Raw genomic sequence first — 66,081 nt, forward strand, 5'->3', positions numbered from 1 at the left:
GAACGAAATTTGTATGAACCATTAGGTAAGACACCAAATAAACTTTCGAATGTAAAAAATGTAAAATATTCAGTTTAAGTCACTGTTTCAACGGTTGAAAGTGAATCAAGCCATCAAAAAACACAATTTTTGAGAGTAGATGTGGTCACGGACCAGTGACATCATACCCAGATATTGCTCAGATTCCAGAAACACATTTTTGAGCAGAAGAAAGACTGATTTTCAAATTCACGTATATTTCTGACCAAATAACTGCTGTTATCTGGGGTATACCATTGAAAAAAATATCCTTTACTTTTTTGTGCTCAGTGTATCAGTGCACGGCAATGAAAGTCACAAAGTTAAAAAGTGTGTGGAGTTGTACCTGCAATGTGTGGCCTCTCCGATGAGAGACCACATATCCCTTTTAAGGCACAGTAAGCCTCCCGCAAACCATCAAAGACACAGTACAGTACAAACACCCTTTTGTTTGAACACTCACCGCTTGAGAATATCTGAGGTGCCTTACGTAAAGAGCCAGCAATTTTCAATGAATTTATTTTTGCATGGTTTATCTAACGCCATAGCCATCGTGGACCCCGGGGTGTGATCAACTTTCCTTTTTTTTCACAATCTAGTCGTCAGTTTCTGATTTCAATGCGACTCGCCTTATCTGCATTAGAACATTATCGTGTAACTCTGAATCTAAAATGCAACAACGACTGCGAGTCACACAAACTTAACGGTGGAGTTTGGCTTCAAAGAAGCAAGTTCAATGCAAACAAGAAGGGCAAAGCCCATACGACTCACATGCTTGACCTTGATCTTTACATAGCAATGACATCATACACTAAGAACTGCTTTACACATTTTTCCTACCAAAATACATGTGACCTTGACCCAAGGTCAAGGTCATCCAAGGTCATGCAACACAAAGCTGTTAATTCAAGACATAGGAAGTACAATGGTGCTTATTGGCTCTTTCTACCATGAGATATGGTCACTTTTAGTGGTTCACTACCTTATTTTGGTCACATTTCATAAGGGTCAAAGTGACCTTGACCTTGATCATATGTGACCAAATGTGTCTCATGATGAAAGCATAACATGTGCCCCACATAATTTTTAAGTTTGAAACAGTTATCTTCCATAGTTCAGGGTCAAGGTCACTTCAAAATATGTATACAATCCAACTTTGAAGAGCTCCTGTGACCTTGACCTTGAAGCAAGGTAAACCAAACTGGTATCAAAAGATGGGGCTTACTTTGCCCTATATATCATATATAGGTGAGGTATTGAATCTCAAAAACTTCAGAGAAAATGGGAAAAATTTGAAAAATAGCTGTTTTTTAGGCAACATTTATGGCCCCTGCGACCTTGACCTTGAAGCAAGGTCAAGATGCTATGTATGTTTTTTTGGGCCTTGTCATCATACACCATCTTGCCAAATTTGGTACTGATAGACTGAATAGTGTCCAAGAAATATCCAACGTTAAAGTTTTCCGGACGGCCGGACGGCCGGACGGACGGACGGACGGACGACTCGGGTGAGTACATAGACTCACTTTTGCTTCGCATGTGAGTCAAAAATCAGGAAACGGACTATACTAGACACATATACTTTTATTTAGATTGACACATTCCAGTGCTCTAGTTTTTAACCATTTTGAATCTCATAAAGATAGATACAAAAATGATACGCCTCATAATAGTTAGACTGAAACATTTCCACGCCAATTAGACTGAAACATTTCCACGCCAAAGCCTAGCAAAATGGTTGTCTTGAAAAGGTCCAAGAAACAAAGGGGAGTCTTGGCACCTGAGAGAATAAGCAGCTTTGAAACGACTTTCAACCTCAACTCCTCGAATAGGATCGATTTCGATTATTGACATCTGTTTCCTATCTTTGTATTTTAAGGATATAACAAATGCGCAGCTGGACGATACTACAGACTCGACACTGAGGTCATCTTGATGTCACATAAAGGGGCAGACAAAACAGAAAAAGAGTGTTTATTTCTCTTTCTCGCCCGCAGTCGTCATTGTTCTTTTGTTTTGAGGATATGTTAATGTGCTTGTTAATGCCCTCTCCGCTACTTCAGAGGGCAAAATGACCTTATTTCAGATGGCAAATGGGAATACATTTAGGCGTCTTTGACGCCAGTTGAATAGAATGCACATTCCTGGAATATATCCCAATGAAACATTGTGTGTGTTGGTGCTGCAGTATTTACTGAACTTGTATAAACTTTCAGAGTGTGCCAAAGTGTAATCATGTGAACATTCGCTTGTATTTAATAATACCTTGTAGAAATGATTGTTTTCACAGTTTGTTTATACACTGTTTTGACAAGAAGTGCCAAAAACAGCCACACGGAAAGCATAATAAGAATGCTTGTGAGTTACAAATATGATGCATTTACGTATAAAGTCTGAAAATCTGCCTTCTAGCGTAGAGACAGCAGTCTTGTGCCCATCCCTAAAAGCTGTTGAATGTCTGCATACAACTCGTGCCATAACAGTCTTCATTTATAATTAACTTTAATCACTGAATACAAATCGAGGTTTGGCAGCAGTATAAGTGTATTCTTCAGAGGCAGAGACATTAATGAATATATAGACGGCGCTCTTTTGCATGCGGGGTAACTTTTTCTGTTGCGTAACTTGAAGTGATGTTCAGTTAATATTTTATCGACTAGGAATGTAAATGTTCCCAAGGAAAATGTTCGTTTTTTCATTGACTAGCCTCTGCTTGAAATTTACAAACAGATCTACGCAACCTGTTTCAGGAAGATCTTCTTTTCTTTATTTGTTGTTTAACGTCGTTTTCAACCACGAAGGTTATATCGCGACGGGGAAAGGGGCGGGGGGGGGGGGGGGGGGGGGGGTGGGGATGGGATAGAGCCACTTGTTAATTGTTTCTTGTTAACAAAAGCACTAATCAAAAAATTGCTCCAGGGGCTTGCAACATAGTACAATATATTACCTTACTGGGAGAATGCAAGTTTCCAGTACAAAGGACTTAACATTTCTTACATGCTGCTTGACTAAAATCTTTACAAGCATTGACTATATTCTATACAAGAAACTTATAACAAGGGTAAAAAGAGAAACAGAATCCGTTAGTCGCCTCTTACGACATGCTGGGGAGCATCGGGTAAATTCTTCCCCCTAACCCGCGGGGGGTTTCAGGAAGATAGCTTGAACTGCCTGTGAGGAATATTTGTACTGATAAACCGGTCGATTCTTTGTTTGTTTGTTTGTGTGTTTGTAAAAAACACAAGCTGACATGTCAGAACATGTTATTGTTTATTTAAAGTTTGGTTTATATTTTACTGTGTGTGATCTAAAATGTGTCAATAAAGCTGTTGTAAATTTAAAATGATTGCGTTTGTCTGTTTTCTTTGTATTTCAGAAATCTTTTCTCGCCATCCTTTGTAATTTAAAGTTAGTTTTTTGTGTTCCTTATAAGCTATGATTTGTTTTGTTCACCTGTTTGGACATTCATGTCAGTTACTAAGCATCATCCTACGAAACATTCATATCGTAAGGTAAGTATTGACGTTTGTTCTCCCGCATTGTCGTATTGTAGCACTCCTGATTGCGGCATGAACCGACTTCAACTAGTTCCTTTTGAACCAGCAGTAAATGTTGAATACAATCAAGGTGGACATGTTTTATATTGTGCTTTGTAGAGAATGCTTAGGTGCCATACGGAAAGGTCGCGATATAACCTTGAACGGTTGAAAACGACGTTAAACACCAAATAAAGTAAAGAAAGTAAATACGGAAAGGTAACATGTCATTCTCTTCTCAAGACAAGTCAGCATTCAAAAACAACTTGCCTTGCACCTGCCGGGATTCAATATTGCCTTTGTGATCAATGACACACATACACACACATCGCTACGGCTACTTGTTAGAGGAATGAGATAAAATGTAATCGAAACTATTTTTTAAGTGTGTTGGTTTTGTTAGTTGGATCTGTGGATAGGGGTTTGCGGGGGTAGCTTGGATGGGGGGGGGGGGGGGGGGGGGGTGGGTGGAAGTTGAGCTGGTGATCCACTAGGCTCATTGAGGAACAGTCACCTTTCAGAATTTTCACTCTCTGGGAGTGTTAGTGTGTGTGTGTGTGTGTGTAAACACACCACTCATTTTGCAAAGAACATAATTTTGGTCAAATTTTATTTCAGCGACATTTGCCCTGAAAGCAAGGAATTATAAAAAGTTTAGAACAAGACCGAGAGTGGTAAATTTCAAAGTGATATTTTATTATATAATCTCCTGGACTGTTTTACATGTTAATTATATTTTTAAACTGTTTCATATATCATAAAGTATGTACATTATATTGTTCAGGAACAATAACGTGTTTAAGTGGAACATACTGCAAATAAACGTGTCCTGTTCTCGTTCAAATAGCTGTAAAACAAGGAAAGTAACTCTTCCTACAAACTTCTACACGTGCTTTCGTTTATTAGTTGTTGCTTCCAAGCACGCCTCGGGCTGTTTTATTCATGAAATAGTAGACACATTTCTTTTTTTTAAAGATGTTTTTGTAATGTTGCTATTTTGCTATGTGTTAAATCAAACATATTTCCAATCTATTCTGGAGACTGCGATGTGATTATTCATGTTTTTGTTTATTTGTTTTTGTTTGTTGCTGTTGTTGTTTGGTGTTGGCAGCGACACAAATACACACACACACACACACACGCACACACACACACACACGCACCGTCCCCCCCCCCTTTTCCCCGTCGCGATATAACCTTGAACGATTGAAAACGACGTTAAACACCAAATAAATAAAGAAAGACAGAATTTGCTGAGTTATCTTCTCGGCCCATCGGTCCCAAAACATGAAACATATCAGTCACTGCGGACACTGGGCATAAAGGATGTGAAGGAATTGCAGGAAGCTTTAGTTTCCACGGAGCGTTCTTTACGCTGAATTGTCTTACTCCATTGAAAAGTTATTGACACACTGTCCGTCTCCAAAATCACTACGCGATCTCGTGTAAGCTGCTTATCGGGATCAAGATTCCCGTTGTCCTGGAACAAGTTCGATTTTTTGGAGAACTCCACAAAGAAAAAACACCAAACACGCCGCCCAAAAACACAATGTCTTGTTTACAATGTTTACATAAACATTATTCGCATCCTTCATCTGGAAAGAAGGAACACAAGGGCTTGGTCAGACATTATGATCACACAGGTTCACGTTGGGGGGTCTCCCCCGGTGCCAGAAAGTCAACAGCCGCACTAACTCTTCGCGCCGCCTAGGCTCGTGAAGACGTGAAATAGTGTCAGCCATAATGTTTACACAACCGGCCACATGCACCGCCGCAATGCTACAGTTTACTTTAGCACATCCCCATGCCATTTTCCGAAGTAAGCTGTTGACATACTTATTAGTAGATCTGCCTTTATTGATAATTGATTTTGTCACAGTGCTATCAGTATGCACAATCACTTCTTGTCCGCACCACATCGGTGCCCATCGTGTCACAGCTAGAAACACAGCACAAACTTCTTTAAAATTTATGTGTAAATTGTTCGCTGCCGGCATGTCTTTTTAAAAATAGGTGTACTGCCAGTCACCCTGCCAAAAGGCACCTGCTGCAATATTACATGCGTCCACATGGACATGCTGTTTTGCATTGTGGAAATAATACACTGTTCCATTAAATACATGCATAAAAGAAAGCCACCATTGCACATCTTTCTGGAATTCGCTAGAAAGCTTTGCTTTGTGCCGCTGCTGCTGAAGGGGTTTTATTGTGTCCAGTATCCGCCGCAGAAAGAATTTTCCTCCTCTGACAGCTTGACAGGCCCAATTAAGAGAACCCGCGATGCTTTGAAGCTGAGTTTTTGTCGCGCGCTTCTTTCCTCGAAATTGCAGTAGTCGCCGCCGCAGTTGCTGCAGTTTGTCACTTCCAAGTGACAGAGTGTTGTTCCGCGTGTCGATGTCGACTCCAAGAAATGTGATACGTTGGGTGGGCCCCACCACCTTCTTCCAGCTAATGTTGAAGCCTAGTTCCCTCAATAATCTAATCAAAGAAAATAACATGTCGTTGCACTCCTCTTTTGTTGCTGCTACTAAAAGAAAATCATCTATGTATGCTAACACACCAGGCATGCCTCTCCTGGCCATGCACCTGCGAATTGACTGGGAAAGTCTATGAAAATGTGACGGTCCTACATTGCTACCAAATGGAAGTCGACTGTCAAACAAATAAGTCGGTCTGTGTTTACCTTTGAAATGCCACTTGAGTCCCGTTACACAATAATCATCCGGACTGATGCACACTGAGCGATATGCGGACTGCAAGTCGACTTTAGCACACCAATAATCTGTCTTCGCTAAGGCGCACGCATCAGAGACTGTTTGAAACTTCACTGACTCAGGGATGGAGTAATCGTTTATTGCCCTACCTGTTGGTTTGCTGGCATCATGAATTAGCCTAACGCTACCATCTTCTTTGGGGATCGCGGCTAGTGCGCTTACGACCGTTGGCTTCTTACTTGCCACTATATAATTTCCTTTTGCTATTTGATCTAACAGTTCTTGTTCTACCACGTCGCGATGATCGTACGCTGATTTATGATTGCTTTGTTCTGCTGCTAACACACATGTTTTATGTTTTTCTGTTACCCGAAAACCGTGCTGTATACCGTCTAACAAAAATTCTCTGTCACAATCGCCCTCTAGCACTGAGTGCCACATTTGAGATTTTGCACTAATAGATGCATGATTTCCCAAAAACGCACAGTCATGAGGATCTAATTGAGGGAACGGGCTGGAATAGGTGGGGCCTACCGTTGTGTTGTCAGTTCGCTGCGCTGTATCCTAGGCACTGGTGTTTGCTGTCGCCTGGTGGTCTTTGCCGGGCTGCTCCTTTCCACACGTGTCACACACGTGTTCGAACCTGCAGCGGGACCCGTAGAGGCATGTGCCTTTGTTTGTGTACTGCAGGCACACCTCCTTCCCACTGGGTCCCACAGGTCGTCGAATACCGCCGCTTCCCGTCGTGGCCTTGCCGCTTTTGTTGCCAGGAACTTGTTGGGCACGCTCACAGAGAATCACTGTGGACAGGTGGGGGTTGGGGGTTCCCCAAGCAAACCCGCTGGTAGACTGGCGCTTCCTGTACTCGTCATCGTAAAGGAGCACCGACTGCCAGGAGAATCTTGCGCCGAGCTCGCCCACCATCTCTGTATAACAGAGGTAAGCTTCGTGGTCGAAGTCCACGGTGTTAATGAGTTTTGCCATTATTTTAGCATTTGCCACGATCCAGTGGCAGGGGGATACTTTCTCCAACTTTGGTTTGTTGGCCAGCTTGAGCGTGACACCTCCCCCGAGTGTCACCTCTTCCTCCACCGCCATAGAAGCCGGTACGAAGTCAACAATTCGTAAATAAGTCTCACCTGGTGAAGCAGACTGTATGGCCATGTTGCCAAGAAGACCCTGGAGCGGTGCCACTTGGTCGGCAGCACGCAACGGCCCTCCCCCGTACTTCTGTTGCAGGTCTGCCACTGCCGCTTTTAATTCCACTATGTGGCCTCGTTTTAACTTAAAGGCACAGTAAGCCTCCCGTAAACCATCACAGAGCTCCCCGAGCGTCTAAATACAGTACAAGCATACTTCCATTTGAACGCTCACCGAACGGGAACATCCTGGCTGCTTTCTGTCGAGCGTGAGACATTTTCAAAGAATTTATTTTCGTAGACTTGTTCCGTTAACAACAACGGCGCCTCGTTTTTGCGCTAGACCTAACTTTTAAAATCTAAATAATAAATTGACAGCTTGTTACACAAACATTCTTTAATCATAAAAGAATTCGTTTTTCATCAAGACAAGATCAGAACAATTCGAAGTTGTGAAAGTTAAAAAAAAAAAGCCCGGAAGCAGGGTCACGCAAGGGTCGTAGCAGACGACGGCCGGTTTATCAGTGCAAATCGCCGTTCCTCTCAACAGTCAAAAGCCATCGCTAGAGTTCTTGTGAACCACAGCCGTTGTTTCGTGCATAAAAAAAACGTGCTATTGTAGATAAGCTCACGTCGAGTCGCATTCAAATGACTAACTATGACGACTGCATTGTGAAAAGGGAAAACTGGATCACACGGGTTCACGATGGCTCAGGGGTAAGATAAACCACGCAAAAATAAATTCTTTGAAAATTGTTCGCTCTTTACGGAGGGCACCTAGGATGTTCTCAATTGGTGAGTGTTTAAATGAAATGGTGTTTGTACTGTGTGTAAAAGCCTGACCGTATCTGTGGTGGTTTACGGGAGGCTTACTCTGCCTTTAAGGCTTTCCAGGTCCTTTTCTCCTGCATATTTCAAGGCACTGAGGCTTGTGAACTCCTCTTTTTCCAGAACCTCAATTACAGGTTGGGGCAGATTTTTTGCCCAAGAAGTAAAATTGAACTCCATAGTTTTGCAGAACTGAAAATCGCTGAACTTGCTTGCTGGCCGCTGCGCTGCTACTAATGACTTCGGTCCTCGCTCTCTCTCGCTCTCTCTCGGACTCCCTTATCTGTTACCATTGTTTCATTCCAGACTGCTCTCCTTCACTCATCACCTCCCCCCTGCCCTCCAATCCTCTTCCATTCCCCGCATTCGTTCCCACGGGACTCTGCTATCACTTCCTCCTGCATTACCTCTACTGACACCTCCCCCCCTCCTTTTGCTGCATATCTGTCTCGTTTAAATAGAGTTTATGGTCGCTGACCGCTCCCTCTAAACTCACACATACAACTCCTGTAATGCAACCGAGGGGTGGATTAAATCTAGTTGATTATTTTTAGACAAGTGAGAAATTAGAACGAACTACTTTGATTACACCAAAATCACACGTGGATTATTCGAAGTAAGAATAAAGAGGGCTAAAAAATAATCAATACTAGAATTTATTTTTAAAACAAGACATCATTTGAAACCCAGACGATTGGACCCTGTTGCGGAAGAATACAACGTTGACTCAAAACTGTAACAACAAGGGCTGACGTGTATAAAGTACACGCATACCTCGCCAGGTTTGTTTTTGTGACTAGTCGACAGACGATGCCATTTGCTTTGTGTGTGTTTTTGTTGTTGCTTACTGTACATGACATACATTACGTGTAAAATCCAGTTCTTTAACAGGCAACAAACCTTGCAAATTTCCAGAAGCTGCAATCTGAAGCGACCTATCTCTGATTCTAGCAGACGATCTCTCCAATGTTTAACACAAAATCAGCAAACTCTCCTGTCACATAGAACGTCCATTATATAGTGCAATGTTGAAATGAAGTTACCGGTCTGAAACATTTAGTCGTTTCTTCTGAGACAATCCTTGTTCTCTTATCATCTATAGATTTACCGCAGTCTTCACCACGCGAATTCACAACAGAAGTCAGACTTTCGAACATACAATTTACGAAGACAAGCATGATACGTCATGACGTCATATGATTCCTAGCATATTGACGTAATGCTAAACATCCGGTTATCCCGAGTTTTCTCCGTAATACATGTCCGTGGGTTTTTCAATGTTCGGTTATTTCCGTGGCTTCATGCGGAAAGGGAACCGTCGTCTGCAATCAGTCAACGACATGGACCATTCTGGTCCTTGTTGCTGACAAAAACATGATTTTAACACAGAATGTAATGTCAGAATAGCTATATAAACGCTATTGTGTTTTAATCGTAGCAATAGAGTCCGATATTTAGACGAGACAAGTATAATGCCGACGAGTCGGAGACTAAGAATAAAGTAAAACAATAGGGACTATTTGAATGACGCGCATTTGACACTCTGAGTGATTAGGCTGAAATGAAATTGCCTACAAAATGTCGTCTGCATGACTGCATGTTCGACCCGTGTTGTTCTTTGTATAAATAGCTTAAACAATGATGACAACTCGTTGATTACTGGAAAATAAACCACTCGTGGGTATTTGCAGCCGCTTGGTAATTCACTCCGCACACTCGTGAATTACCAAGCGGCTGCAAATACCCACGAGTGGTTTATTTTCCAGTAATCAACTCGTGGTCATTGTTTAAGCTCTATTTAATTTTCTTTAGAGAAAAGGGGATGTTACGAGAGTATGTTTTACTGTGCCTGCGAGCACATGGCCGAGACTATGTACACGCGCATGAATATGACGTCATGAATGTACGTCATGATCGCGCATGCGTATGGGCCCTCCCCCCCCCCCCCCCCCCCCCGATCCTATGGCGGAATAAACTAACTGTCATTTGAACCTGCTGTGCCTTCTGTGTGCTTTACGCAAGGACTCACGAACATCAATGCCCACAACACACAGAACACGAAAGAAATCGTTACAGGGTCAAAGGTCACAGAAGATTTGCGTCTTGCAGCGAAGGAAAGAATCGCGATCTTGTTTCCGACTCATTGCCTCTTTGTTTTTCATTAGACCTGTCATTTAGCTTGCTCGGCTTTGTTAGATGTTTGCATTTCTTATTGCTATGTTCTTTGCTTTTATTAATATTTCTTATTTGCGCTTCGTTTATGGACCGGCTCCTATTATGGACCACCTCCTGTTCTGACAAACTAACGGCGCTAGAGCGCTAAAAGTACAATTTCATTCGCTGTATTCACCCTCTCTGGATAACTTGCACATGTATGTCAAAACAGTTGAAAAAACACAAACCTCAAAACCGTTAGGCTTTTTATCTTTTTTTCACTTTTGGCAGCGTTCACTCTAAATTTGACGCCTAAAACGGACTCGTTTCTGTCAACAGCCAAAGCTTTTATCACACAAAAATTGCTATATATATGATAGCTAAGACCGTATTTGTTACATTTTAGCAGTTTTCACCCCGAGTTTCTATTGCAAAAAAAAAGAGCAAAATCTCAAAGTATGTGTGAGTCCTCTAACATGGACCACCTTCAAGAAATCGAAGAAAATAAAAGCTAAAGGCTATTTTAATTAATTCATTAAGAAGCTTGCTGAAAATAACCTATAACTAGCCCTCGAGATTTCAAACAAATATTACAAAATGTAGAATAGTCTTTTTTTTCGTGGAAGTTGATAATTTCACTTATTTTCACTCTGTTTTTCATAAGTTTCTTTAGTTCCGTGGTGTGCTTCAAATAATGCTCTCATCAACCCGAAACAGACAAACCTAAAGCATATTTTAATTAGTCTGACCAGAGACATAGATAGAATGTATGTCTCTGGTCTGACTTGCACACTAGTTGTATGATGTTATTTTGAAGTGTAGGGGGCTTTTTACAGTGATTCGTGAAGGCCGCTTCACAGATCCATTTGTGATTTTTTTTCTGTGTCTAATTCACTCTAATTAGGCCTTACGGTTAACCTAAGAGAGAATGTCTACCAAAAACAAAATGAAACTTCTTCACAAGAAACAAGATAGTTATCAGCATGAAACAAAAAGTGGTCCATATTAGGAGCCCTAGCTTCCCCTACGACACAGGTCACAACAAAACTGACCTGCATTCTTATTTAAACCTGTTCGGAGTCTTGTTCATTTTCAAGTAGACTTCATTGATGATGAAGTTATTAAAATAAAATAAAACACACCAGTAACCTCAGGTTAGGTACGTTTATATCTATAATCAACATTTCGGCACGTTACTGCCTTCTTCGGGATGGTAAGCTTATGGAAAGAATGGAATGACGGCACGTGACATACAGTGTAATGAATTTTTATGATGATTAATGACGTCATATTGTTTCTCATATGACAATATGACGTCATATTACTTAACAATGAAGTTATTAATCAGAGGAAAGTTTCAATTGAATTTTTTTTTTAAATATTAAAAAAAAAAAAAAATAGTTATACATTGTATGTAATACTTTTGTCGAACTTGTTCTGTTCTTAGCCACACATTGAAATGTGAACATTGATCGCGAGATATGTCATACTTGTATGTACCTTTAAACATATTTTCAGAGTAATTATTCATACGTCCAAATAACAGGAGGATAAAACTGAAGTGGAAAGGCTATCTCTTGGAGATCGGGTCTTCGGCGTGAACGTGTTCGAAGTCTCTTGTCAGGTGTCCCTTTCCACAGGCACTCGTCACGAGGTGGGCGGGGCCTATGTCTTGGGTGTCACTTGTGATGGACGGTCGTCTTTTCTTATGGTAGTAGTCTTGAGAGCGCACAGGCCCCGCCCACTTTGATCCCGACCCGCTCGTAACGAGTGCCTGTGTCCCTTTCCGCCGACTGACGCCCCTCAGTCTCGGTGGTAGTCAGCTATTAGGGTAAGGGTGTCCGAGACTAAATCTAGCCAAGTCATGGTCGGAATTTGACGTCACTACACAAATGACGAAAGCTGTCAAACTTGGAACTTCTGTAACATTCTGAATTTCAGACGATTTTCTGTGTCAAAATCAGTCGCAAAAGACAAAATGCCGTACGTACTTCTCTGTTTATTTTAAACCTTGGTTTGGTGTGAATGTTAATGTGTATGTCTTCACATAATTCGCTGTAATCAGAACTTTTTAGGAGCATGCTCGCTAGAAAAGCTATGGAATTTGTTCATTATTGATAAAAAAAAAAGAAGATTCTTGCACACACACACACGCACGCACGCGCGCACATACGCACGCACGCACGCACACACACACACACACACACACACACACCCACACTCACGCCACACACGGACGAACGAACACACACACACACACACACACACACGTACACACACGTCCCCCCACACCCGTAGGCTACATAAACACACACTACTATGTTCTCTATAATGGAACCTACGTCTCCCCAAAGTAGACTTAGAACCTCTCTGGCCAACCAACCACCCCCCCCCTCTCTACCCCTCCTCCTCAGGTGTTCTCGAAAGGGGCTTTTACTGTAGTTTTTTTTTTCTTTTTTTTACAGAAACGACGAAACGAGTGTGGACGGAGGAAAACTTCTTGAGAATGTGGTAACGCACAATTCACTCAAAACGAGTCTCATACCGATAGACGATGTTCGCAATAACTCTGTCCGGTGTATTTATTGGCGGCGGAACAGTTGCGCTCTGCCAAAATAGTGAGGCAAACTCACGCCGCTGCATGCCGATAAGTCAATGATGTCATCACAGGGCACAATGAGGTCCGATGGGCATGTCATGCAATGTCCGCTCAATATTATGCTCATAGAACTCACTGTTCCCTGCCATCATGAGTGCGTTCCTCTACTATTCTGCTTCTTCGTTCATGGGCTGAAAATCACACAACTTTTACGTGTATGAGTGACCGTTTTTACCCCGCCATTTAGGCAGCCATACGCCGCTTTCGGGGGATGCATGCTTGGTATTTTCGTGGTTGTATAACCCACCTAACTGAGACATGGATTACAGGGTCTTTTCCGTGCGTACTTGGTCTTGTGCGTGTGTGAACACAAGGAGGGGGGGGGGGGGGTAAGGCACAAGCAGGTCTGCACATTAGTTGACCAGGGACATCGGACAAATCTCCACCCTTAACCCAGCAGTCGCAGCCGGGATTCGAACTCTCGACCTTCCACTTAGTGTCTTTAGCACGTTCACTAAGCCATTACATTAGTGGCTACGTGTCTTCGCCTGCTTCTACGGCCAATAAAAACGCAGCAATACACCACACAGAGTTATTCCGGAATTAGTCAAAATAAGGGCTATTGCTGCCTTCTTTCACTCAGTGAACGTGTTTGTGTGTGTGTGTGTGTGTTTGTCTGTGTGTGTCTGTGTCTGTGAGTGTGTGTGTGTGTGTGTGTGTGTGTGTACGGTGTGTGTGTGTGACTGTGTGTGTGTGTGCGTGTGTGTCTGTGTGTGACGGTGTGTGTGTGTGTCTGTCTGTCTGTGTGTCTCTGTCTCTCTGCCTGTGAGTGCGTGTGTGTGTGTGTGTGTGTGTGACTGTGTGTATGTGTGTGTGTGTCTATGTGTGTTATCAAATTGTATATATAGAATCTTCTTGTTTTGACAGTCAATAGTAAACAAGCACTGGTTGTCTTGTTTTCAGAATACTCACTGTCCTTTAAATTGCTCTTTCATTAATATAGCTTACTACAGCAGCCCATCATAAACTGATCTTAGTTTCGTAGTTATTTGAATGCCAACTCCAACCAAATACTGATTGTCTCCCTTATGAGTCATGGACACTGTCATTTGATCAGCCGCAGAAGAAGGCATCCAGCTCAGGGATCTTGCTACGGTCACCGACACAGGCAGGCGCCTCCGGGGCTGTTTCAGACAGTGCTGTGGCCACCGGTCACAAACAATCCTTCTGCCCGGAGACAATGTTCCAATCCTCGCAGCCCAAGACTTTCCCCAGAAGCGACAGCATCTTCGACGACACCCCTTTCGCCCAGATCCAACATCACGTCCATCATCACACGCATCATCACCTTCACACTATGGAGGCCGCCATGACGCCCAGCGCGGAAGAGCGAAACCAGGGCAAAGGCTAGTATATTATATTGGGGGTGGGAGGGGTGTTTGTGAAGATTGGTGGTTATAGGGGTGCTTGTGTGTGTGTGTGCGTGTGTGTGTGTGTGTGGGTGTGGTTGTGTGTGCTTGCGGGGGTGTTCAGTCACCACCCGCATCATCAACGCCATATGCCCAGTTCAGGACGTAATGTAATCGAACGGGTCACACGGGAGGCAAGCAATCGATATCTGCCAATATTGAATGCAAAAACGGAGCCGAACGGTCTGACATAAGCCAAATTTGAGGCGAATCGACCGACAAACAAACGTGTGACAAACAGATAGAGGGACAGACAGACGGACACCGAAAGGCCTTTTGCTAATATAGATTAATTAAAAGAGTAACCAAAGGGTCATTTTCCATGCATTGTTTTAACTGTATGGGCAGTTCAGAATCTTATGTCTTCAGATTCCGGTGGCTCGTCGGAACAGGGAATGGATGCGGCGTCGGAAATTAACCTGACTCCCGAAATGTGGGAACCCGACTATCCTGTGCTCACTCCCGACTTCTATGACGTGAGGGTTGTGTCTAGTGCTGTGTGTGTGTGTGTGTGTGTGTGTGTGTGTGTGTGTGTGTTATCTTAAAAAATCTTTCTGGTATGACGCCTAACATAATGTCTCAAATGACTTTACGATACCGTGTGTATTTTACATCATGTGTTGAAAGAAAGTTTGAAGGCAATGCGATGAGGATTTACTGGAAATGTACAGATGATTTTTTTCTCCTTACTCCTTAAAACGCATACACCGATTCAGCACGACACAAGACAAGATAGGTGAACAAAACTGACTGATGTGTTGGATACAAATTTGATTGTTCATTCCTATGACATGCCAAACTGATTCCGTTTTTAGCTGTTCTGATTTGTTGTTGATTTTAACGCTGCAACCTTGCTTTCGTGAATTTGATTTGGGAGTTGTCTGCGCTGTAGGTTCCACTGTAATGACACTGCCTCATGTAAAATGAATCTGTTGAATATGGTAAGAGAATGGATGGCCTTTCCAGTCGTATAACAGTTTTTTGTTTTTTTACAAGGAAAGGTCCCATCACAAAAATATCTATAGTTCTTTTATATGACGGGTAGTATATAATTATATACTCTGTAAATATTCTGTTACAAAATATTCTGCATTCAAACCCGCTCAGTTTGCGGTGGGTCGAGTGAAAGAGTTTACCCGCCCTGACTTGCAGACAAGGCTCTGCAGTCGAGTTTCAGCGTATAGTAATTGACTAAGGTCGTGCAATACTGCCCTACATGCCAACCGGCATAACGGGCAGTAAAGTAAGTCAAGTAAAGTAAGTAAGGTCGTGGAACTTGTTTGTCAGGACCAAGGGCGAGTGGTGAGAAAACTGCGCAGGAACTCAGAGATGGTAGCAGAGAATGAAGTGGACGATAAGCGTTTCGCGCCGACCAGGCTGTTCTTCAGGATCAACCGTGTCTTGTGGCGCGGCTTCTTTTCTATGGTAAGCTGTTTGCTTCAAGTGTGCGAATTTCTTCTGAAAACAAAAGGCCCCGCTGGTTTGACTGTAAGAGACTCGTACATGCCAACAGTGGACAGTGAACAAATTTCATCTTGAACCAACTATGCGATGTGAAGCGGTTATTTATCTATCTAGCCTTTTGGTTCAAGTGTGCGAATTACTTTGAATGATGATGATGATGATGATGATGATGATGATGATGATGATGATGATGATGATGATGATGATGATGATGATAAGGAGGAGGAGGAGAGGACATGATTACGGTGTAACCGGTGGTCATCAACATGTTTTTCCATCTATTATCCAGGTATGAGAGGGCCTGATGCGGGGTAACCAGTAGAAAGTAGCCATGACGATGATCAGCAAAACCGCGTTTAATGTCGTGTCGCCTCTTTCAATTGTTACGTTATCTTGTTGAAATGTCTGTTCGTGCATTCATCAAGTTTTGGAGGTCTTTAGGGATGTAATCAAAAGAAAGTGGCTTTTAAGATGAACAGCTTGACGTTAAACATGATGCTATGCAACAAGAAGAAGGTGACCATTAAGATGATACAGTGTGAAATGTAATGAGTGATTCAGTGTAAAATGTAATAAGTGGATCTATATGTCAGGTACTGGAGAGCGTGATGCGTTGCAACCAGAAGAAGATGGCCATCAAGACGATACAGTGTGAAATGTAATGTGTAGATCTATATTTCAGGTACTGGAGGGCGTGATGCGCTGCAACCAGAAGAAGATGGCCATCAAGACGATACAGTGTGAAATGTAATGTGTAGATCTATATGTCAGGAGCTGGAGGGCGTGATGCGCTGCAACCAGAAGGTGGCCATCAAGACGATACAGTGTGAAATGTAATGTGTAGATTTATGTGTCAGGTGCTGGAGGGCGTGATGCGCTGCAACCAGAAGAAGCTGGCCATCAAGACGATACAGTGTGAAATGTAATGTGTAGATCTATGTGTCAGGTGCTAGAGGGCGTGATGCGCTGCAACCAGAAGGTGGCCATCAAGATGATACAGTGTGAAATGTAATGTGTAGATTTATGTGTCAGGTGCTGGAGGGCGTGATGCGCTGCAACCAGAAGAAGATGGCCATCAAGACGATACAGTGTGAAATGTAATGTGTAGATCTATGTGTCAGGTGCTAGAGGGCGTGATGCGCTGCAACCAGAAGGTGGCCATCAAGATGATACAGTGTGAAATGTAATGTGTAGATCTATGTGTCAGGTGCTGGAGGGCGTGATGCGCTGCAACCAGAAAAAGATGGCCATCAAGACGATACAGTGTGAAATGTAATGTGTAGATCTATGTCAGGAGCTGGAGGGCGTGATGCGCTGCAACCAGAAGGTGGCCATCAAGACGATACAGTGTGAAATGTAATGTGTAGATCTATGTGTCAGGTGCTAGAGGGCGTGATGCGCTGCAACCAGAAGAAGATGGCCATCAAGACGATACAGTGTGAAATGTAATGTGTAGATCTATGTCAGGAGCTGGAGGGCGTGATGCGCTGCAACCAGAAGGTGGCCATCAAGACGATACAGTGTGAAATGTAATGTGTAGATCTATATGTCAGGTGCTGGAGGGCGTGATGCGCTGCAACCAGAAGGTGGCCATCAAGATGATACAGTGTGAAATGTAATATCTTGATTTACTCGTCAGGTGCTGGAGGACGTGATGCGTTGTTACCAGAAGATGGCCATCACGATGATACAGTGTGAAATGTAGTGAGTGGATCTATATGTAAGGTGCTGGAGGGCGTGATGCGTTGCAACCAGAAGAAGGTGGCCATTAAGATGATCAGCAAGACGTGTACCGACGACAAGAGGAACCAGGTGATCATGGAGCACAGGATCCTCTCCAACCACAGCAGGGCCTCGTCCTTCGTCGTACATCTCCACTCCTCATTCCAGACACCCGTGAGACAACGTAGATGTTAGTTACGGAGTTTACGTCATTGTTCTTGTTCACTTACGATCTCATGATGGACGTAAACATATTGCGATTACATTGCAATTATGACATTGACGTTTTGTTTTGTCATACATTAAACGTGTCAATAACCTACCATTAATTTTTTTTAAATCGTTTCATTGCAATCACTACTTTCATAATGTGTGCGCGCGGGTGCGTGCGTGTGTGTGTGTGTGTGTGTGCGAGCGCGCTTGCACGCGTGCGTGCATGCATGTGTACTTGGGCGCGCACGTGTGTCTGTCTTATATGACCTACTTTCTAGTTGCACGTGTACCTGATCATGGAGTTCGTTGAGGGCGGTACACTGGAGCAAAGACTGCGCGCGGTGGGCGTGCATCCAGAGCGGGTGGTGGTGTGAGTACATCATTCTGCAACATTCAGTCACTCACTTCAATTAGTCCACCTCAAATTCCTTCTTTTGTGAATGACTGGGTACATCTTTTACATTGGATATGAGCATCATACATGCAGATAATATACCTGTGATATGAGCTATTCGTCGCTGTAACTCACAAACCTCGTATCTCAACTTTTTGCTGTTTTGAGAAAAGCGAAAAAAAAAATGTTTTGAAAAACCACTGCTTCCAATACAACTTCAATTCATGGGTTTATATTTTCATTCAATTAAAAGAATATTGAGATATAAGAGCTTTTTATCCAAAGGAGTCATCCAGAAGTGGTATATATACATACGAGTTTTTTTTATGCAAGCTAAAAATACAACTGCAGGAACCCCGTATCTTTCATATTATGACATTGTTTCCGTCAAAGTGTGGCACGAAAACCTCATAAGTTTAACTTGAGCGTTTTTTTTTTGCCCGCTCACTTCAAAGAAATGAAGACGCGAGTTTTCTTCCAAAGAACTTTTCTTCACTCAGTTTAGAAAGCAGTTGGAGCTACGAGCTTTTATCACCACACGGGCAACATAATAAGGTAGCTTACTATTTTTTTAGTTCCAAAACCTCAAAAATTGAGATACGAGGTTTGTGAATTACAGCGACGTATTGCATCGTTACACTTCCGGACACACTTACAGCTAAAAAAAGTAGCGCTAAAACTAATTAACTGACTTTTGAAAGAAAAAGAGGTCACAATTCAGCTCCGATCGATGATAAGTAATGTTTAACGCCCTCACGTGTGCTGTGAGTCACTGTGTGCTCCATAAAAGCCAAAGACATGTTTTCAAAACCATGGAATTTATTATATGATAAAGGAGCACATCAAGATAAACTTTTAAATGTGCTCTTTTTGGCAAAAGAATAAAGCGGCGGACAACATTGTAAATTAAGTTTGAATTATTGTCACAGTGTCTCAGTCAGTTGCATTTTGGCAGCTCTTAGATTTAAGTCCACTACAAAACATTTGAGGATGATAACAATACCGGTTTTGACATGTCTGTTGGTCGGTCTGCATCTCAGTCTGTTTCTGTCTGTCTTCCAGATTATATTTGTGACAGGGAGACTACCGTCGCCCTTCACAGCAGACTCTGCAGAGTTGTTCGCCTTAGAGAGAGAGAGAGAAAGAGAGAGAGGGGGGGGGGGGGGGGCAGCACTTGTGGATTGTAGAGTTGGGGTCTGGCATGATTGTGGTGCTTCAGCACTCGGTTACATATATATATATATATAACTGACTCTCAGCTGTTACCGTTTTCAGGTTTTACATGGCAGAAATATGCTTGGGTTTGTTCTTCTTGCATCAGCGAGGTATTCTGCACAGGTAAGCAATTGAACAACCAGAGTCTACTTTAATTTATGTCACATAATGAATGACAGACTGACATAAACTGTGTAAAAGAGAGAGAGAGAGAGAGAGAGAGAGAGAGAGAGAGAGAGAGAGAGAGAGAGAGAGAGAGACCAAACAAATGGTTAGTCCTCTCTCTATTAATGGAAGAGCCGGAGCCTACTTTAATTTATGTCATTTAATGACTGACAGACTGACATAAACTGCCCCCCCCACTCTCTCTCTTTCTCTCTCTCTTTCTCTCTCTTTCTCTCTGTCTCTCTCTGTCTCTCTCTGTCTCTCTATCACTCTCTCTCTCTCTCTCTCTCTCTCTCTCTCTCTCTCTCTCTCTCTCTCTCTCTCTCTCTGTCTCTCTGTCATTTAATGACTGACAGACTGACATAAACTGAGTAATAAAAGGTCAATGGGACCCGATAACATACCCGCTTCCTTACTCAAGTTAGCGTTACCCTTTCTTGTTGAGCCAATTACGTATGCGTACAACTTATGTATTGACCGAAATGTGTTTCCAGAAATATTTAAAACCGCAAAAGTAATTCCACTTCCCAAAACAAAAGACTTAACCGACATAAACAATTTTAGGCCAATTTCGCTATTGTCTGTTCTATCAAAACCATTAGAAAAACATGTACAAAAGTGCTTGCTTCTGCACATGGAAAGCCGTGGTCTTTTTGCTCCATCTCAATCAGGATTTCGCCCTAAACATTCGTGTCACACAGCTCTCGTTAAACTATGCGATACATGGCTCTCTGCCATTAACCATTCGGAAACAGTCGGCGCCGTCTTCCTCGATTTTAAGAAAGCGTTTGATATTGTTGATCACACAATTCTGTTAAAGAAATTATCTTGTTATTTAGGCAACGAATTCTACTTACCTTTTTTTCGTTCTTATTTAGCGAACAGAACGCAGTTTGTCTCCAGTGGTAACCGTTCTTCGATAGGACGGCTCATGCACGGCGTCCCACAAGGATCAGTTTTGGGCCCACTTTTATTTTGCATTTACGTTAATGATCTACCACTCTATATATCAGACAAGACGGTTATTACTGACCTTTTCGCAGACGACTCGTCTCTTTACACGTCCGGTAAAAGTTTACAATCTATAGAAACCTCTCTTCAAACGAGTTTGAACATATTTGATTGGTGTAAACAAAACTCAATGATTATACACCCAGGCAAAACTAAATGCATGGTGATCACAACACGACAGAAACACCAACTCGCTCCTCTGAATTTTCATCTCAGTTTAAATGAGTCACCCATTGAGCAAGTAACCAGCCATCGTGTTCTCGGGGTCACAATAGACGCTGAATTAAAGTGGCAGTCCCACCTCAACCGTGTTACCAAAACCTTATCTAAACACTTGTTCCTTCTCTCCAAATTAAAGCATTACGCTGATATCTCAGCACTCAAGTTGTTTTATTTTGGTCATATTTTACCTCATCTGAATTATGCATCTACACTTTGGGATAGTTGTAGCGATGTTCACTTAAAAAAAGTAAATTCTCTTCACCGTCGCGCAGCCAAACTTATCATGCCGGGTCCGCAAACATCAACAGATTAAAAGCTTAGCATTCTTAATCTTTTATCACTTAAAGATCAGTTATTTTTTAATAAGGCGCTTTTAATGTTTAAGGTACAAATAAACGAGACCCCACAGTACATGCGATCATTATTTCAGAAAGCAACAGACAGATATGGCTCAAACAAATTAATTTCCCCGCTACCCCGTATTGATTTATATAAAACCAGTTTAGCGTTTTCGGGCTCAACAATTTAGAATTCGCTACCATGTGAGATAAAGGGGTCAAGCACGATTAAACACTTCAAATCGCAGCTTTGCAAATATCTGCTGTCACGAACAGTTACATTCTGAAACTGTTTCTAGCAAGAATGCATTGCTATCACTAACCTCTATATATTTTGTTGATGATGATAATGATGTTGACGATGATCAGGATGATGATGATGATGATGATGATGAAGTTGTTGTTGTGTGTGTGTGTGCGCGTGTGCGCGTGTGTGTGTGTGTGTGTGTGTATGTGTGTGTGCGTGCGTGTGTATGTGTGTGTGCGCATATGTGTATGTGTGTGTGTGTGTGTGTGTATGTATGTGTGTGTGTGTGTGTGTGTGTGCGTGTATGTATGTGTGTGTGTGAGTGTGTGTGTTGTATTGAGTGCGAACGTGATTGCAGGCATGCGGCGCGCGTGTGTGTGCGAGTCGAATTTTCGTTTTCTTTGTATTATATTGACATACATGTACATTTTAATGTTCTATTATGCATTATGTAGTCGTATAGGTAATGTTGAAATTAGTAATACTGTATGATTGCGATTGACAATTGTCCTTTTATTGTCTTTTTTTTTATGTCTTAGTTTAGCAGGGACAGATTGTAAGACTAGGCGTGAGCCTAAAATCTCCATCCTTGAGTAATAAAGTTCGTTCGTTCGTTCGTTCGTTCGTTCTCTCTCTCTCTATCTCTCTCTATCTCTCTCTACCTCTCTCTCTCTCTCTCCTCTCTCTCTCTCTCTCTCTCTCTCTCTCTCTCTCTCTCTCTCTCTCTCTCTCTCTCTCTCTCTCTCTCTCAGTCTCACACGCGAAAGATCTTTTCTGTCTCAGTGACGAGAGGACCACGCAGCTTGTTTTCATCATAAACTAATGACATCATGAGCGCCACGTATTTAGCACATCGTCTCTAGGTCAAACACTGAGCCAGGTGTGAAGTGGTGTGTAGAAATATATTTTCAAACATTTTTTTAAGGATACCTCTCTTTGCGATCGGGTACACCACAGTAGATATATGTCTTACGCTTTCCTTTCTTTGCCACTACTACAGAAAACGTGTGCAAGATATATAGGTTACACACTCCGAGTTCTGATTATCTTGCATAGTTTTCCCGAGGGTCGATTTTCATGTATTACCGAGCCTTTGGCGAGGTAATACATGAAAATCGACCCGAGGGAAAATATGCAAGATATTCAGGACGAGGTGTGTAAGCTATTTATCCCATTACTCCGACGTTTTCATTAAAAACACTTACTTTTTCCACTAAAACCTGCCCGTGCCTGTTTTCAGCTTGCCAAAAGCCTCCGCAGTCGAAATTCATGTCAATGAATTCATGCGCAAAGCTAGTTCCCATTTGTCAGCATAATGGACGGCGTCATTCGACTTGTATGTGGACATTCAGTCATTCATATTGCTTGTAAAAAGGTCTGCTATCTGCTTTTACATTTTGAAAGTCATTTTAAAATATCCCTGTGTATATTTTGACATCGGCTTTCGTTATACTCAATTCGGCATACCGGGTTTATATTTTTACCAGAATTGCGCACGATAATGGCAGCGCAACAAATTCAGTTCGGGCCGTGCTGGTTTGATCGTTGACCCAAGTCAGTTCGCATGCAGTGTTACTGTTTGTCAGTCGGGGATAGAAATGTTGGCTGTCATTGCGCTGTTCTGTTTTGGTTTTCACACGTGGATCACTTTCATATTCAGTCGTCGGGTTTAGGTGAGCCAAAGCTTCAATACTTCGCCTGTTGTAGACGTTAAGCAATAAAGCTTGGAAGTTGTATGTCGGCACTGAGAGTCGGTCGCGGTACATCGCTTTCTACTTTGTCCCGGTCTTGAGTTTGAACACCTAAGGTTGGATACATCTAACACCTCACATCCTCTTCCCCATATATCTTAACTGTATCTCCAATTTTTTTTCGTCTTCTTCTTTTCATTTTGGTGCCACTCCCTCATTCAGTGTCGCTGAACCCCGCAGTTGACTCGACTCGGATTCACACAAGCCCGTCTAGCAGACGACAGTTCGAACAGTCTTGAACAGCACGGTTGCAAGCAGATTCAGCTATCAATCGAAGCAATACACTTAAAGCCAAAGCAAATAACCAAATGAGAAAACCTAACGTTTGATTTGACTTCATGGTGAGTCTTCTGATACTTTTTTTGGCGTTGTAATGGATCTCAACGGGTTCCCAGCTACGACAACTTTTCCAGAGTTATGCACCGCAGGCATGCCTTCGACAATCGATGTCAGTTTCAGATTGAGTTTTTGAACTACCAGGTGACTGGGTTGTGTTTTGATTGTGCGCGCTCTCTCTCTCTCTCTCTCTCTCTCTCTCTCTCTCTCTCTCTCTCTCTCTCTCTCTCTCTCTCTCTCTCTCTCTCTCTCTCTCACGGTTCTGTGCAGATGGCTGTCTATGTAAAAATTAGGGAGTATCGTCCCTTGATCCCACTCGCGATACTCGTTGAACATGCCTTTGACCATGCAGTCGCTTCAGCCAGCGAAATATCTCGACTCCGCTCTTTAAATCCATGCAGAATGTGCGTATCGTATGAAGTATTCTTTATTTTCTCAATATTGACACATGTAGGCCTGTACCTATACGTAATATTGACTTTGACACCACAAAATATTTCAGTCGTATGTTGAAAAAAGTAGTCCATCTGTAAACTCTGAATATGCAGATGACCTCTATAAATTATTCAATTGTACTCTGAAATCAAAGACAATGACCAATGACAGTTGAGATCGAAACTCGGTTGTGATGGGATATCCATATGGTTGTGATGGAATATTCAGAATAATCACCTCCTCAGCTAACAGAGACAAAGAGGCAGGTCATGGGATAATGTATGTTACACGCTTTGGAGGGCTACATGTCAATACGTCCCAATACCATTACGTCCCAGTACCATTACGTCCCAGTACCATTACGTCCCAGTACCATTGCGTCCCAGAACCATTGCGTTCCAATACCATAGGGTCCCAGTACCATTGCGTCCCAGTACCATTAGGTCCCAATACAATTACGTGCCATTGCGTCCCCGTACCATTAAGTCCCAATACTAGTGAATTTAATTTCTGAGATGTTACTGTAGCAGTGTAGCGACACGTTTTGTAATAAAAGTGCGTTTTGTAATAAATGTATTACAAATCGTGTTCGGATGACACAATTTTTATTACAAAACGCGTTCAACACGATTTGTAATAAAAATTGTGTTAGCCGAACACGATTTGTAATAAATTTATTACAAAACGCACTTTTATTACAAAACGTGTCGGTACATAGCAGTATTTCACAAATAAAAATAAAATAAAAAGATGTGTACCGGTGATGTCGGACAAACATGTGGACGGACATTGACCAAAAAAATGTATCGATAGGTTCCGGGTGCGTATCGCTAGCGCTACGTGTCATTTGTGCTACGTGTCATTTGTCCTACGTGTCATTTGTGCTACGTGCCGCTATCGCTACGTTGATTAGTGCTACAAATAATTTGTCGATAAGTCGCTATCATTCGTTCATTATCACAACGTGTCGACAGCACTACATCTTTAAGCGCTACCTGTCATTATCGCTACGTGTCAATACCACTACTTACTGACGACTCTCTCTTTCTCATTTTTGGCTCACGTAAGTGTAGCCTATGCGATGCTAACTTTTGTCTGTCTGTGCGTGCGTGCGTGCGTATGTATGTGTGTATGTCTGTGGTAGAAACTTTAACATTTGACTGAACACCGAAATACTAATTTTACCTGGTTATTATTCAAACAACAGCTTCAAAGTATTGAAGCAATGATCAACATTTCGTCGGCACGTATGTAGTTAAAGTGTGTATCCAAAGAAAACGGGTGGTGGGGGGCCCGGGAGTAAAAACACCTGACTGGTTTGTGTCGTGTGTGGTATGTAGACCAGGTCAGGGGTCAAGGTTAGGTCAGATCGCGTGAAGGATTGTGGTATAGATACAGTTATCACCGAGCTGCAGTTCGCCGATTCGGAGAAGACGACTCATGATTTCACATTGTTCGGTTTCGTAGCTCCAGAAAAATAGATAAAGAAGATACCAAAGGAGATTTCCTACAGGTTAATCTGCACAGCGTGTTTCCAGTGTCTGCGCGAGGAAGCGCTGTCGAAAGCGCAGTGTCGATCTGGCCATCTGGCAGTCGTGTCCCTGTAAGTAGGCTACAGACAGACAGATCTAGATCTAGTGTCTCGCACTCTTGCACCGTGTCACCTATGCTTATTGTGTGTGTATATGTGTGACGGAGTGATTGAGTTTGTGTTACTGTTTGATTTCTTACGTGAGCCTTGAAGGCTTCGCCTCTTGTTTCTCTCGCTCTCACTCCTGGTTTGTGTGTGTATATGTATGTCTGTGTATGTGTGTGCGTGTGTGTGTGTGTGTTTCAGTGTGTGTGTGTGTGTGTGTGTGTGTGTGTGTGTGTGTGTGACTCTCTCTTTCTCTCTTGCTCTCTCTTGCTCACTCGCTCGCTCACTCACTCTGTCTCTCTCTCTGGCTCTCTCTCTGGCTCTCTCTCTCTCTCTCTCTCTCTCTCTCTCTCTCTCTCTCACTCTCTGTGGCCTTAATATAATAAACCATTCTGAGTTCTCTCTCTCTCTCTCTCTCTCTCTCTCTCTCTCTCTCTCTCTCTCTCTCTCTCTCTCTTATGTTATGTTCGTTTGTATGTATGTTTTTGTTTGTTTTGTCTGTAAATCGTTTGTTTGTTCGGTTGTTTGCTTGTTATTACTTCTTTGATTCATATTCTAACATTTTTTAAACGTATTGTCATTAGATTAAACCCTCCCATGGGCGAGGGCTGGATGTAAAAAACCCACCTGTTTGCTTATGCCATTACCCTCGTTAATAAAGAATGTGTCTTTGTCTTGTCTTGTCTTGTCTTGTCTTGTCTTGTCTTGTCTTGTCTCTCTCTCTCTCTCTCTCTCTCTCGCTCTCTCTCGCTCTCTCTCTCTCTCTCTCTCTCTCTAGATCTCTCTCTCTCTCTCTCTCTCTCTCTCTCTCTCTCTCTCTCTCTCTCTCTCTCTCTCTCTCTCTCTCTCTCTGACGATTTGATATTGCTGTCAGAAACTGTGGTTGGTTTACAAAACCAATTAAATAATCTGGACAAGGCAGCTCGTTCCCTCCAGTTGAAAGTAAATATGAGTAAAAGTAATATTGTGGTTTTTTAGGAAGGGGGGCTATTTGGCTGCCAGAGAAAGATGGATTTATGAAGGGAATGTTCTACCTGTAGTGAATGCATATAAGTATTTTGGAATACTTTTTTTCGACCAGGCTTAGTTTTACGGCTGCCTGCTTAGACCTTGCAAGTAGAGCTAAGCAAGCTTTGTTGTCGATTTCACATAAGTTATACATGATTAATAATACTAGTTTGGATGTTTTTCTAAAGCTATTTGATGCACAAGTGCAACCTATTGCACAATATGGTGCAGAGTTATGGGGCTTAGATAAAGCAGCCATAGAATGTGAAAAGGTTCATTTATTTGCATTGAAAAAGTTTCTGGGTTTAGAAATGCGTACACCAAACGATTTGGTATATGGAGAAACTAACAGGTACCCTTTGTACGTAAATTCAATATTGAAATGTATTAAATATTGGTTGAAATTGTTGAGAATGTCTGAGCATAGATTGCCTCATAAATCATATAAAATGCTGTACAGGATGGATGAGAATGGTAAATCGAATTGGGCGTCAAATGTGCGTTGTAAATTGTATCAGTTAGGATATGGTTTTGTGTGGTTGAATCAAGGTGTTGTTGACGAAAACAAGTTTTTGTATGTTTTGAAAGATAGATTAATTGCATGCAGATGGCAAGACTGGGAGTTTCATATTCAAAATAGTGAACGATTTTCTGTGTATAGAACATTTTGTACTGTTCCTGAGATCAAACCTTACCTTTTGTTCAATATTGACAGACATTTAAGATTCATGATGATAAGGTTTAGGTTAGGGATCTCTGAAATTGCCGTTACGTTCACACTCATCGTTACAAAAAAGTTTATGATGTTAATAACTACATGTGTCCCTTTTGTAAAGATAAACTGGAAAATGAAGTCCATTTTGTTCTTGTCTGTCCATACTTCCATAAATTGAGAGAAAAATTCATCCCACTGAAATATTACAGGCAACCAAGTGCTTTTCGACTCAGCCTTCTTTTAGCTTCAACACATGAAAAAACTGTACGTGATTTATGTTTATATTTGTATAAAGCATTTAAGATACGAGAAACACTGTTATCATAATTTTGTATGTAGATGTCTGCATTGATGTATCTGTTATCCACTTTTGAGAAAAATATGCACTGTTTTGAGTCGACTGAATGTAAAAATGATTCAATGTCTTTGCTTTTGTTCACACCCCTTCACTAGGGGCAATGGCCTATGTGAATAAACCAAACCAACCAACCATCTCTCTCTCTCTCTCTCTCTCTCTCTCTCTCTCTCTCTCTCTCTCTCTCTCTCTCTCTCTCTCTCACTCTCTGTGGCCTTAATATAATAAACCATTCTGAGTTCTCTCTCTCTCTCTCTCTCTCTCTCTCTCTCTCTCTCTCTCTCTCTCTCTCTCTCTCTCTCTCTCTCTCTCTCTTATGTTATGTTCGTTTGTAAGTATGTTTTTGTTTGTTTGTTTTGTCTGTAAATCGTTTGTTTGTTTGGTTGTTTGCTTGTTATTACTTCTTTGATTCATATTCTAACATTTTTTAAACGTATTGTCATTAGATTAAACCCTCCCATGGGCGAGGGCTGGATGTAAAAAACCCACCTGTTTGCTTATGCCATTACCCTCGTTAATAAAGAATTTCTTTGTCTTGTCTTGTCTTGTCTTGTCTTGTCTTGTCTTGTCTCTCTCTCTTTCTCTCTCTCTCTCTCTCTCTCTCTCTCTCTCTCTCTCTCTCTCTCTCTCTCTCTCTCTCTCTCTCTCTCTCTCTCTCTCTCTCTCTGTGTGTGTGTGACTGGAGAACAATAATTGACAAACACAGAATAATTATTGGAAACTGCACAATCAGACAGTACATTTCTTCTTTATGAAAAATTATGAAGGAAAAAAAGGGGTCATAATACTTGTTACAATATGTTATCTTCTACGTGTCACTCAAAATCAAAATAAATTTTGACTCTTGAATTAAAGGTCTTGCTTAAAAAAAGGGACCTGTCATCTTTCATCAGATTATGAAATATAATGAATTAAAAAGTGTCTGACCAACGAAATATCTCATAAATCAATGTGTTTAACAGATTGTGTGTATGTCTATTTATTTATTTATTTATCTCTTCTCCATCCTTAATCACTGTTCACACCCACCCATCCCTTCTCTCCCCTAGTCTGACCACGATGATCACGTACCCCATCCCCCCTTCCGCGGGTCCCCCCTTCCGCGGCCCACACCTCACTGTGTCCACCTCACCTCCCCATTCACCCCTCACACACACACACACATACCCACACACACTGCCCACCGCAGCGTTCAAGCATATTGCTCAAGTAACAATTGTGTTGGGACGTAATGGTACGGGGACGTAATGGGATTCCTTTATGGGACGTATCGAGATGCAATTTTCTTGGGACCTATCGACACGCAGTTTTGTTGGGACGCAATGGTACGGGACGCAATGGCACTGGGACCCAATGGTATTGGGACCCAATGGGATTGCTTAATGGGACGCAATGAGACGGCATTGTTTTGGGACGCAATGGTACTGGGACACAATGGTACTGGGACGTATTGGCATGACCCCCTTTGGAGCATGGCAAGAACGGAGTCAAACTCGCAATCGTTCCCCCAAAAGCTCTTAAATGCACACATGGCTTTCATTTCTCCCGCTTTAACTCATTTCTTCTCTTTACACATTCTTCAACACTGAGATTGCTGCAAATTAACGGCATCCCAGCCGACAGTACTGTTTTCATACGCGAGTTTAGCTGCCATTGAAAAGTGGCTTGCTCATGGGGCCTGTCAGTCTGAATTATGAAGGACAGAGAAGACTAATTATGTATAGAGAAGACAAAGTAAAAAAAACCCACCTGTTTGCTTATACCATTACTCTCGTTAATAAAGAATTTGTCTTTGTCTTGTCTTGTCTTGTCTTGTCTTGTCTTGTCTCTCTCTCTTTCTCTCTCTCTCTCGCTCTCTCTCTCTCTCTCTCTCTCTCTCTCTCTCTCTCTCTCTCTCTCTCTCTCTCTCTCTCGTGAATAAAATGTCTTGTTCGATTGTTATTTTGTTAAACATTTTGTATACTAATGTTAACGGATGTGTAGCTGATCGGAGCAACTTATTCCCAAATGAAAGATATAACTATGTCAATGTAATTTTGTAATTTTTTGAGTTCTCCTTATGTAATTCCTTAAATGCACATTGTGTTGCATTCTGTACAATGTATTTCTGTATTTTATATGATTGAATTTATATTTGTAATGTGCGTCTGTCTGTATGTGTTGTATAAAGGACAGGTTGGAAGAATAGGCTTTGCCTAAAACCTTTATCCTTTTGTAATAAAGTTCTGAGTCTGAGTCTGAGTCTGAGTCTCTCTCTCTCTCTCTCTCTCTGTGTGTGACTGGAGAACAATAATTGACAAACACAGAATAATTATTGGAAACTGCACAATCAGACAGTACATTTCTTCTTTATGAAAAATTATGAAGGAAAAAAAGGGGTAATAATACTTGTTACAATATGTTATCTTCTACGTGTCACTCAAAATCAAAATAAATTTTGACTCTTGAATTAAAGGTCTTGCTTAAAAAAGGGACCTGTCATCTTTCATCAGATTATAAAATATAATGAATTAAAAATTGTCTGACCAACGAAATATCTCATAAATCAATGCGTTTAACAGATTGTGTGTATGTCTATTTATTTATTTATTTATCTCTTCTCCATCCTTAATCACTGTTCACACCCACCCATCCCTTCTCTCCCCTAGTCTGACCACGATGATCACGTACCCCATCCCCCCTTCCGCGGGTCTCCTCTTCCGCGGCCCACACTTCACTGTGCCCACCTCACCTACCCATTCACCCCTCCACACACACACACACCCACACACACTGCCCACCGCAGCGTTCAAGCATTGCTCAAGTAACAATTGTGTTGGGACGTAATGGTACGGGGACGTAATGAGATTCCTTTATGGGACGTATCGAGATGCAATTTTCTTGGGACCCATCGACACGCAGTTTTGTTGGAACGCAATGGTACGGGACGCAATGGCACTGGGACCCAATGGTATTGGGACCCAATGGGATTGCTTAATGGGACGCAATGAGACGGCATTGTTTTGGGACGCAATGGTACTGGGACACAATGGTACTGGGACGTATTGGCAGTATTGACGTATTCTTTGGAGCATGGCAAGAACGGAGTCAAACTCGCAATCGTTCCCCCAAAAGCTCTTAAATGCACACATGGCTTTCATTTCTCCCGCTTTAACTCATTTCTTCTCTTTACACATTCTTCAACACTGAGATTGCTGCAAATTAAAGGACCAGACCACGCTGTTTTAAAGGTTATTAGAACCACTAATCGATGACTGAAGGTTAGAGACATGCACCTAAAGATTCCAAAAATGTAAAGAAATTCACCGATTCGTAGCTTAATCATTGTGATTTAATTAAAAACGTTCCGCCAAATTCGTCTGCTAAACGAGACTTCGAAATGGCCGCCAGTAGACGAGAACCGGCTGTGACGTCATTTGGTGTTTGGAAACCGAAAGTTACAGCTTACGCTCAAGTGGGCGTTTGCCTAAATCGAGCATCAACAGCACGCCGAAGGAATGCGCACGGCTGCTGATAGCTATGAAGTATAGAAAAAAGGTTCAGGCATCAGTTGTCACCTTTTTCCGATGGGCTTACAACTTCTGCAGCAAGACTGATTAACTGGAAACGGCCAACACGATGTGCTGTGTTTCGCGACACTTTCTTCCAATGCGAACGCAGTTAAGCCGGCAAGAAAACCTGGCACACACAAAACAGCTGTTGCCTAACGCAGTTCCAGTTCCGACAATTGTTGACCACTCACAGGAGGTCAGAAACCGGATACCAATGTCATCAGAACGATCTGCTTTCACTAAACGCAGACGAAAGGAAGTGAGTACATGTATACTGAATGTGTTCTGTAAGGGATAGGGGTTCAGTGTCACTGGGCGTTTTTGTCAGACTGACAGTATTTGTAGTGGAATGGAATCTGTTCCTAATTTTAAGCACATGTGTTAAGATTACAGATTAAAACATATATCTGTTACTACATGTCCGTCCCCATGCACCCACCTTAAAGTTCCCTCTCTCTCTCCCTCTTTTACACTCACCTGGGTAATCGATGAGTCTCAGGTTTAATCAGTGTCCGTCCATATACACATAGACATTCACACAAACACACACACGTTGTTATAGTTGTTATCTAATTCAGTGTTGTATTAAATAGATAAAGAAATCGTTAATACAGCAAGCTTGCATGAATAATTTGCTGTTGTCCTTTTTTTCAGATCAGGTTCTGTAATACAGTAATTATAATTAATACAAGTACAAATTCATGTTTGCAGTCATACTCATAGTGTGTGAGTGTGTGTGTGTGTGTGTGTGTGTGGGTGTGTGTGTGTGTGTGTGTGTGTGTGTGAAAAGCACTTTGATACTTAAAACATCTGTGTTATTTGATTTTATTACAAAACTGCAGTCAGAATATTAAGCAGACCTATTCCAACAATACATTTTGATCAGCAGTAAATGTAATGTGAAATTATGAACAACAATCATGTGAGCAGATATATCTAACAGAAACAAATAGTCTAGCAAAATAATACAACCAAGTACATGTATGGACATCATCATCCACATAAAAAAATTGATTGTAGGAAGAGCACTCTGTGTTATTACCACTGCTTCAGTCAAACTGCCAGTTCAACTTTATCTCTGTGGGTTGTTTTTTTCTCTCAGAGTAACATGGGGGAAAAAACCTTTAAAAAACTTGCATGCTACAGAGCTGGATTGTTTCTAGTGATCATGCAGCATGATTTATCCGCATAGAAAACTACTGAAACACCTAAACAGAAATAACAATGTCTACAGAAAAAACCCACTGTTTGATTGCTGTCTGTAGTACTCCTCTTGCTAACAGTGGCATTAAAATAATTAAAACTAAGCTATGCTCTCTTGGGGGGGGAAAAGTGCTCTAAGTACTTTTTGTGTCTACATAAGGCAAAACAAAACTATGCAATGTTTCAGATTTCCTGACCCACCCTATGTTTTTCCTCCTTATCCTGGACTATTTTGGACTCTTACAAAAATGTAGGCTACTTCAAAAATGACAAATCTTAATTTTGCAGGCTTACAAGGAAATTGACTCTTCTCTTACAACCAGAATACACCATGATTTCAAGCAAATAAAAAACTACATGCACCTGAGAAAAAAACCACTTTAATTCAAGAAGTTAGACCTCCTAACCCCAGCTTTTCAATTCAATTCAATACGTTGTTGATGTTGATTATGGAGCTTAACGTCCTCCCAGGTAACTAGGGACCTATATTGGGGCATGATTTTTTATACAATGTTAAAAGTGTAGGGTGTAATGGGGGGGAGGGGGACTGGAGGGTGACGGGGTGTAGTCGCTAATAAATTTAAAGGTGCGTTTATTATCTAATATACCAGACATTTTGTTTTGGCTGGTGTACAGAATAACATCACATAAAATCGCACTCGCAAAACATACAAAACACATAAAATGTACACATCAGTACACACATAACCCAAACCACACATATCCATACCAGCACCATCACACACATATCCACATGTATACATACTCTAGTTTGTACATTATAAAAATAAATACATTATGATTAATAAAGAATTATGCCCTTTCTCCAGTGAAAGTTCTGCTGATTGTGGTAACTTTTTTATCTGTCTAAAACAGGCATCAGGTTAACTGAACGAGCTGTTTGAGGGGGTGGTGATCCTAACACTGGCCTATGGCAACACTGGCCTATGGCAGCTACAACAAAGCTCTGCATACACAGCAAGACTACAATGCAACAGTGCCCAGACTTTGACTGCTACAGCTAGACCAGTTGACAAAGCTCAAGTTGTCACCAAGCAGGACGCCCCAACTGGCGACCAACTATATAGACTGAGGCTGCCTATCTCCAAATCTGACAAAGCAAGAATTGTTACGCAAGCTCCACATTTCTGTTTGCCGTTTAAGCCGACCTTAAGTATGCAATGGTTATGCACATCCCCCCACACACACACACACACACCCCGCAGTTGAGAGTTGTAATGTACCTTTTATTTATCTTACATATATATATATTTGAAGCCTGTGTAGCTCTGTGACAGAAAGAGGTCTCTGATGGCAGCGACCAGACAGGCAGGAAGAACTTTCCTGTTCTTTCGGAAAGTCAGTGAGTGTGCAACTTGTTGGTATGTTCTGAACACATCAAAACATTTTCTTTAATTTAAGCTACATAATATCATGTGGATGCACTGATTGGGTGTAAATAATAACAGCAATTGGTACAGTCAATTCACTAAATGTGCAACAGAACCCTAATCATCAGACATTTTACAACAGCAAACTTCAACAGTCCTTTTACTTTCCTGAATGTCATTATTATTTATTAAAACATGCATCTAGAGCAACATACATATAAATCTTCTTTTATTAAAGTTCACCTGAAATTCAGGCTGCTTTCCCATGCAAAGTACAAATGCAAGTGTCCATAAACCAGGGTTTAATACATGTAGTATGTGAGTGAGTTCTGATGAAAAAGTGATTGTGTTGTAATATTGGTTATTACTGAGTGTTGATGTTACAATGATTACATTATAAAAACAACAACAGAACAATGTGAAGAGCAAACTTCTTCTGTGGGCATGCAAGTGAGTTAATCTTGTGTGTGTGTGTGTGAAACTATATGTGACTGAGTGTTACAAATTTAAATGACAACAGTTTTCTTGATAGCCTTTAAAAACAACAACAAATACATACATTTAACAATCAAACAAATATAGGCACCTCAAAAAAAGTTGTATGTACACCTTCGTGGCTGGTGATGCATTCTTGCTCCCCTGCAAGTTTTCATTCTACAATGTACCTCAGGCTAGCTTCCTCTCTCTCTCAAATCTGCCCCTCCCACACAATACAACAGGTACAGTGGCCACTCTGACACCAGTCTCTGAAATAATCAAGAACAGTTAAAACTGCGATGAGCTGTTGTTCTTTTACTCGTGAATGCAATGCATGAACACTTAAACAATATCCCACTTATTCGCGAGTGCGTTGACAAGGCGAGAGTGAAAAAAATAGCACAGACTCGAAAGCAGACGATAAGTTCAGCACAGAGAGCGGGCGTGTTTACCTTTGATCGCTGAGACAAACAGTGTCGCAATTTTCATCGTCACTGTTTCACTACTGCTGGAAGTGGCCTCCGCCCTCATCTTTCATGCTTGATTCGAGGAGAGAAACCGGTAGTTCGAACATGTACGGTTCAATTTCGTCTGCAGTTACGCTTGTTGTCATGTTGGTAAACTACCATCTCCACACGGTGTGACGTCACGGATAATTTATTCATAAGCCAGTCTCGCGAAGATCACGCGGCACAATGGCGGGTCGTTTTGGAGAAGAAATCCGTCGCTTCGGTCACAAAATTCGTCGGATTACGGCCTTAGAAGATTCCGAAGTAAACCAAACATTGTTGAAGACGGTAAGAAAGTGGTTTTCTAACTAACTGCAAACATCGGGAAGTGTTCGGTCGCGCAGGAACACGATTCGAAGCGTTTTTGACGCTAAAACAGCGTGGTCTGGTCCTTTAACGGCATCCCAGCCGACAGTACTGTTTCCATACGCGAGTTTAGCTGCCATTGAAAAGTGGTTTGCTCATGGGGCCTGTCAGTCTGAATTATGAAGGACAGAGTTGTGTACAGAGAAGACAAAGTGAGCATAAATAACAAACTATTTGCGCATTCAGACACAGAAAGACGTCATCAAGAAATCGATGCTTCAAACGAAACAGACTGTGACTACATTCGCACAAACCGAAACGTCATTCATAGTTGTTCAGTCACTTCCATGAAAGAAGTAGATCTCTCCACAATCATGGCTGAAGTTATGTTATATATGAAGTCTTATATCGCGCGCGTATCTCCAGACTCGGACTCAAGGCGCAGGGATCTATTTATGCCGTGTGAGATGGAATTTTTTACACAATACATCACGCATTCACATCGACCAGCAGATCGCAGCCATTTCGGCGCATATCCTACTTTTCACGGCCTATTATTCCAAGTCACACGGGTATTTTGGTGGACATTTTTTATCTATGCCTATACAATTTTGCCAGGAAAGACACTTTTGTCAATCGTGGGATCTTTAACGTGCACACCTCAATGTAGTGTACAACGAAGGGACCTCGGTTTTTCGTCTCATCCGAAAGACTAGCACTTGAACCCACCACCTAGGTTAGGAAAGGGGGGAGAAAATTGCTAACGCCCTGACCCAGGGTCGAACTCGCAACCTCTCGCTTCCGAGCGCAAGTGCGTTACCACTCGGCCACCCAGTGGTTAGCTTGTCAAAGCGTGAGTACGTAAAACGTGTTTGTTCTCTCCTCTGTTGAAGCTGTGAGACATTAATGGTATTCAGACATGGTCGTGTGACAGAGTTTTCTTCCACACTCGGTTAGTTGATGTCTAACTCAGCCTCACGGCTTCGTTAGACATCAACAGTAATCTCGTGTGGAAGAAAATGTCTGTCACATGACGAAGTCAGAATAGCAGGTTCTGTTCAACCTTACACATAAGGTAAGTCCATCCCACCCCATCGGCACCTGCCAAATGTCAACAGCGGGGCTCCCCACTAACGCTCTACCTGGAGGTTGCTGGGACACCATTTTTTTTTAATTTGTTCAGTGGAACTTTAGAGGGTCCCAATACCAGGAGGACTTTTGGAAGTTTTGCGAGACATAATTCACTAAACGTTAATTGTCATATCGGTGAGATTTAGCCTACATCGTGAATTCGCGTCGGTAAAGATCTGGCAGAAAATGTTATCGTCTTCACAAATCTAGCCAAGTGTACCTTCTTGTCCATTCTGTATTGAAACTAGTTGACGACAAGAGTGTGAAAATCAGTAGCGATGGAACGCATGATAACGCAAACTTAGTGCGTCCTGGGTCCCGCTCGTCACTTTCAATTTTACTGCGTCGCGGGATCCCCTTCAAGAATTTCTTGTTTGTGTTTTGGGGTTCTTGTGCGTTTAGTTCGCGGGGACGCACAGTCTGGTGAGCCCTGCACAGTCTGGTGAGCCCTGCACAGTCTGGTGAGCCCTGCAGCAGTCTGGCTGCTTCCGACGCAGAGTGGGATTTTTGTTGCTGAATGAATTCTACAGGTTAACACTAATGTCATTTACGACATTACGAAATTAATTCATAAACACATTCCCATCCTGCAGAGAAAGCAGACAGGATGGTGAGTTTAGGTGAGTGTCCAAGTGAGAGGATGTTTTTATTCCACGGTAAAGCCTGGACCTAATTGTGCACGTGGAGAGAACTGTACGTTTAACCTTCGCCCGTCCACTACACACGGAAGTCATCGTGGGGCCGTGCGGACCCATGCTTCTCATTTACTTCTTTGAGAAACATGGGTCCGCACGGCCCTACGATGTTTGTAGTCTAAATATGACTTTTTTGTGTTAATTACTTCTCGCTGAAATTTTAGGACATAAGAGCTTTTTAGGTGCCTGGGGCATTCTTAAAAGCTCATCAAAAAAATTCCAACTAGTTTAAGAGATATTTGCAATTAAACACCCTTCTGGGTTCACACGGACCCACGACCACCGGCGAAGGTTAAGCAGATGGAGTGGGGAAACTTGCTTTGTGGCGTTGTGCTGAATCACACCGCCATTTGCAGGGACCTGAGACTGAAAAACGTGATGATAAAGCAAGATGGTCACATACGAATCATTGACTTTGGGCTGGCCAAGACCAACATGAAGAACAACTTCACCGATACCATGGTTGGGACCGTCAAGGAAATGGCTCCGGAGGTGACAGCTTCATTATTATTTATTTATTTATTCATTTATTTCTTTATGTATTTTGTTTTTGTAGTGCATCTTATACATGCTTCTTGAATCGATACTTTTCATCTTTGACATCGAATACTGTCTTCTCTTTGGGGGGGGGGGGGGGGATAATAAGAGTGTGGGAAGTGTTGATTAACAATTGTTTACGACTTGATGATGCGTGTTACTTGTTGGAAGCGGCCCATGCTTTTACCAATGTTACCTTATTATATTAATCAGTGCGTTTCTAGAATTAAAAATACCATCGGTACGGTGTGAGTAAGGCCAACAAACAAAAAAAGTCTGTTTACCGTATCCCGACCGACCCTATTTTTACGCGCGACCCTAGACTTTTTTTGGCATTTGGGAACAAAAATTAAAACAAATTAAATTTGTTTTTTGGCAAAATAACTTAAAAATATGTTTTTTGGGAAAAAAAAATCAAAAAAAATTCCGACCTACCGACCCTATTTTTTTTGCCTATGTTATCGTAAACAGACTATTTTTGTTGTTGGCCTAATTATTCCTAGTACTGTGCACACTTTGTGGTTTGGCACTGGATAAGAACAGCCATCCGCCTGGACACTTCCTAGAAATCAACATGAGGCAAGCTCGTAAGTTGGCCAACAAATTATTGCAACAAATTTCAAACCCAAATTAAAGCATTAATTCCTGTGTCATTTCATTAAAACTGTATATGCCAGTTAAGACCGTTCACTTAACCTTCAGGATCACCTTTTGGATTAAATATTTCTTTTACAGGGATCACGTGACCGCCGCTCAAGTAAGGGTACCCTCAAAATCGACCAGACAAAAACGGAAGAGCCGAATGAAAAATTGACAAGAAATCACAATAGGCAAATCTTTGCAACTTTGACATACGAGAAGAAAGTCAAACTAATTATCTACCCTGAACAGATTGTTTTGTTTTGCTACCTTGCGTATTTCGCGTGCTATGCTATTCCTACTGATGCAGGTGTCGATCGCAAGAGCGGTCAAAAACGGAACGTTTTACTTCAATTTGTATGGGTATCATGTCAAAAAGCGCTACATTTTAGCAATGACATGGTGGATTTCTTTGAAACTTTCGGAATATTTTACCAACATACTAGAGATACTTCGTGCGAAAGTTTGGATCGTTACGGTTGTTTATCCAGATGTGACGCAATGTTTTGGAAAATGTTGTTAAACTTGTCATAGGATTGTTCACTTGTCTTAAAAAAATTCATGACTTTGTATATCCACAGATAAATGATTGATACAGATTCTGTCTAAGTTTCATTTGCGTGTAGCCGCTGGCGTTAATTTGCTAGTCATGCAAACACATGAGAAAAAAATGGAACGTTCACGCTGTTTCGCGCTTATAACTGTTAACGCTGGGTGCCTTCTTAAAACATGCTACGGTCACGCTTGGCTGGGCATCGATCGCTGTTGCACCAGAATCATCGCTTAAATATGTAGCGTGTTTACAGGCCCAGCAAATTTGCGTCAGTGCTTACACGCACATAAAACTTTAGCAGTGTGTGTATCAATAATTTTTCTAAAGACATGCAAAGTCATTAATTTTTTGGACCCAAGGGAACAATCCTATGACGAGATTAAAAACTTCTTTCGAAAAATTGCATAACATTTTAACAAACACCTGTAACAATCCATAATTTTGCTCGAAGTATCTCTAGTATGTTGGTAAAATATTCCGAAAGTTTCAAAGCAATCCACCAAATCATTGCTAAAGTGCAGACTTTTTTGTCATGATACCCCTAAAAAATGACGCAAAAAGTCCCGTTTTTGACCACTCTTGCGATCGACACCTGCATCAGGAGGAATAGCATAGCACGCGAAATACGCAAGGTAGCAAAACAAAACAATCTATTCAGGGTAGATAATTGGTTTGACTTTCTTCTCGTATGTCAAAGTTGCAAAGTTTTGCAAGTTAGTGGAGTTTCAAGTTCACGGCGGGGTCATATATATATATGAGTAAAGAGATTAAATATAATATTAGCATATTCACTGACGTCTTTGAAGCTAGAGCACCCTGGCTGGTTTTCGTGTAGTACGAGATTCTTTTTTTTTTTTTTTAAATGTTTATGGTCGACATGTGTCACTTGTGAAATTAATTCAGCCCAAAAATTAGACTCTTTGCAGAAAGTTGTCAGACTGTTTATTTTGAATGCTCTTTTCACATGTGAAAGCATGACCAGATCTGTGCTGGTGAACGTGATTGTGGACGTGAGAAGGACTGTACCTTTAACCACTGTGTGGGTATTTTCAGATGCACCACCGCACCCTTTACAAGTCGGTGGACTACCGGCACCTTTAACCACTGTGTGTGTATTTTCAGATGCACCACCGCACCCTGTACAACAAGGCGGTGGACTAGCTACTGGTACCTTTAACCACTGTGTGGGTATTTTCAGATGCACCACCGCACCCTTTACAACAAGTCGGTGGACTACCGGCACCTTTAACCACTGTGTGTGTATTTTCAGATGCACCACCGCACCCTGTACAACAAGGCGGTGGACTAGCTACTGGTACCTTTAACCACTGTGTGGGTATTTTCAGATGCACCACCGCACCCTGTACAACAAGGCGGTGGACTAGCTACCGGTACCTTCAACCACTGTGTGGGTATTTTCAGATGCACCACCGCGCCCTGTACAACAAGGCGATGGACTACTGGTACCTTTAACCACTGTGTGGGTATTTTCAGATGCACCACCGCACCCTGTACAACAAGGCGATAAACTACAGGTACCTTTAGCCACTGTGTGGGTATTTTTGGATGCACCACCGCACCCTGTACAACAAGGCGGTGGACTAGCTACTGGTACCTTTAACCACTGTGTGGGTATTTTCAGATGCACCACCGCACAATGTACAACAAGTCGGTGGACTACTGGTCAATGGGAATCATGCTCTACACCATGGTGCACGGAGAGGTCAGTGACGTCACAAATATGCAGTAGTCAAATCCTACCTCAAAAAACATGCTTGAAGCCAAAGTCTTTCCTGTGTGAACTTTACTGATCGACATGAGACTCCGTGACAGGGCAGCATTCTACGCTTACTGTCATAATATATCCTGGCGTCAACCAGGCCCGAGAACTGCTTCACCTGCGGTGTTGGCCCGCCATGTAGTTGCTAATAAGCGCAACCTGGGCACCCTCAAAGTCGCATTCGTAAAGTGAGTGACACTCGCCTGTGTGGTTCCAGCCTTCTCATTGCAACCATAGCAATTCCACTCTGGGTAGGAACCGGCCGTAGCCCGAAAACCCCACATTACTTTGATGGGATTCGAACCCACGACCTCCTGGCCCGCAGCCCGTTGCGCTAACCACTGCGCTATGGGGGCCGGTTCATGTCGGTCTTTAAAGTGGACCAACACAACAAGATACACACCAGACAAAGGAGAACATAGTGAGGGTGGTCGCTAAGCTTCAAATGTTGCCTCTTCAAAGATAGCAAGAAAGAACGTATATTTCCGTCCTGTTACCCGCTAAGCTTCAGATGTTGCCACGCCAAAGACCGCAAAAAAGAAAATAGGGGAAGGGCTCCTAATATGGACCGGCTCCTAATATGGACCACCTTCTCTTCTGACAAACTAACGGCGCTAGAGCGCTCAAAAAAGTTTTTTCGCTGTATTCACCCTCTCTGGATAACTTGCACATGTCAAAACAGTTGCAGAAACAGAAATCTCAAAACCGTTAGGCTTTTTCTCTTTTTTTCACTTTTGGCAGCGTTCACTCTAAATTTGCCGCCTAAAACGGACTCGTTTCTGTCCACAGCCAAAGCTTTTATCACACACAAATTGCTAAATATGACAGCTAAAACCGTATTTGTTACATTTTAGCAGTGTTGACCCCGAGTTTCTACTGCAAACAAAAAATAATAGCAAAATCTCAAAGTATGTGCGAGTCCCCTAATATGGACCACCTCCAACAAATCGAAGAAAATAAAAGCTAAAGGCTATTTTCATTAATTCATTAAGAAGCTTGCTGGAAATAACCTATAACTAGCCCTCGAGATTTAAAAAAAATGCAACAAAAAGTCTTCTTTTCGTGGAACTTGATAATTTCACTTATTTTCACTCTGTTTTTGATAAGCTTCTTTAGTTTCTCGGTGTGCTTCAAATAATGCTCTCATCAACCTGAAACAGATAAATATAGAGCATATTTTAATTAGGCTGACTTGTACACTAAGTTGTATCATGTTATTTTGAAATATAGGGGGCTTTTTACAGTGATTCGTGAAGGCCGCTTCACTGGTCCATATTAGGCGCCCAGGCTCCTAATATGGACCCTTTGTGATTTTTTTCTGTATTTAATTTTTGCTGAATGTCTATCAAAGCTATTTCACTCTAATTAGGCCAAACGGTTAACCTAAGAGAAGGACTACCAACCGTCGCGATATAACCTTCGTGGTTGAAAACGACGTTAAACACCAAATAAAGAAAGAAAGGACTACCAAACACAAAATGAAACTTCTTCGCAAGAAAACAAGCTAGTTATCAGCATGAAACAAAAGGTGGTCCATATTAGGAGCCCCTCCCCTACGTACCCTTCTTCCCGTTTAACGATCATGTAAACCACAGACATGTAAGCTTTCATGTAGTATCGGATTGAACACATAGCAATAAGTTTTCGCTGAACTAATTTCGTACTTGTCAATCTGCGAACTTAATTCAGCAAGAAAATCCCACGCATGCATCATAGGAAGAAACCATGCAGGCTATTGGTTTTTGTATATTATATGAGTTGAATTACTACACCTCAAACGGCAGAGAATAATTAAAATAGTCCTGCGGCCATTCAAGACATTACTGACCCCCATTTTCTGATTGATCTCAAACCACAGGAGCTTGTATCAAAGTGCCTTGGTGGGGTCAGTCGATCGGAGTATCGGTCCAGAAAACCTTATTCTGATTAGGTCCCGCCCAAGCATTCTGACGGAAGCTCCTATGCCCAAAACTCACTTAAACTAAATTACTGACGAACCAAAGACCCCACTTTTCTTTGTTCCTCTAGTCGCTTTGTAAGTTGAAGGTGCAGTTGTTTTATACAAGCCTGTCTTCTTTTACAGTTGCCATTTAAAGGAAAGACGAGGGTGGACATATTCAAAATCGTGACGCAAAAACCAGAAGTGTACGACAGACGGTTGAGGGATGATACGGTGGACCTCTGCAGACAGGTATCTTATACTTTTGTCCTTGTAATATTTACACATTGTAATTCAATCAAGTTTGCGTTTTAATGAAACAGATCCTGTGATTGGTCAGAATGCCCCAACTCATTAAAAATTACCGGTCATTAATTGTCGATAACCACTAGCTAAAAAATCCATTAACAACCTGCTGGCGAGGCGCATTGATACAACCTCAACTAGTCTCGGTTAGCTTTGAGGGTCATTTTACAAATAGGAAATATGAAGGCCAACGAAATACCGAGACCATAAGGTATGCGAAGTGATGACGTCGAATACGTGACGTAAGTTGATGTATGAAATCTTCTGGACTACGTCAGTCAATTCCAAAGATCGCTTTTGTGATGAAAAGAATTTGTTTTAGAGTTTGCTGTCCAGAAACCCGTCAAAAAAGAAGTGAAAATGTGTGTCAAAGAAAACAAAACAGGAGCAGAGTGATACGATAGGAATACAGACATATTTCTTGACCTTGCAGGTAGGTGGACTGAAAGTAGTGTGTGAACAGAACAGAACCAATTCTGTCTGTTTACAACCACATGAAAGCAGGAAAGAGATCGTCGTCAGATTGAATTACAATAACATTAACATGCTTCCATTTGAAACTTCGAGGTCTTCATCAAGTTTCAAATGGAAGCATGTTAATGTGTAATTATTATAGGCATAGCCCCGAGTTAACCCGTCGGGCTTCAATTAGCTTTTGTCGGGCGTCAATCCCCGATGAAGACCTCGAAGTTTCAAATGGAAGCATGTTAATGTTATTGTAATTCAATCTGACGACGATCTCTTTCCTGCTTTCATGCGATGGTAAACAGACAGAATTGGTTCTGTTCTGTTCACACACTACTTTCAGTCCACCTACCTGCAAGGGTCAAGTCCCAAGAAATATGTCTCTGTATTCCTATCTTATCACTCTGCTCCTGTTTTGTTTTCTTTCAAGTTTTGACTAAATGTTTTAACGTAGAGGGGGGAATCGAGACGAGGGTCGTGGTGTATGTGCGTGTGTGTGTGTGTGTGTCTGTCTGTGTGTGTGTGTGTGTGTAGAGCGATTCAGACTAAACTACTGGACCGATCTTTATGAAATTTGACATGAGAGTTCCTGGGTATGATATCCCCATACGTTTTTTTCATTTTTTTTGATAAATGTCTTTGATGACGTCATATCCGGCTTTTTGTGAAAGTTGAGGCGGCACTGTCACGCTCTCATTTTTCAACCAAATTGGTTGAAATTTTGGTCAAGTTATTTTCGACGAAGCCCGGACTTCGGTATTGCATTTCAGCTTGGTGGCTTAAAAATTAATTAATGACTTCGGTCATTAAAAATCTGAAAATTGTAACAAAATTATTTTTTGTATAAAACGATCCAAATTTACGTTCATCTTATTCTCCATAAGTTGCTGATTCCGAAAACATATAAATATGTTATATTTGGATTAAAAACAAGCTCTGAAAATTAAATATATAAAAATTATTATCAAAATTAATTTGCCGAAATCAATTTAAAAACACTTTTACCTTATTCCTTGTCGGTTCCTGATTCCAAAAACATATAAATATGATATGTTTGGATTAAAAACACGCTCAGAAAGTTAAAACGAAGAGAGGTACAGAAAAGCGTGCTATCATTCTCAGCGCAACTACTACCCCGCTCTTCTTGTCAATGTCACTGCCTTTGCCGTGAGCAGTGGACTGACGATGCTACGAGTACACGGTCTTGCTGCATTGAATTGCGTTCAGTTTCATTCTGTGAGTTCGACAGCTACTTGACTAAATGTTGTATTTTCGCCTTACGCGACTTGTTTAAATATTGAACTGCGAGCGAAAGCGAGCTGTTCACTGTTTGAAAAAGCAACGAGTGTAAATCTGGTACGACACAGCAAGCTATGTAGTATTCTGTTTATCCTACATTCTGTACTTACTTGTATTTTACTGAAAATGTCCTGCAGTCGAGGCAGCTAAATTGAAGACGCTTGTTTTAGAACCTCGATCTCTTCTAAAGCCTCGTGCAATCTATTACGTCAAAGCAAAGAAACGTTACTCTGAAAGTGTGGCGTGACGTGTTAGTTTTAATGATTCATCGAGGGTAATTAGCGAGCGCAATTTTTGTTTTCTATTATGACGTTTGTCTCGGTAACTTTGGCATCATAAGCAGTGGAAAAACAGGTCTCTGCCAGACTTGCTTGAAATGACCTCATTTACATGATATATACACGTGTGATTTGAACGATTATTATCTCACGGGTGTCTCTCTCACGTATGTAGGATAAATGACTTTTTTAGCGAGTGGTTATCGACAATTAATGACCGGTAATTTTTAATGAGTTGGGGCATTCTGACCAATCACAGGATCTGTTTCATTAAAACGCCAACTTGATTGAATTACAATTACTGTTCAACAAAGCCTACACAAACAAGGGCGTTTTCATGCCTTTGTTTACTGCCACAAAAAGCCTGCCCAAACCACAGGAGCTTGTATCAAAGCGCCGGTTGATCTACTCCTGTATCCTTCCTAGATGGCATGAACATCTTTTTAGATTTGTTGTTAAAAATTACAGCTTTGTATTCCATGTTTATTATCTTTTACGAAGTAATTATAGTTAAATAGTCTTTTAAAGTTTTATGTTTTTTATTTGTTCGACCTTCTTAGGATTATGGAGTTTTATGCACTGCCTTTGATAGTTAACTAAATGTTTGTATTTGAAATAGTCCATTGTAGTCGGTGTAGGCCTTAAACTTATTTTAATCGTTTGTCCAGTATTTAATTTAATTCTCTATTTTTGTATGAACTCAAATGTTTAGTGTTCTTAGTATGTCTTGTTAGGCTAAGTTCTATTTAATAAGAGTATGTTTGCGTGTGCTTATACCTAGTTATGCGCTATAGAAATCTCCTTAATAAATAAATAGATTCACAAGAAGGATAAAGGAGTAGACCGACCAGCGCTTCAATACAAGCTTGACCCAAACAAGGGTGTTCCCGTTTGACATTAGGTCAAGTTTTGACTAAATGTTTTCAGATAGACCTGAAATCGAGACGAGCGTAGTGGTGTTAGTGTGTGTGTGTGTGTGTGTGTGTGTGTGTGTGTGTGTGTGTGTGAGTGTGTGTGTGTGTGGGTGTGTATGTGTGTGTGTGTGCGTGCGTGTGTGTGTATGTATGGTGCGTGTGTGTGTGTGCGTGTGTGTGTGTGTGTGTGTGTGTGTGTGTGTGTGTGTGTGTGTGTGTCTGAGTGAAAGAAAATTGAGTCAAGAAACATAGATCTATACTCGGGGACCATGTCCATGACTTCGACCGCTTCGCAACGCCTTTGTGACGTCGGATAGTGACGTCACTTTGTTCTAAATTTAAAGTTGATTCAAGATGGACGACAGCTTGTTTGCTGAAATTGCAAACTACAAACGCGATAAAACGTATTCTTTTATAACAAAAGAATATGGAGATGTTCATGTTGCAAAGACGAAGAAGCGTAAAACACCCAAAGTAAGATGTAGGACTGCGGAGCCGCGGTCAAAAGGGGGGCGGGGAAGAGCTTTTCAAAGGGGAGACCATCTGGGGTGCGAGGGGGGTGGGGGGGGGGGGGGGCAAAATTGCTGTTGGGGGGGGGGGGGGAGGGCAATCAAAAACGAGGCTTGATCGGTAAAGGCGGACCTTTTTAGAGCTGAAAAAGTCCCCCGGAGGCCCTGTATAGCTCTGAAAAGTCCACCGGGGGCCCTTTTTAGCTATGTAAAGTCCCCCGGAGGCCCTTTTCAGAGGGGGGAACTAAACGGAATACTACACCGGTTAACCGGCTGCGGCTAGTAGTCTCGACGGCTTTTTCATGGGAATCGATCTTTTAACTTCAGAATGACAGTTTGACTTATGTTTTGATATCGCTTGACGCGACTTATCTTTGTTTACTGCCCCATAAAGCCTACACAAACAAGGGTACAAGGGTGTACTTTTTTTTACATTTAGTCAAGTTTTGACTAAATGTTTTAACATAGACGGGGAATCGAGACGAGGGTCGTGGTGTATGTGAGTGTGTCTGTGTGTGTCTCTGTGTGTGTCTCTGTGTGTGTGTCTGTATGTGTGTATGTGTAGAGCGATTCAGACAAAACTACTGGACCGACTGATCTTCATGAAATTGTACTGTAAATTTGTGGAACTAAAAACCAAATGCCCTGTCTACTTAAATTGTAGAAGTGAAATCCGAATGCCTAAATACTGTAACATTGTGGCACTGGAAACTTTAAGGACGCGAACTCCATGCTGTAAAGCTGTGAAAATATTCAAATTGTGGAACTAAGAATGGTAATGCCTTTTTACCTCAACATTGTGGAACTGGGATTCAAACCGCCTAAATGCTGGGGAAAAATTGTGGAAATCGTAAGATCGTTAAAGTGTAAAATTATGTAACTTCAAATCCAAAGTGGTGGCAGAAGGCCTTTTTATATTTAGTCAAGTTTTGACTAAATATTTTAACATCGAGGGGGAATCGAAACGAGGGTCGTGGTGTATGTGCGTGCGTGTGTGCGTGCGTGTGTGTGTGTGTGTGTGTGTGTGTGTAGAGCGATTCAGACTAAACTACTGGACCGATCTTTATGAAATTTGACATGAGAGTTCCTGGGTATGAAATCCCCGAACGTTTTTTTCACTTTTGATAAATGTCTTTGATGACGTCATATCCGGCTTTTCGTGAAAGTTGAGGCGGCACTGTCACGCCCTCATTTTTCAACCAAATTGGTTCAAATTTTGGTCAAGTAATCTTCGACGAAGCCCGGGGTTCGGTATTGCATTTCAGCTTGGTGGCTTAAAAATTAATGAATGACTTTGGTCATTAAAAATCGGAAAATTGTAAAAAAAAATAAAAATTTATAAAACGATCCAAATTTACGTTTATCTTATTCTCCATCATTTGCTGATTCCAAAAACATATAAATATGTTATATTCGGATTAAAAACAAGCTCTGAAAATTAAATATATAAAAATTATTATCAAAATTAAATTGTCCAAATCAATTTAAAAACACTTTCATCTTATTCCTTGTCGGTTCCTGATTCCAAAAACATATAGATATGATATGTTTGGATTAAAAACACGCTCAGAAAGTTAAAACAAAGAGAGGTACAGAAAAGCGTCCTATCCTTCTTAGCGCAACTACTACCCCGCTCTTCTTGTCAATTTCACTGCCTTTGCCATGAGCGGTGGCCTGACGATGCTACGAGTAAAATGGCATTGCGTTCAGTTTCATTCTGTGAGTTCGACAGCTACTTGACTAAATATTGTATTTTCGCCTTACGCGACTTGTTAATATTGAACACAAATGAAATCAGTTGACCTTAGTACCATGAAATGGTGGTACTGAAAAATCGACTACGAAGACGTTGTTATGAATTCAGCTGCTGCAGAAGAACCAGAAGGTCCGTCTGGGGTATGAGGACAACTCGGAGGAGGTTTACAAGAATCACCCGTTTTTCTACAGTGTCGACTGGGAGAGGCTGGCACATCTTTTCTACGCTCCTCCATATTTGCCCGGGCAAGGTATGTCCCATCGTTGTCTTGGTGATGTCGTTACTGCAGTAATTGCTTGTGAAGCTTCTGATGATACCACAGGCAGAATGTCTCTCGCGAGACGGGCGCAATGGCCTAGTGGATAAGACATCGGCTTCCCAAGCGGAAGGTCGTAGGTTCTTCTTTCTTCTTCAGCGTTCCAGAATGTTCTGGTTACGTGTCAGCTCGTTTGCCCATTTGGGTTCCCCACACTATACTCTGAGAGCATAGTCAGCTCACTCCGCTTTCGTTGAGTAGGCATGCTGGGTATTTTCGTGTTTCCATAACCCACCGAACTCTGACATGGATTACAGGATCTTTTCCGTGCGCACTTGGTCTTGTGCTTGCGTGTATACACGAAGGGGGTTAAGTCACTAGCAGGTCTGCACATAAGTTGACCTGGAAGATCGGAAAAATCACCACTCTTAACCCACCAGACGGCAGCGACCGGGATTCGAACTCACGACCTCCCGATCAGGAGGCCGACGTCTTACCACCACGCCACTGCGTCCGTCGGTCGTAGGTTCGAATCCAAGCCACGCCTGGTGGATTAAGGGTAGAGATTTGTCCGATCTCCCAGGTCAACTTGTGTGCAGACCTGCTATTGCCGTAACCCCCTTCGTGTATACACGCAAGCACGTGACCAAGTGCACACGGAAAAGATCATGTAATCCATGTCAGAGTTCGGTGGGTTACAGAAACACGAAAATACCAAGCATGCATCCTCCGAAAGCATGGCGGGGTAAAAACGGTCATACACGTAATCACCCACTCGTGCAAAACCACGAGTGCATCAAAAGCAAATTTTCATCGCCACTGAAACAGCAGAAAACTATATATGTTTGGAATCAGCAAATGATAAGGAACAGAGAAAGTGCAGTGTCTTCTTCCAACAATAAAGACATTCGCTATTTAACGGTTTTCTTCATTTTAAGCCCATATTTTTAATCAAACACAACACTATAAATTTAGATGTCACTTTTGTGATTCAAATATCGATTTTTCCGAAATCGACAAAATAGGTTAATTTTGTCTGAACATTTCATAAACGAATCTGTAAAGTACCAAGCTGAACTGCAACCCCATAGTCCGCACTAAGTAAAAGACAATGTAACGAACATTTCAAACAAATTGATGAAAAACTGTGACCGCGATCGAGAGTGCCGCCTGAACTTTTGCAAACGGGCAAATACGACGTCATCAAATAGCCCTATCAAAATTCGACGAAACTTGTTTCAAGCAAAAGCTCATGTCTGTACCAATTTTCAAAATAATCCGTTGGGTAGTTTTTGAGAAATGCTTTTCACAGACAGACACATATACATCGGGAGACAAACCTCGCTCTCCGCTGTCGTCAAAACATCCAGTCATTACTTGACTGAATGTAAAAAAAAACCCTAGGCAACCAAAATGCTATATGTATTTTTCTTTATATCTACAGACCGGGATGAGAGTGGGGTGACGGAGGCAACATGGCCGGACCTTGCAGAACAGAATATCGTCTTCAGTGGCAAGGGGGTCCCAAGGCGCCTGTCGCTGGCCGGGTTCAACGAGGAATCGGGGGAAAGTAAAGCCATCCCCAACTTCAGAATCAAGCCTCCCCCGCGAGGCTCTGTGACCCCGGTAAGGCGGCATGGTGCTATATATCGTCCCGATAATAATCACAACAATAATGTAAAATATAAAATATGTCCAGTCCTGAAGAAGCAAAATGTTTAGCCTGTAGGACATGAAAATTCCCTGTTGTTTTTACAACAATAACAGTAATTTGTTTGTTTGTTTGTTTGCTTAACGCCCAGCCGACCACGAAGGGCCATATCAGGGCGGTAATAACAGTAATAGTGATAATGTAAATGAACACTTATTAACAACCCTCCTGATCAAAAACGTTCCAGACGATGCGGAAAATCATCGAAAGCCATCAAGTACTTTTTGAAAACTCGCGTGCACATGTTTATGACGGAGGCACCGACAGACAAACAAGTCTGCGCTTATCACGCTTCGAAATCGAAATATAAAACAAATAACATGTGCAGATTTACTCACACAGTTTCATTTTCATATGAATCCCTTTGTGGTTAACTGAGCTTTAAACAACAACACAGCAGGCCGGGTCATGTTCGGTTCATAAAAAACTTAACATTCAGGATTTCTCTGATGTTTTTGAAGCTAATGCCACCAAATTTCACACAGTTGAAAGTTTTGATGATCTTCAGACATGACACAAATGTGGCTGGTTTTCGTCAAATTTCAAGATCACAACGTGTGTGTGTGTGTGTGTGTGTGTGTGTGTGTGTGTGTGTGTGTGTGTGTGTGTGTGTGTGTGTATGTGTGTGTGTGTGTGTGTGAGCGTGTGTGTACGTGCTGCGTGTTTGTGCGTGCATGCACTGGCGCTTTTACGCGAGTAAGTATATAATGTCAGCGACTGATATTTGTGCTATCCCTCCTTTTTCCAGATTGATTTTTCACCACTGCTTCATATCCAAGCACGGTAAGTACCTATCTTGTCTGTTTATAAGAATATTATAGTATGTACTTCTTTGTGTCGCTGTAATTATTAACATCGAAAAGGAAGACATTTAGTACAGATAACTCTTGGCAAGACTTTTCACCCAATGTGCACACTCCTGGCGCACATGTATTTCAGTCGAGCTCAGATATCAAAGTTTTATCTTTAAAGAACACGGTAAAATCGGTTAGCGCAGATACTAAAATCTATCGGCTCAGATTTACGACACTGATATCTTCTTCCTGGTTTGTATTTGTGGCTTAGCAATATGGCGCTGCTGCAGGGATCGCAAAAGTCTTGTTTATGTGTGTGAGTGTGTTTGTGTGTGTGTGTATGTGTGTGTGTGTGCGTGCGTGCGTGCGTGCGTTCGTGCGTGCGTGCATGCGTGCGTGCGAGCGCTTAAGTCTCGTTATTTTTCACAGATAACGACAGTAACTTGTCGACTTCATTAATAACGGGTTATATACTCTTCGTAATTATACTTTTGATGCTAGCATGCACCGTGTATAAGAAACAGGCTGAGATGGTAGCATGAGAGTAGGGCACACAGACAAACACACATACACAAATACTATCACACTCTTCTTCGTGAAATGTACCATACCCTTCGCGTACATACAAATCCATCAACAAGCAGGAATACTTACAGACGTATACCACGCCCTAGCATCGACGCCCCCTAAAATCAGCTGCAATGCCAGGCTGCACCCAAAACTTGCTACAAGAAGAAAACACGCACGGAAAGTCTTCTGGAAAAACTTGTTTTGGTTCCGTTCACAATGCATTATTCATTGCAACTTCTGCTGGTGAACACAGCATAAGGTGTAAAGTAAATGTACGCTTATATTTTCTATCGAAAGAAAGCATTAAATAAGTGCTGTGGTCTGTTGATTGAGCTGCTAGCCGTAAATTATACTCAACACTAGGTTTAAAAGCCTAAAATACACATGCTGTACTTGTCATAACCTATTGTTGTGTTCTCTGGTGCATCAGCATTCATTCATCTCCATGTAGATAAAGTTTCATTGCCCAAAGTCCATCCGCTCCCAAGAATTTGAATTTTTACTATGAACACTCAAGATTTGCCGGCTGCGGGCTGCAACACACACGGCTTCTCAGCAGGCTGCATGCTGCAACAATTGTCGGCTGCGTGCTGCAACAGTGCGTTTAGCAATTAAAACATGCAATGTTGACCTTTTGGACGGAAAATTGCACACATGATGACATGAAAAGTTGCCAATTTACTAGTGAATGCTAAAACAAGTTCTATCGGGTGCATTTTGGAATGATAAGACACAAAAAACCTTTGGTTAAGGTAACGTGTGAAGAACATGCAGGAGGAGAGGTCGGTGAGGATGTTCTTCCTCTTCTTCTTTGTACACAGGCTATCAATTACTGTGAGCATCCCCAGTGTAAGCGAATACATTCACATGAAACATACCCATACCTACCTAACACATTGGAGGTAGATTTACGTTAGTTTCTTTTAACATAAATAGTGGAAGGAATCTCCAATTAAGAAAATACTTGCATTCACTCACTCACAAAACATATACTGCCCAAAGATTGCTAATGATATATAAAATTTTCTATACCTCCGTATCTCGCAAACCAGTGAGAGCAATGAAATCATATTTTACAAGCTTCTTTATAGAAATGTCACCTTACATTTCGATGATTCTTGGGTCGATTAATTTGTAGATAATAAGAATTAAGTAGATCGAAAAATTAAACGTTCTGCCCGGTGATACCAATATTTACCGGCCAATTTTCGTGATAGTTTGTGAGTATGTAATACAAAATACAGATGCAGTTTTGTTTTTAAAAACAGGTAGAAAAATATTTTTTCCTGTTAACTCCATAACTCATTGTCTAATTTATATACATATATCAAGTAATTAATTAAACATTGTCAGTGAAAGACAGCAAAATACGGAGTAGAAATTCATACAAATTATCTCTCACAATAGAAATATTTTTGTTATGAAAAAAGTATATCCTTAGCAATCATTGGGGTATACATTTACACTGACGTTGTGCAAAGGGTCTGCTGACGTATAAAAGGAATTTCGAATCGACTTATAATTCTAATTGTTGAGAATGGATTGCAACCTACGCCAAGAAAAGAGGGAGGAACCAGAGTAAACAGAATCTATACCCCCCCCCCCCCCCCCCCCCGTTGTATGTGTCTGAATCAGTCATACGGTTTGAAACGTCTTGAACATGCTGATGCTGAGACAGTTGCTTTGCTGGTCTGAAGCGTTTCTGGCATGTGGGACATTCATGCGTCTCCACTGTAGCACGGCATGCATGCCGAGTAAGATCTCGTCTGTTTAAATACGATTTCCTGCATTTCTGGCATACATGTGGTTTGATTCCAGCATGGTCATTACAGTGTGACTCATAAAGTTCCTTTTTCATGAAGCTCTTCTCGCAAACATTGCAAGTGTAACGTGGAGCTGCAGTATGTTTCAGTCTCATGTGCTCAGCAAGATTTGTTTTTGTCGTATAAGTCTTGCCACATTCACACAGGTGACGCCTTCTCTTCATAGGGGTCGATGTAAGTGGTCCTCTCGAAGGGCCAGGCTCAGCCTCAGTCGTCACGGTCACCTCCGATTGATACGTCCATGAAACTGTCCTGAAACTCGTTACTCGCCTGAAACCTCCATCTGCAATAGAACAGATGCTCCGACCCTTAAACAAACCGAAAACAACGCATACAGATCATGAAATTGTTGCAGCCCGCAGCCGCAACTCAGCGGTAAACTATTGCAGCATGCAGCCACCCCTTATTGCAGCCCGCAGCCAGCAAAGTCTTAAGTACTTGCATGTGTTTGGCTACTGTGTTAGAAATACAGCACACCGGACCGTAATATTTCTGTCACTCACACAGCAATGAATAAGTTTGCTATGGAGTATACAAAAATCTCCCAAATGTTCATAAATTCTGGTCGACAAGACAGAATTGTTAGTATTTTGAACAAAAAGGTTGTAGAATACACACAAACACGCCTTCTTGGCGCGTGAGCTCGCGTCTGAGTAAAAATTGAAACAAAGGCAGGTTCAACCAACATCTTACCCTTCCTAAACCATACTATTCATTTTGAAATACAATCTTATTAAGGCGCCAGAGACAATTATTTTTGTAGAGACAAATACCACGCGTATGTTGTTGTTGTAGCAAGTTTTGGGTGCAGCCTAGCATTGCAGCTGATTTCAGGGGGCGCTGATGCTAGGGCGTGTATACACACCCACATGAGCTCGGCCTCTCCGCTCCATCTGTCTCTCTGTCTCGACTCTCTCTGTCTGTCTGTCTGACTCTCTCTGACTCTCTGTCTGTCTCTCTGTCTGTCTCTGTTTCTGTTTTTGTCTCTGTCTCTCTTACTCTCTGTCTGTCTCTCTCTCTCTCCCTCTCTATAACTGATAAACACGCACCACTACGTCAGCATAGAGTGAAACATCCCCAGCTTCCCCCTTGGTTAACCTCAGACATTATCGAGGCTATGGCGATTCGTGATCATTTCAAAGAGCGCAACATGAAAACAGAGTATAAACTGCAACAAAATAAAGTTTTGGACACAGTGAGACAAGCAAAGACAGAATATTTTAATAAACTAATCTCTGAAAAAAAAAGGATACAGCTACAATCTGGCGAGCAGTGAATGAAATTCTTGATAAATCTAGGAAGGGATCAACCAATTCTCATTCACAAATATCTCCAAATGATTTTAACAAACACTTCATTTCGCTAGCAGACAACCTAAAATCTTGTCTCAATCAGAGTGATTCCCTTGATACGGATGATTGTCTTGAAAAATTAAAAACATTCTGTGGACAACAGTTGAATCAAACTGACACGTTTTCTATTCCTCCAATCTCAGTGCACGAGGTAGGAAAACTGATAGAACAAATGGCGAATAAGAAGTCAATGGGTCCAGATAAGATTCCAGTCAAGTTGCTGAAACTTGCTTTACCTTACATTGTCGATTCCCTAACTTATGTTTATAACCTGAGCATACAACAAAACGTGTTCCCTTCTATTTTAAAGTGTGCAAAGGTACTACCACTTCCAAAAAATAAACTACTTTAGACCTATTTCCCTCTTACCTGTTTTATCTAAACCCTTAGAAAAGCACATACAAAAACATTTACTGGCATATATGGAACAAATGAATCTGTTTCATCCTTTTCAGTCTGGATTCCGCTCTAAGCATTCCTGCCACACCGCCTTAAGCTCTTTATGCGAGACTTGGCTCTCAGCAATAAACAAAGCAGAAGTAACGGGAGCGTTGTTTCTGGACTTTAAGAAAGCCTTTGACCTAGTAGATCACTCACTTCTACTAAAGAAATTAAAGTGATATTTAAAAGACGACTCAGCCTGTGCCTTTTTTGAATCGTATCTTTCAAAACGGAAACAGTATGTATCCATTAACTGTAAAACTTCGTCAAACGAGTTTGTCCGGAGTGGTGTCCCTCAATGGTCTGTATTAGGACCTATCTTGTTCTGTCGCGATATAACCTTGAACGGTTGAAAACAACGTTAAACACCAAATAAAGTAAAGTAAAGAAACTGTATTTATATAAATGATTTACCCCTTCATGTGTGCGATGAAAAAGTTAGATGTGAGTTCTTCGCGGATGACTCTTCTGTCCACACCAGTCAAAAATCTTTGGAATCCGTCAATTCTTCTCTTCAAACAAGTGTGGATGAAATCACTAAGTGGTGCGTTTCTAATGCAATGATCATTCATCCGATTAAAACAAAGAGTATGGTGATAACCACGAGACAAAAACACCAATTAAGTCCTTTACAATTACAACTGTCAGTTGGTTCAACTCAAGTGCAGCAAGTTAGGGAACATAGATTATTGGGTGTTACCATTGATCAAGAGTTGAAATGGCAAACTCATTTGAGTAATATCTGCAAAATAGTATCAAAGAATTTGTACCTGTTATCAAAATTAAGGCATTACGCAGATTCTGAAGCACTCAAAATGTTCTATTACGCCCACATAATGCCTCATATAAACTTCGCTTCAACACTTTGGGATAACTGCAGTGATGTTCATTTAAAAAGACAATTCCCTGCATCGCCGAGCTGCAAAACTTATTCTGTATGATTTGAATAGGTCCACGGATGATAAACTAAAGCTCCTGAATTTCCTCCCCTTAAAAGATCTGTTGACGTTAAACAAGGCTGTGTTCCTGTATACAATTCTAAATGACGACTGTCCTAAATATTTGCAATCACATTTCAAACATGCCACAAAAAGATAATATTATGGGTCCCAAAAAATCATCCCTCCTATACCTCGCATAGACCTCTACAAATCGAGCTTAGCCTTCTCAGGAGCATTTCTCTGGAACTCCTTCCCCCAACAGATAAGAAATGCAACTTCAGTGAAAATGTTTAAGAGACAGTCACGTTCACACATCATTCGTGAATGAAATGTCTTGTTCGATTGTTATTTTGCTAATTAGCATTTTGTACTAGTGTTAACGGCTGATCTGAGCAACTTCATTCCCAAATGAAAGATATAACTATGTCAATGTAATTCTGTACTTTTTGAGTTCTCCTTATGTAATTCCTTAAATGCACATTGTGTTGCATTCCATACAATGTATTTCTGTATTTTATATGATTCAATCTATATTTTGTACGTGCGTCCGTCTTTACGTGTTGTTTAAAGGACAGGTTGGAAGAATAGGCTTTCCTAAAACCTTTATTCTTTTGTAATAAAGTTCTGAGTCTGAGTCTGAGTCTGAGTCTGAGTCTGAGTCTCCCCCCCCCCTATCTCTCTCTCTCTCTCTCTCTCTCTCTCTCTCTCTCTCTCTCTCTCTCTCTCTCTCTCTCTCTCCCACCACGTTTGCGTTTGTTTGTTTGCTTAAAGGCACAGTAAGCCTCCCGTAAACCATCACAGAGCTCCCCGAGCGTCTAAATACAGTACAAGCATACTTCCATTTGAACGCTCACCGAACGGGAACATCCTGGCTGCTTTCTGTCGAGCGTGAGACATTTTCAAAGAATTTATTTTCGTAGACTTGTTCGTTAACAACAACGGCGCCTCGTTTTTGCGCTAGACCTAACTTTTAAAATCTAAATAATAAATTGACAGCTTGTTACACAAACATTCTTTAATCATAAAAGAATTCGTTTTTCATCAAGACAAGATCAGAACAATTCGAAGTTGTGAAAGTTTAAAAAAAAGAAAAGCCCGGAAGCAGGGTCACGCAAGGGTCGTAGCAGACGAAGGTTTATCAGTGCAAATCGCCGTTCCTCTCAACAGTCAAAAGCCATCGCTAGAGTTCTTGTGAACCACAGCCGTTGTTTCGTGCATAAAAAAACGTGCTATTGTAGATAAGCTCACATCGAGTCGCATTCATGACTAACTGACGACTGCATTGTGAAAAAGGAAAACTGGATCACACGGGTTCACGATGGCTCAGGGGTAAGATAAACCACGCAAAAATAAATTCTTTGAAAATTGTTCGCTCTTTACGGAGGGCACCTAGGATGTTCTCAATTGGTGAGTGTTTAAATGAAAGGGTGTTTGTACTGTGTGTAAAAGCCTGACCGTATCTGTGATGGTTTACGGGAGGCTTACTCTGCCTTTAACGCCCAGCCGACCACGAAAGGCCATATCAGGGCGGTGCTGCTTTGACATTTAACGTGCGCCACACACAAGACAGAAGTCGCAGCACAGGCTTCATGTCTCACCCAGTCACATTATTCTGACACCGGACCAACCAGTCCCAGCACTAACCCCATAATGCCAGACGCCAGGCGGAGCAGCCACTAGATTGCCAATTTTAAAGTCTTAGGTATGACCCGGCCGGGGTTCGAACCCACGACCTCCCGATCACGGGGCGGACGCCTTAACACTAGGCCAACCGTGCCGGTCTGCCACCACGTGCTTTCTTCTAAATATAATGGTGTCAGTATAGAGAGAGCCCAGTATATATATGTGAAGTCAGCAGGACTGTTGCTAGGATTTTTTAGGGCAAGTTTGCCGAAATGGCCATGAAAGTTTCGGCTATTTTTTGAATTTTCAAATAATCTTTTAGCGTGCATCTTTCCCCCACCACTAAAAAAAAGTTCGTCACTTCTGTCGACATGGCGGCAGACGTCTCGGTGATAGGAAGTAAGTTGTGGCGTTCCACTGACTGACGATCGACCCCAAACTACATTCCTGTGTCAGCAAATCCAACGGTTATGATCAGGAAACGAGCCATGTGTACTTTTTGTTCTCAATCAATCAATGACGCTTGATCAATGCACAAGGCCCTGTGGTTAACCCTTAACCGCTATTCCACCAGACATGGATCTCTTGTAACTGGTTCGCTGATGGACCCAGGCCGAGGCAGCCAGGATCCACGAATAACACTGGGCAGACTGACGAGAAACGGGTCAATAACCTCCACCCTCACCTTGCAGCCCGCCGCGGGCCGTGGCGGGGAGCACCCCCACTCCAACATGGACACGCTGGTGGAGAGTCCAGCAGGCAGGTCTGTAGCTGTACGGTACACATCGTTTGGGGTATTAGCTCACTCTCGTCAAATGTCAAGGTCACTGCGAAGTCATGTTGGGGTCATGAATGTAACATCATCTTTTTATAAAACAAATGTGAAGCTAGAGCGGACTCTCGTCAAATGTCAGGGCTACAGCGGAGTCATGATGGGAACTTTGCAAACTCCTAGGGTTTGATGAACTAAGACAAAACCCAAATCGGGTCGACACTCGTCATTTTTGAAGGACACAACGGGGTCATGTACGGGTCAAGAAATCGAAAAACTATCATTTGCTTTCAGAATTCTCCCTCTCGCCGAGACTAAAAGACTTCCAATGATGATCGTAGGGTTTCGACGAAATTAATTCACGTGCGGGGCCTGATGTAAAACTGGTCGAGGGCGACTCATGCTTGCCCAGAGGCAGTCCAACTTTAATTCGTAAAAAGTGTGCAGTTCCTCACTCCTTGCATGAAAGTCAATGAAACTTGGTATTTTTTCAAACGGACAGCTGCCTGAGGCATGTCGGAAAGCCCAAGAGGCTCCGGGCACCTGGACTTGACAGCTCCAGTAACTTTAAGGGCAGGTGGGCCAGTGCACTATGTTTTTTTTATTTGAATGTTTTATTTTGTTTGAATGTTATTTTATGAAAGAAATGAATAAACAATGACAAATGATAGTCACTTTTTGTATTTTGTGTTGCTGGTTTTTGTTTTACGCGACAAAAACAGTCAAATACAGACAAAAGTGGAGTACAGAGGGGATATGATATTTCAGCAGATATGATTGTCACACTGTGACAATGTGCACTTTTAGTGCCCTTACAGCCAAGTGCCCTAACAGACTTTTGCCCTTACAGCAAGTGCCCTCAGACTTTTGCCCTCACAGCAAGTGCCCTCAGACTTTTGCCCTTACAGCAAGTGCCCTCAGACTTTTGCCCTTACAGCAAGTGCCCTAACAGACTTTTGCCCTTACAGCAAATGCCCTAACAAACTTTCTGTGCCTTAGCAGACGACACAAACTCCTTCTCTACACAGCTTATTTACATCTGAGCGGCGGCCATGTTTTATTCCGCCTAAAATCTATTTTTACAGCAACATGAGGGTGGTCGCTGCGCGGAGTTCAGGGTCCATCCCCGTAATCATGATGGAAGATCCCCAAGTCAACTGTTGTCATCGCTGCTGGTCGGACTGCTCCACCTCCATGGGCAACGCCTGCAGGAACCAGGCCGTGACGTGCAAAGCCCTCTTCTGCGGGCTGGAGAACGTCAAGCCCCCCGTGTTCAAAAAGCGTCCCAGCGTCGTGGCCTACGCCCTGTCTGACAGCATGGACGTGAGTGTTGCTGATTTAGTGGTTGGGGTGATTGGTGTGCGGGTGTGTAGGGGACCAGGAGGTAGGTGTGTGTGTGTGCGTGTGTGTGTGTGTGTGTGTGTGTGTGTGTGTGTGTGTGTGTGTGTGTGTGTGTGTGTGTGTGTGTGTGTGTGTGTGTGTGCAAAAATGGCAGACAGAAAGGGCGAAAAAGGGTGCGCGCAAGAGATAGATCAAGAGGGAGGGACAGACAGACAGACTGACAGAGACTGACAGAGTGTGTGTTGATCTCGGTCTGTGTCTATCTGTTTCTGCGTTTGAAAAAAAGTATACACTATTTTCATGTGCCAGTCCTTACACAAACTAGTCTTATGCTCTTCTGTCTCAGGAGGAAAACCACAGGCAGTTCCTGATCACCGGACCGGCAATGGAGTCAGTGCACTGGTCTCACAGCAACCTGACGGCCACAAGGACTGCAGCGCCGGTCGACGAGACACTTGTCAAAGACGCACAGTAGCACTGTTATGGAGTGGTATAGTCCGGTTTTTAGACAATCATAAATGCCTCTACACAACTCTATAAATTTAGTATTTGTTTACAGACTTGAATGTAATCTGAATAGTTGTCCGCTACCGTAGCTTACAAGGCACAAGCGCACACGCACTCACACACGCAAAAACCTGGTGTTAAATGGATCTTGACACTGCCAAGACTAATTATTATTAGTTTACAAAGCTTTTTACATCACAAAATCATTTCCGGCTTCGACCAGTACCCTAGGCCGACAACACCGCAAGAAACTCTACAGTCCAAGACGCAGACACCTTTTGGCTCAAACAAAGCAGCTTAACAGGTAAGACGAATAGGTATTCTACTGTACGTTACCCTACTGCCATCTTTCGGCTTTCAAGATGTTGGTATGGCTGTAAGTCCTTCAGACGACTGACAAGGGTGCACCAGTCCTCACGACACCGCAACCATTGCTTGACGTAGTCCTTGATCCTTCCAGTTCGTCTCGGCGGCTAACTGTAGAACCCTGCCAGCTCTCCATGCCATGGTCATGTCCACAAGCCGCAGTTGACTGGTTCAGTTCAGCCTCCGGCGATGAAAACCCCCCAGTTGGAACACTGTAAAGTTTATAGTCCATAAATCAACTTGTCTTTAGTTTCTTTCACTCGCACAATAAAAATACTCACTCGTCCAACATATTAAGCTGCATGAGCCAATATAATTATTTACACGTTAATTCCTGTTTTCTAAAGCCAAGAAAACGTTACGTAAAACCCTCACATGTTTAAGCAGTGTAGCACAATAGCTTAGGTCTACACAATAACATTAAACACAGAAACAGTCACTCTTCTCACATACGACAGCATGACATGAAAATATAACCGGTTTCAAACATACCTCAAAAGAGTGTAAAGCCAACATTTAGTACAGTCGCCGGCCTGGCATGAATATGAAAATGGAAGATATCATGTAAGCTGATAGGGAAAGTTCGTCAGTCTTCGTCCTTCTTCAGTCAGATACCTAAAACAGGAGCCCGTCTGCTAACGTGTTACGAAAAACATGAGTCGAGCTTGGCTCCTTGACGGCGACTGATTTTACAAAGTCGTTCTTGCTATGACATTGCCAGTGAGCTGTCGCCTGCATTACTTGCACGTGAAAAACCTTGTCAGTTACACAAAGGTTCAACTGCGGTCAACGCGACGGTATGCAGCCTATAGCCCTTTCCAATGTCTGACCATCGCTATAGTCTATTCTATTTACAACAATACACATTAGGCCAAAAATACGAGTAAACCGCTTCGTAACATCACCCCCTTTCCTCAAAAGAAAATGAATTGTTGAAAAAACGATGAAATTTTCTGAATCTCGATCAGAGATTATCCAAAAAGTCAAAAGAATTATATACAGGGCATGTTCAGAAGCTGTTTAAAAAAAAAATATCATGAACGAAACTCGAGTAAGACCTTGGTCTTGCAAGAATATGCCAGTCAACACATCAAATCAAAAATCAAATCAAATCTGAAAATGTTACTTGATAAACAGGACAAACAAAACAATCATTCACACCCGTGTAAGCGCACGTGCCTTGAGATAGAAAACAATACTGCTAAAGGGTCAAACAAACAAACACTATTGGGCGCCAGATGTTATGGTCCCTTATTGGGCGCCAGATGTTATGGTCCCTTATTGGGCGCCAGATGTTATGGAGTGGTATAGTCCGGTTTTTAGACAATCATAAATGCCTCTACACAACTCTATAAATTTAGTATTTGTTTACAGACTTGAATGTAATCTGAATAGTTGTCCGCTACCGTAGCTTACAAGGCACAAGCGCACACGCACTCACACACGCAAAAACCTGGTGTTAAATGGATCTTGACACTGCCAAGACTAATTATTATTAGTTTACAAAGCTTTTTACATCACAAAATCATTTCCGGCTTCGACCAGTACCCTAGGCCGACAACACCGCAAGAAACTCTACAGTCCAAGACGCAGACACCTTTTGGCTCAAACAAAGCAGCTTAACAGGTAAGACGAATAGGTATTCTACTGTACGTTACCCTACTGCCATCTTTCGGCTTTCAAGATGTTGGTATGGCTGTAAGTCCTTCAGACGACTGACAAGGGTGCACCAGTCCTCACGACACCGCAACCATTGCTTGACGTAGTCCTTGATCCTTCCAGTTCGTCTCGGCGGCTAACTGTAGAACCCTGCCAGCTCTCCATGCCATGGTCATGTCCACAAGCCGCAGTTGACTGGTTCAGTTCAGCCTCCGGCGATGAAAACCCCCCAGTTGGAACACTGTAAAGTTTATAGTCCATAAATCAACTTGTCTTTAGTTTCTTTCACTCGCACAATAAAAATACTCACTCGTCCAACATATTAAGCTGCATGAGCCAATATAATTATTTACACGTTAATTCCTGTTTTCTAAAGCCAAGAAAACGTTACGTAAAACCCTCACATGTTTAAGCAGTGTAGCACAATAGCTTAGGTCTACACAATAACATTAAACACAGAAACAGTCACTCTTCTCACATACGACAGCATGACATGAAAATATAACCGGTTTCAAACATACCTCAAAAGAGTGTAAAGCCAACATTTAGTACAGTCGCCGGCCTGGCATGAATATGAAAATGGAAGATATCATGTAAGCTGATAGGGAAAGTTCGTCAGTCTTCGTCCTTCTTCAGTCAGATACCTAAAACAGGAGCCCGTCTGCTAACGTGTTACGAAAAACATGAGTCGAGCTTGGCTCCTTGACGGCGACTGATTTTACAAAGTCGTTCTTGCTATGACATTGCCAGTGAGCTGTCGCCTGCATTACTTGCACGTGAAAAACCTTGTCAGTTACACAAAGGTTCAACTGCGGTCAACGCGACGGTATGCAGCCTATAGCCCTTTCCAATGTCTGACCATCGCTATAGTCTATTCTATTTACAACAATACACATTAGGCCAAAAATACGAGTAAACCGCTTCGTAACAAGCACGCTGGTCAACATTGTTCAGGGGAGACTTTGACCAGCGCACAATACAAGCCACTCACACCATTTTGTTCCTTTTGTATATAAAACAGTGAATACAATGTTGGTGTTTTCCACTTGGTGCCGTTTTAATTACGAACATACAAGTCATTGTTCAAAGCAAAATCCATTTCTGTTTTTTGAATTATATTCAATGAATATAAAACGTCTGCGATTTTGTTACCATTTTTTTGGTGAGTGCACACACACACACACACACACACACACACATGCGCGCGCGCACACACGCGCACATGCACCCGCGCACAAACACACTCACACACCCACGCGCGCGCACACACACACACACACACACACACACACACACACACACACACACACACACACACACACACACACATAAAATGTATGGGCTAACACGCAACAGCTTTTTTTTAATTTTATTAGGTCACAGACCTGGAAGACCCAGGTGCAAGACGAATAATTCATATCACTGAAATGCGTGTTCCCCATGCACCACCCAAAACATGCCCCGAGGGGCTTCGCCTCCACAAGTCGTGTCAAAACTATTCGTTCGGGTGTCCAGGAGTTTTCTTCTTCAGGCCACTGGCGATCGTTCTTCCCGCAAACGCTACTTGTGTCAGTACGAGCGATGACGCCGAACGACAACACACCTGTCTCGGTTCAGTCGTCGTTGTCGGTCCCGTCTTCCCCGCAACGTCTATACTTAGTCATAACTTGACTAAATGTAAAAACACACAGACACACACACAGACACACACACTGACACACACATACAAACACACACACACCGACACACACACATACACACACACACACACACTAACCGACACACACAAACACACACCCTTACACACACACACAAACCCACACACCCACACACCCAGACACACACAGAGAAAAACTACAACCTTACTGTTTTGATATACAGCGTATGAATTTTATTTGAAATTAATTGTGAGAATTGTCAGTTACAACATTAAGGGGAGGTGGGCCAGTGCACTACCTTTTTTTTAATTTTCAATGTTTTATTGTGTCTGAATGTTATTTTATGAAAGAAATGAACAAATGATGACAAAGAATAGTCACTTTTTGTATTTTCGGTTGCTAGTTTTTGTTTTACGCGACAAAAACAGTCAAAATACAGACAAAAGTGGAGTACAGGAGATACACGGATTTTCATCAGATGTGATTGTCACACTTCTAATTATTGTTTTATTTTATCCTTCTGGGTATGCTCTAGGGGATTACGAAGCAGATCTTGTTTATTATATTTATATTTGGAGTTAGGAACACTTCTTTGTTACAACTGTCAAACTTTAGGGTAACGCTTGCGAAATTATTTTTTGAAATAATCTGGATATGACTATAATAAAATGTCAGCAAAATCCCTTCGTAATCCCCCAGAATGTTATATTCTGCACAAACTACAAAAGAAAATATTGCTCTAGCTAAATTACAGCCAGAGAAATCGCGTAACCCAAGACGTAACCGTAGGCAAAATGGCTGAACTGAGAAAAACGACATTGAAGATTGAACACCACAGAAACACTATTGAAACAGACACACAAGGACAAAACTGTGTTATGAATGAACAGCTTAGTTTATTTGAATTGCAAACTACTTAGTCTTTAGCACGCCAGCAGAGAATTTATGCGTCCATCCCTCCTTTCCCTCTGTCAACCAGCATGGGGATACTGCCCCAGCGCTAAACGTGTATCAATGACCCGATTCTCGTTTGTATTTGCATGCGAGAATAACGGTATTTTTAACGGTAACTTACTTGAGCCAGAACGAGACTTATTTCCTTCCGTTATCTCGTCGATTTGTTGGTTTCCTCGAAGTTTTCTGCTTTTGTTTTTACATCGATACAGTACTTTGGTGCTTCGACAAGCAAGATGGAGGATGATGAGTTTGAAACTTTCGTTTGAGTTGTTTTTTGACAACAAATCGTACGTGGAATCTGAACGATTTACTGAGGAAGCTCTTCGCAATGAACTGTGTATCGCGGTGAAGAAAATGACACAGTTCGTCAAGACAGTGACGGAATTTACGAAAGCGCAGATTGATACGAACAGTTGCTGATCCAGTTTCGTTCGGGAAATGGCAGGCCCAGCAAACATTACCGATAATCTGACTGATGTTGGATACTTTCTCCTGTTTTTGTTTTTTTGCGTAGCAAATGCTCAACTTGCTTGTCGAGGAGATACTGCACAGAAACTGACTCAAATTCAGCGCAAAGCAAGCCAGTGCCGAGACGTAAAAAGTGTGCTGCATGGCGTGTTCGGAAATGGCGACCTGTGGATCTGCATGGAGATCAAAGCTTTCCTCTGTATCGGAAACACCGACAGAATCCAAACTTTGGCCTAGTACCAGCGGAACTACTTGTTGTTGCTAACCGAACTAATAAAGACATTGTCCTCTTTCTTATTTCGAGCCATTGTTATCGTATCAAAGGTTGTTTCTCAAGGAAAAATTCGCTTTCGGTTGTCACCGATCGTTTGATGTGTAACCAGGATGTTGTAAAACCGATTGAACTTCGGGTGTTCCCGTCATGGCCGAGAGTCTCTTCGGTAGTTTCCGTATGCAAAATTCGTAAGCTGAGCATGCGCACTCACAAAGTAAACTGGTTCCCGATTTCGGTTTATGACACGAACCAATGGATGTCGAGTACCTTCCAAATAAGGACATTTCCGTTCGATTACGATTGCTGCCTTTGCAACGGACAAGTGGCTGAGTGAATGGAGCATTCATCAAAACACTGATGTCATGTTATAGGTCAAGAGCTGCTGCGCAGTTTCGTATGTCGTGAATGCACTGTTTTGCTGAGGACAAAGCCGTAACTAGCCTTTGAAATGAGACATTTTTTGGCGGGGGAATATCGACTACAGAAGACAATCAATGCCACACATGTTCACATTTTGTCTTTATTGACAGATAAATAGGACACTTTTGACAAAAACACCGACACACATGGATGATAGGTATGTTATGGAAACATAATCTGCTAAAATACCCAAAACAGTGTTTTGAACGATTTGGTCAATTTTGCA

The 66,081-nt window shown here is 41.9% G+C and overlaps 2 protein-coding genes across 2 annotated transcripts in view; both read left to right on the forward strand.

Moving 5' to 3' along the window:
• The window catches only part of LOC138964129 (uncharacterized), a 46,101-nt gene extending 43,258 nt beyond the window's left edge, over positions 1-2,843 (forward strand). Inside the window, exon 34 of the mRNA XM_070336015.1 lies at positions 1,565-2,843. The gene's annotated coding sequence lies outside the window, so the exon portion shown is untranslated. The remainder of the gene's footprint in view (positions 1-1,564) is intronic.
• Positions 2,844-12,290: 9,447 nt separating this feature from the next.
• On the forward strand, positions 12,291-60,715 carry LOC138964131 (uncharacterized). The gene is made up of 17 exons (XM_070336019.1): positions 12,291-12,372; positions 12,855-12,900; positions 14,106-14,394; positions 14,827-14,933; positions 15,745-15,882; positions 17,647-17,817; positions 18,135-18,226; positions 19,526-19,588; positions 37,304-37,439; positions 40,319-40,399; positions 42,540-42,647; positions 48,031-48,172; positions 49,623-49,804; positions 50,638-50,672; positions 58,008-58,196; positions 59,291-59,528; positions 59,893-60,715. Exons 1-17 carry the CDS (start codon positions 12,368-12,370, stop codon positions 60,019-60,021), a joined length of 2,151 nt encoding a protein of 716 aa, XP_070192120.1. The 5' UTR covers positions 12,291-12,367; the 3' UTR covers positions 60,022-60,715.
• The last annotated feature ends 5,366 nt before the right edge of the window (positions 60,716-66,081 follow it).

The sequence above is a fragment of the Littorina saxatilis genome, linkage group LG4 (assembly GCF_037325665.1).
Source record: "Littorina saxatilis isolate snail1 linkage group LG4, US_GU_Lsax_2.0, whole genome shotgun sequence".
Lineage (NCBI taxonomy): Eukaryota > Metazoa > Mollusca > Gastropoda > Littorinimorpha > Littorinidae > Littorina > Littorina saxatilis.

Bases quoted from the DNA above. Each gene is read 5' to 3' on its own strand.
- LOC138964131 (XM_070336019.1), top strand. The intron at 14,395-14,826 runs GCTAGTATATTA...TTATGTCTTCAG, and splicing joins AGAGCGAAACCAGGGCAAAG to ATTCCGGTGGCTCGTCGGAA. The intron at 49,805-50,637 runs GTAAGGCGGCAT...TCCTTTTTCCAG, and splicing joins CGCGAGGCTCTGTGACCCCG to ATTGATTTTTCACCACTGCT.